At 38.1% G+C, this 65,498-nt stretch overlaps 1 protein-coding gene across 1 annotated transcript; it reads right to left on the minus strand.

The window, feature by feature from the left end:
• Positions 1 to 19,115: 19,115 nt before the first annotated feature.
• SLC17A6 (solute carrier family 17 member 6) lies at positions 19,116 to 60,132 on the minus strand. The gene is made up of 12 exons (XM_060606217.3): positions 59,149 to 60,132; positions 56,126 to 56,378; positions 54,493 to 54,611; positions 37,840 to 37,954; positions 36,805 to 36,892; positions 36,174 to 36,260; positions 33,306 to 33,448; positions 29,517 to 29,666; positions 23,012 to 23,144; positions 22,498 to 22,608; positions 21,837 to 21,964; positions 19,116 to 21,108 (listed from the first exon to the last, which is right to left on the minus strand). The coding sequence occupies exons 1-12, from the start codon at positions 59,232 to 59,234 to the stop codon at positions 20,773 to 20,775; spliced, it is 1,749 nt and encodes a 582-aa protein (XP_060462200.1). The 5' UTR covers positions 59,235 to 60,132; the 3' UTR covers positions 19,116 to 20,772.
• Between the last annotated feature and the right edge of the window lie 5,366 nt (positions 60,133 to 65,498).

A 65,498-nucleotide genomic window follows, 5' to 3' on the forward strand; every position in this document is an offset into this window, starting at 1 on the left:
TTGCTTTTGCAAAAAAAAAAAAAAAAAAAAAAAAAAAAAAAAAAGCCAAAGCATCTTGTAAGCCAAAGGACTAATTGTGAAATTTCTCTTGATAATGATTTTACAGGTGATACCATTCACATCAAGTGGGTTCGAAAAATGGTTAAACTTTGTCTGTCTTAATCAAAACTTTCTTTTAAATATGTGCTCCTCTCTAGCATTTAAAGAGCACATGTTGCTGTGGTTTTTAAGCTTATCAAAAGGTCACACCAAGATAAATTATAAGTGGAAGAGGTGAGAAATGGTAAGGGAGAGGAGTGGAGATTTGTAGCAAAGGGAAAAAGCAGACCCAGCGGGAAGACATTTTCATCAGTGGGGGACAGTCAAGGTTGATGAATGTAAGGTGGAAAGTAATCTAATTCCTATAAATGCCCATGTTTATGAAACGGACAGGTACAAAGCACAGTTTCTCCAAACAAGGTTTTCTTAGAGTCTAGGAAAAGATTCTGCCTGAAAAGTGTCCGATTCCTCCATATTAAGTCCTATCTGCCACTTATCAGACAAGTTCTTGTCTGGGTGAACAGCATCTTAACAGGATGTGAGGCTTTGAATAAGGAGGCTGGCAAGAAGCAGTCTTGGCATAGGTGTCTTCCCCTTGTTTTACTTTTCCTAGTTACTTTTTGTACTACATGTCTCTGAATCTCCTAGCTAAATACTTTTCTCTCAGATACTTTGACCACAGCCAAGTCAGCTCCTGCCTCTACCCAAAGCTCCTTTTGCCTAGTTAGTAACAGGCCTAAAATTCATAACAAGAGTCAATGTGGTCCAACCAGCTCCATTTATCAATGTAGACCACTATTCTGAAGAGTTCCTTTACTCACTCAAGACTTTCAAACTCATCCAATCCACTCATGAGCTTTTTAATCAATAAAGGCAATTTCAACATTGCTATATCTAATAAACTGTAAATACTACACAGTCTGTATTTAATTTAAAATTTTCTTCCTTTCCCACTACTATTAGTTCTGGTTTTATCTGATTCTTTCTCTTCTTTAATTGCTCAGGATCTTTCTATGTGTCGTGTCTAATGTGAGTTAACTGCTAGTACCCATTCTTCCCCCCCTTTTTAAGAGAAATTTTAGCTATATACGTGGTTACCCAGATAAAGACTACATTTTCCAGCCCTCCTTGCAGACATGCATGGCCATGTGATTAGGTTTGGGCCAATGGAATTTGATCAGAGCAATGTGTTTAACGTCTGTATCATGCCTCTTCCTATACACTGGCCTATAAAAGTAGAGGAGGGCCATCCACGAACATGTCGTAAAGGCAGCATTCTCAGATTTAAGAGCAATAAAATGAACAGACCTTGCCCTTCTGTACTGTCAAGTCACCCCACCAGTCTTGGACTCCTTTCTCAGCGATGAGAGAAAAATAACTTTGAACTTGTTTAAACCATTGAAGCCACTATGTTTTAGAGTCTTCTGATTACAGTAAGCAAGCCCACATTCTAACTACTGTACTCTACTCATGTTCCACACCGTTTTTCACTTCTTGGTCGCTCCGTACACCAGGATGTCTACTACTGACTAGAGGTCTTGGTTTGTAATTGTCTGAAGTATGGGTTTTGGAGTTGCCATCAGCCAAATTTAAACAAGATTTTCTTCATTCCAATGCACCCACTGTAATCTGCTACGTACACGGGAAGTCATATTTCTTTGTTTTCATAGCCCTACCGAAGAGCACCTTGTAGGTATCAAAGTTTCCTGAGTGTGCAGATGGAGATTCTCCAGGAAATATTTGTCTGGACCACCCCTGACCTTTAAACTCTATCACCCTGTTCATGCTCCATAACCTGTATAGCACACAAAGTCAAACCAATAAGGAAGAACAAAAAACTTTAACACTTTCCCAACATCCTTCGCATTTAGCTTGTCTTAAAACTTTGTTTACAGTAACAACATTAGTTTGTTTGTATTTTAGAAAATTGTGTTGATGCTTGGAAAAGATAATTTAAAATTGTCAATAAGCCCAGCACCCAGAGTTTACCATTCCACTGACATTTAGTATTTGGTTGATATTGCCCTATTTTATTTGTTATTTTTTAAAATAAATCTCACATTTAAAAACTAACTGAATTTAAATTTCACATTTAAATTTTCACCTTTAGGGGCACCTGAGTGGCTCAGTCGGTTAAGCGTCCAGCTTTGGCTCGGGTCATGATCTTGTGGGTTCGTGAGTTCGAGCCCCGCATCAGGCTCTGTTGACACCTCAGAGCCTGGAGCCTGCTTCAGATTCAGTCTCCCTCTCTCGCTGCCCCTCCTCCACTCATGCTCTGTATGTGTGTGTCTCTCTCTCAAAAATAAATGAACATTAAAAAAAAACTAACTGAACTCTACGTTATATGTATTAGAGTATGCCAATTGCTGTAACAACTCCAGTTGCAATGGTTAACATAACAAAGGTGTGTCTCTCACTTAAATATTAGCTGAATATGGTTCATCTGGAACATTTACTCCATTTAATCATGCAGAGACCCAAGCTTTTCCCTCTAGTGGCTATGCCATCTTTGGGTCTTCAAAGTCCTGTACTGCATTCTCTGGATCTGGCAAAGAGATAAGAGTTAGCATGGAGGCATGGAGGAGCTCATGGAAGATTTCAGGTCTTAGGCTTCTGCTTACATTCTATTGACTGAAAATCAGACATTTAAGAACATTTAAATAAAGAGACTGGGAAGTGCAATTTAGCTGTGAGCTGAGGAAGGAAAGGTCACTCTTGATGAGCATCCACTTTATCTATACAACATAGTATTTTCTCATGTGAATAAATATTCTTGGAAAATTAACTAAATGATTGCATAGATAGCTCCTGCCTACTGTAAATAGTCATATCCCTGGTTCTCAAATTGCTAACTATATACTCCAGTTTTCACTTCTGTTTGTGGAAGTATCTCATTAAAATTCCATTTTCTCTTTCTATCCATTTCTTGGTCCTGTTCTCTCTTCTTTTAACATCTCACAATGATGTTAGTGAGAAATTTTCCACTATAAATCTGAGGTCGCAGGAACTGATTAGCTCCAAAAGCTGATATGCATTTGGAAGAATAGGAAGCAAAAGGGATATTTGGAACCTGTCAACTACTCACTTTTTGGGGGGCTGTTAATAGTTCCCTATTTTCTTCAGGAAATCATCCCCTCTACTGCTCTCAAATCATGTACTTTAAACGAAACTGACTCCAGCCAGGAGTCAGGGATTAAACCTGTGTCTGCTTAATTAAAACATCTTATTTGCCTCTCCAAACAGTTATTTCAAGCAAAGGAAAGTCTGTGTGAGTGTGGCTGAAACTTAGGAGAAAGCAAAGCAGAAGACATCCAAAACAATTTGGATTAGGCTTCTGTCTCTTTTGACAGAGTCCTGGCTACTAATAAATATAGAAACAAGCAGGGAGTAATTCAGTTTCATCAATTCAAGGAGACACTGCTCCAGAAAAAGAAAACAAAGCAGAATCTAGGAAACAGCAGAACATATCAAAAATGAACAAATTTTTTTAAATTTTTTTTAACGTTTATTTATTTTTGAGACAGAGACAGAGAGAGCATGAACAGGGGAGGGGCAGAGAGAGAGAGAGACACAGAATCCAAAGCAGGCTCCAGGCTCCGAGCCATCAGCCCAGAGCCCAATGCGGGGCTCGAACCCACGGACCGCGAGATCGTGACCTGAGCTGAAGTCGGATGCTCAACCGACTGAGCCACCCAGGCGCCCCAAAAATGAACAAATTTTTATAAATAAAAGCATCCTAATTGAGCAACTCAGTAAATCAGTAAACTGAAAGAGTAAATCAAAGAGGAAGAGTACTGGAACAAGTCTGTTGTAGAGAAGATAGTTCCAAACTTGTTCAGTAGTTAATTCCAAGATGATTGAGTATCTGCTATGGTATCCTTGTAAGTACAGCCAGGTAAGCTTCACCAGTTAAAACACAGATATATTCCTAAAGTACCAACATAGCCACTTATATTTTTGTAGACAGATTAGGTTTTCTGTCTCAGGTTACAAAAAAATCTTTAATAGAATGTTCCAGCTCAACCTGAGCAAGGTTTAGTGTGGACTTGGCAAGAAGATCAGTTACCAATTGCCCAGGTGAAAAGCAGTGATTCCCCAGAGAAATATGTGGAAAGGCAAAATGGATTCTCCATTGCATCAACTTACTTCTTAGATACATTCTTGGGTCATGGGCTTAGAAAGGGTTTTCTTCTTACATGGATTACCAGATGAAGGGGAACAGGTGATAGCTTACTTAAAATCTCGCTAATATTACCCCTTAGACTCTTTAAACCTTGATAGAGAAATTGTCATATTACTTTCTGATGACACAAGAAATGGGAATTTATACTTTCGTGGTAGAACATTTCTTGGTTCTTGGAAAAATATACCAATGGGTCATGTACTTATGCAAGTGCTTTGAGGAAATTTTGTTTAATGTTTATTTATTTATTTTGAGAGAGAGAGAAAGTGCACATGAGCAGGGGCGGGGCAGAGAGAGTGGAGAGAGAGAGATCCCAAGTGGGTTCCACACTGTCAGTGCGGGCCTGACACAGGGCTTGATCTCACCAATCATGAGATCATCACCTGAGCCCAAATCAGCTCAACCAACTGAGCCACCCAGGTGCCCTAAGTGGGCTTTATAGAAATTACAATCAGATATAGAGGTGTCTCAGAAGTTGTGGGATTAAGGTGCTAAACTGCCTGATGTGCTAATATGAATGTTTGCTAATGACGGGCATAGTTACATCTCTGAATGTGATATTTCCTTAGAGACGATCTAATTTGCAAGTATGGATTTAGAAGGATGTGTTTTCAAAATATCTCATGGCATCATACGTTCTTCCTTTGGACTATGGTGTCACAAGAGAACAACATTTGTCAACATCACCAACAATTTCCATGTTGTAAAATCTAAGCGTCAATTTCTGTTTTTCTTTAAATAATGCAACAGCATTTAACACAGTGGTCACTCCTTACTTCCTGAAATACTCTTCTCTTCTGAATTCTGCATCAACTAGAAGGCCTTATATTGCATTACTCAACATTACAAAATCTGGCTTAAAAACGAAGAGGGATTGATTGGTTTATACAAATGTGAAAAGTTCAGAGGTAGCACAGGGTGGTTTCAGGTAGAGTTTAGTCCAGGTTCTGGCTCCATTTATATATAGTTCTTTCAGCTCTGCCCTTCTCCAAGAGTCAGCTTCATCCATAGCTGTGCTCTTTATGTTTATATGACAGCTTCTCGCCACATCTAGGGTTAATAGCTTCCCATTTATACCCAGGAAGAATGGATAGCTTTGCTTTAACTATGGAAAAATAAAAACCCATGTTTCTTATTGATTGGAACAGACTAGAATGGAATCTTATAGTCAAAATAATGTCATGCGCTACTTGACTTAAGCCACAGCAACTAACCCAATTACTGAGTCAAGGGGAGTGAGATTATCCTGACAGATCATTACTAACTGGGGCACTTTCTACAGGTGGGGAGACAATTCCACCCAAATTCTACAACTACAGCACCATGAAAAAAGGGAGAAATTGATGATGGCTAATCAGATACAAGGTTACTCAAACACAATTTTGGTGAGATAGCTTCCTGTTGTTTCACACAAATCTATCTTAGTGTTCATTCCTGGCTCCCTTCCCCTATCCAAGCTGTAAATATTGGATGCTCCAGAACTTGACCCTGGACCTTATTCTCTTCTCTATACCCTCTCCCTGGCTGATGTCTCTTTCTCTCATAATTTTAAATATTATCTATTGGTTAAGGACTCTCAAATTTACGTCTTAACCCTGACCGCACCTTAAACTTTAGTTTCATTTTCCCAACTATTTTATACAACACCTGCACTTGAATGTCAAATAAGTATTCATATTTAGCATATCCAAAATAGAATTATTCATTTCTCCACTTTAAACTTTTTCTATCTTCTGCCTATTCTGTTAACTCAAGGTAGTTAATAGCACTATGACCTACCCCAATCCAAAATATCTCATCCCTGATCCCCTAACCTCGTAATCCAATCCATCAGAAAATTTATCAGCTTTGTCTTCAGAATATTTTGCAACTTTGACAGCTTCTCATCATATTCATGGCTACTATCCTAGTCCAAGCCCCACTGTCTATTAACTCGATACTACAGTAACCTAACTGGTCTCTTGCTTCTATTCATGCTTTCCCTATAATTTATCCTCCACAAAGGGACCTCAGACCTTATTCTGAAATTTAAGGCATATCATGTCACTGCTCACTTAAAAACTTATAATGAGTTTACCACAGCACTTATGAAAAATTCATACGGGTTTTGGTTCCCCATCTACTCCTCTAGCTACATATCATCCATGCTCCACATTTCCCATTAAACCCCAGAAACATTGGCCAAGCTTGTTCCCATGAGCTCTTCCTTCAACCTGAAGTACACTTCCTCCAGATATTTGCATAACTTGCTGCTTCTTACTTCCAGAGCCAAACTCAAATATCGCCCCCGATAGTGAATATGGTTAGTGCTTACCCATAGCCCCATTGTTATGCTGCTGCACCCATCCCTAGCTGTTGGGTGCATTGGTTATTAACAGTTCACAGCTGCCACCTTTTCCAAAGAATTACCTTCAGCCCTGTAGCTTAAGAGGTATGCTCCACTCACGAGGGGAGTAATGGAGACAGTGACTGACTGACAGGGGAGATACAAAAGGCCAGCCCTCTTGCTTCAAGGTGGTACCAATTGTGTGGTGTAACTCATGTTCTAAAGTCCTTGGTGGGACTAGGCTTAAGGGCCCTGCATCTGAGACCACATCCCTGATTTGCATTCTTTCTCTGGCCTCTTTTTCCCCTAGTTCCCCTCCTCGTAAGAGTACACATTCAATAAATTACTAACGAATCCTCATCTCAGCTCTGCTTCTAAGAAATTCTATGTAAGGTTCCTCCTCAGAGAGACTTTCTTGACAACCAGCTGTAAGGTAGAACTATACCCTTCCACATTTGCTATCCCATTAGTCTCTTTTATTTTTCCCTAACACATTCCATTCTGAAATTACTTATTTGTTTACTTTTAAAAATCTGTCTTCTAGACATATCATAAACTGCATGACAAACATGCATATGCTTGGAACAGTACCTGCCTGTGCCTGGTCACACAGTCAGTATTGGCGGAATGAATGGAATGCAGGCTTTAATGGTTGAGGAGGAAAATGCTTATTTCTGTCTGCACTTACATTTCTTAAGGCGGGTCTCTGAGGGGGGTAGACGCTTAGGAGCATAACCACAGGTAAAGGGGGAAAGGTGATATATGCGACTAGGACACAGGCTAAGAGCATGTCAGGGAGTTATTCCTAGATCTTGCCAGGAAGTCAGGTCTGTAATGAGTGTGAGGAATCCTGTAAGAGAAGCTTGAGGAATTCCCAAGTCACACAGCCTCTAAAACTGTCAGCCCCGAGGCACCAGGGTGGTTCAGTCATTGAGCAACTGACTTTAGCTCAGGTCATGATCTCACAATTCATGAGTTTGAGCTCTGCACTGAGCTCTATGCTGTCAGCACACAGCCCACTTCAGATCCTCTTTCCCCCCTCTTTGCCCCGCACCCCCCCATGCGTGCTCATGTGCTCTCTCGCTCTCTCTCTCTGTTTCTCTTTCTCTCTCTCTCTCTCTCTCCCTCTCGCTCTGGCTCTCTCTCTCTCTCTCAAAAATAAAAATAAACATTAAAAAAAAGCAAAAACCTGCCAGCCTGGAGACTTCCAAGTGAAGCCTAAGGGCCAAATTGGCCTGGAGACATTCTGTTTAGTTCACATTGTTTGTTAATTTGACATTATATCTGCCAGTATTTAAAAACAAAATTCCAGGGCACCTGGGTGGCTCTCTTGGTTGAATGTCTGACTTCGGCTCAGATCATGTTCTCAGGGTTCGTGAGTTTGAGCCCCATATGGGGCTCATTGCTGTCAGTGTGGAGCCTGCTTTGGATCCACTGTCCCCTTCTCTCTTTGCCCCTTCCTTGCTGCACTCTCTCTCAAAAATAAATAAAACATTTAAAGTAAAAAAAAAAACAAAATTCTGTGATGCCACATAAATATCTCCATTTTCTACCTCTTGGAAAAATTCCACCATTTCCACGTGGCCATAACCAACTGGAACTGAGGGGCTGCTGCCCCTTTCTGCTGGGGTGTGAATTTTCTGTTACCACATCCCCCATCCCCACTAGCCTTCCTTCCTTTGTGTATTATGCTTGAACCCTGTAGGCCTTTGAATTATGATCCTAAATAGTGACCAGTTGAACATCTTCTATTATTCTGGATCTTTTTTTGGACCAAACTTTGTAGAATCTTCAGCTTGTCTTGAGCTGTTGTAACTAAAGGAAAGACTGGAGTGGTAAAGGGGCAACGGGTCTGGGTGGAAGGAACCACTGAGACTGAAATGCAGCTAGAATTCTGTACCAACAACATACCCTGACAACTGAAAGGAAGATGTCCCGTTCAAATCTTCCTCTTTGTAATTCATTGGCAAAGAGCAGGCCACAGGTAGAAGTTATGGCTTGAGAGAGTAATACTCAGGGTAGCATTGTGGTAGCAGGAAGAGCCCCAGGAAACTCCAGGGGTAACATTTCAGCAACTCACGGATGGATCAGTTCTCTGGCACCAAATTCAGCAGAAGTCCAGTAAGTGACTCAGATGAATAAGGGCAGCCCAAGGGACGCTTGCCAAAAAAGGATAGTTCAACATCAAAGCCAGGAGTGACACTTCAGGTTTAACTGCTGTGTGATCTCATTAGAACCCAGAGCAACCTAAAGGGATTCTGGTTTTATTTGATTTTCAGGCAACTTTTCATTTGCACATACTCTGCAGATCTCGCAGTGAGATATATACAGTTGAATCTTGAATATTTACTCCAAATAACAGCTCTACCTTCTGCAGTGACTGACATTGACATTGAATTGGATAGATCCACTGAATTTTCTGAGTAATGTTAAGTATTGCCTGAGATGAACTGCCAAGTGGAAAAAAATCAGACTCACGAATGATTTGGGATACCAGTCACACAGCCAAGTACACTTGTTTTATGCCCTTGTCTCCAGTGCTCATTTTATTTCTTGCCCTTTGATCTAAGACTTCTGCCATCTGATTCTTGAGGGGATCGACAACGTGTCTTATCAGACTGACTCCTTGTCAACAGAATGGCCGTGCACTGTCTCTGTGATGTCTTCCTCATTGTCCAGGATGCATGTTTACTCTCCCACTTCTGGTCATGTTAGAAAATCACATTCTTGTACATCTTGGAGAGAATGAGGGCAACTAATGCCCACAATAAGCTAAGTATTGGAATATTTTGTAAGACTTTTATTATCCATACTAAAGGGAAGAAATGGAGAGATTATTAAGAAGAGCTGCTTTGTGGTCCCTAATTGAACAAGCTCTGATAAACTAAGAGACTTTTAGGTTCTCTTAAGCCCAGAGGGATGTTGTTATAGCTTGAATTATGTTCCCTCCCATAATTATGTCCCCCACAGGTTAATCCTAACTCTGAGGACTTTATTTGAGATCAGGTCTTTATAGGTATATAAATGATGTGACGTTATTTGAGATCAGGTCTTTATAGGTATAACTAGTTGAGTGAAGATAATGTCATACTAAACTAGGAAGAGTCCTTAATCCAGTACAACTGGTAGCTTTATAAAAAGAATGCCATGTGAAGAGACAAACAGACTCACAGGGAGAAGAATGTCATGTGAAGATTAAAGTTATTCTGCCATAAACCAAGAAACTAACCAAAACTAGGAGAGAGGCCTGGAACAGATCATTTCCTAGCAACTTTAGCAAGAGCATGGCCTCACTGACACCTTGATTTCACATTTCTGATCTCTAGAACTGTGATACAATAAATTTTTGTTGTTCTAAGCCATCCACGTTGTGATACTTTATCATGACACCCTAGGAAACCAACACGGAGATGTTTTGAGTTTCTCTCCACTCTATTCTGTATTAGGTGAGAGGCATAGCTTGGGGACTGTGGGAAAACATGAAGAGAATAAAACAGGGCTCCTTCCTTCAGTAAGTTTGCTGGGGAAGCACAAATAATAAAACAATAATAATAAAGGTTACCTGAAAATAAAAGTAACTTGTCAGTGAGCAAAACAAAACATGGCATACCAGCCTTCCGGAGCCATTCCTTTCCTTTTCTATGCCCCTTTCTCCTCATCCCACACAGGATCTTCATGGGGTCACGTGGCTGCTCCTGCCCACCCCCATCCAAGAATGTCCCTATTGAACCTACTCTGCCTAGAGAGCAGCTCTTCCCAGGATTCACTTTACTTGGGCCTATCCCACCCAGAAACGGGTGCCATGATATATCTGACTTAGTACTAGTCCTGGGTTCTAGCCCAACATTCAACAAATCAAAGACTACCTCTGAGTCTTAATTTTTTGTTATTTGAAAAACATGAAAAAAATGACCCTTCTCATAGCACTGGAGTGAGAATCAAATTTAGGGAGAATGACTAAAGGCATTTAAAAAAAATTTTTTTTTAATGTTTATTTATTATTGAGAAACAGAGACAGAGCATGAGTAGGGGAGGGGCAGAGAGAAGGGGAGACACAGAATCTGAAGCAGGCTCCAGGCTCTGAGCTGTCAGCACAAAGCCTGATGCGGGGCTTGAACTCACAAACCACGAGATCATGACCTGAGCTGAAGTCAGATACTTAACCAACTGAGCCACACGGGTGCCCCGACTAAAGGCATTTTGAAAACCTATAATATATCATAAAATATTCAGAGTTGCTAATATGTTTACATGCAGTTAAATACTTCCCTTTTACTGTGAGCCTTTTGCATAGCTGCCACCTTCCCTGAAATGGAGAAACTTGAAATCCTTTCATTTGCTTAGCACTTTATTAAGATTTACAAACTCCACAAATCAAATCATCCAATTAAATTTATGCCACAATTTGGGGTGCCTGATTGGCTCAGTTGGTTGACTGTCAGACCTTTGGTTTCAACTCAGGGCATGATCTCACGGTTCATGGGTTTGAGCCCCACATTGGGCTCTGTGCTGTTAGCACGGAGTCTGCTTGTGATTCTCTGTCTCCCTCTCTCTCTGTCCCTGACATACTTATGCTCTCTCTCTCTCTCTCTCTCTCTGTCTCTCTCAAAAATAAATAAACATTTTAAAAAATTACCACAATTTAGTGAGCTCTGCATTTTTATGCCCATTTTGAAGACAAGGATACTGAGCTCAGAGAAACGAAATGATTTTCTCCTAAGTGGTTGGAGGTATGGTGTGAAGCCAACTCCAGCATTCCTTTTGGCAACTCATAGTAAGGGTGATATTTTGGATCACCCATTCCTTTCTATGTTTTCAAAAATAAATTCTTAAGGCAGGCAACTATAATGTCCACCATTACTGATGAAGAACTAGGATTTTGACCTTAAAAGCCCTCTGGTTACACTTCCAGTTTTTATTTATGTTTCCAGACATATCGTAAAAGAACCATGCTCTATCAAGAAAAAAAATTAAGGAATACAATGATAAAAAAGCACCAAAAATGATGGAGTATGGTCAAAGATTAACTGGAATCTACCATTTGGATGAACCTATTGCTCCTTGAGTTGAGTGCATTCATTTCCTTGAAAAAAGAGACCAACTTGGGGTTACTTCTGAAACAAATATGCTCCTAGATATGAGAGAGAAGACAAAGTAAAATTGGAGACACTTTGTCTTGTCCTTGTGTATAACCTTGAGATCCAGACAGGATTTTTAAAGGGACGAAAGAAAAAGAGAGAAGTATTATTTCATAAATAATGTGCTTGGTTCTTTCTGTCTAGAGTTGTGAAAGCCAGGGACAAGTGGATCACTCTGCCTTGGACTCATTATGCAAGGTGCGGAAAGCATGAATCATGTATTTGTTGATATATTTTGATTATCCACATCCTGTTCTTGGGTTGTGAGTGGGTGTATATGCAATGAAGGAAACAAGCTTTTATCTTAACATCTGGAAAGACACTACGATCCCCAGAGTACATCATCTTCCCCCACACCATGTCTGCCTTGGCACTCTTGTACCAGCCCCTCCCCTCTCCTATGCAACATCCTGTAAGACAGAAATGCTCATCTCAGGCTCCACTAAAAATTCTTTCAAATATAAAATAGCATCTGAACAATATAGTCTAGCACCAAAGACACTGCACAACCAGGCTAATCATCCTATCTAGTCTCATATCTCTTCCTAAGCACACTTGATATTATATTCTCACCACCTTCTGGCTCTTTCAAACACACCACAGTAGTAACACCTCCATGATCTGCCAGCGATGGGTCCTCTGCTGCTGTGCCTTTCCTCCACTTAGAACGTGGGCAAACATCTATTCCGCTTTCAAAGTCTAGTTCAATATCTTCTCTCTGTCTCAGACTTCCCTTCTGAAAAGAAGAATTGATTTAATGAGGAGGATAATATTGTGCTTGCATTTCAACTATGACCATGCATTCTCCCACTGATTATCTGTTGAGTTCCTAATGTGTATGTTAGGCCTTGGATATAGTATGGAGAGCAAAAGATATGCCTCATAGCATTCACAGTTTAGTGGGAAAAATATGTTAATGTTATAGTTATAAACAAACAAATAAATGCCTAATTACAAATTGTGATAAATCATATGTAAAAGTTAAATTATACAGTGGTGTACCTATGTCAGGAATGATCGTGAATATTGACTGATATGCAGAATTTGCTACCCAAATGCGAGAGGTTCTACATACACAAAGTTCTTTCTTTTTTCTTTTTTTCTTTTTTTTTTTGCTCTGATAACATTCTTTCTACAGTTATTTCTATTTCTATTTGTCTTCTCTTCTAAACCATGAGCTTCTCAAGAGCAGACAATATGCCTAATTCATTTTTCTGTCTCCATAGTTTAGTAATAGGTCTGCACATAGCTTAATAGACGTTGAATGAAGTAATGAATGAGCAAATACTGTAACTCTTGAAAAAATGTTTTAGTATGATACATTTAAGCTTAGCTGATTAATATTTCTTCTTTTTAAACGTTTAGTTAATTATTTTGAGAGGGAGAGAGAAAAAGAGAGAGCACACACACAAGCAGGGGAGGGGCAGAGAGATAGGAAAAGAGAGGATCCCAAGCAAATTCCACGCTGCCAGCACAGAGCCCAAATTGGGGCTCAAACCCATGAACCATGAGATCAGGACCTGAGCTGAAGTCAAGAAGAGCTGGACATTTAACTGACTGAGCCATCCAGGTGCCCCACATTTCTATATATTAAATACATCTAACTTGTTCTGTGTGTATACTCACCGACATTTAGGTAGTTTGAGAAAATTTTCTTCCATGCATAGACTAGGTCAAGTCCTCGATTTGAACTTCTCAAAGCACCTATCCATCTCTTTCATAGTATCTATCACAACCATAATTGATTTTTCTGTTCATTTCTTTATTATCTGTCACCTCCATGTATTAAGAGTTCCATGAAGGCAGGATCATTTTAGCTATTTTCCCCACCATACTTCTAGTACCTGCCACATAATACATTCTCAATAAATATTTATTGCTTGACACACTGCCTAACTTCCTGAGTGAAAGAGTGGTTCTTAATTAGCTCAAAAGCTCTGTTGTGAATCCTAAGATGTAGGCTAACATTACCTTCTGTTAATGACTAGCTTAAATTAAATCCTAAGTTTTGTAAGAGTCAGGAAGAGAGTAGCATCACAGAAAGAAGCCCACCAGGATGAAGCGAACCTCCAGTAACCATCAGGATTTTAAAAATGTCAGATAAGAATATAGACAGAAAGAGAAACTTTAGTCTTACATGTAATGGGGTTCTGAGAACAATTACACTTCTTTAAGTTGACTTGAGGAACTCAGCTATATGTCAGTGAGAATAAAGTCAGAAAACTTCAGAGCTTCAGAGCCAGGAGGATCTTTAGAAACCATCAAGGCTAACCAATTCCTTTATTTTGGCAGATTTAGGAGTTCAATCCAGATAATTCTCATTTTTATACTATCCCATTGCAACTGGAATTGAGAATTAATATTCCTTTAGATTAATGGTGATATACTAATTTCTACTTTGCATTCAAGGAGATAGGCACACCCCCCCAAAGCCCTTTTTTAATCTTTGAGAAGCAGTCCAATAGACTCTGAGGAGATCTGTTAGAAAGAAGGCTTTCATCTGTGACATTTATTCTCATGCACACTTTTGTTGGCTTTGTACCCAAGAACTTCATTTGGATTCATAAACCTATTCACAAATGTGTATAATTCTACCTTTATCTTGACTTTATAAAATAAAATCATCCCCCGAAAGCTGTTGCATTAAATGCTATTTTGAAAGCTGTCAAACACTCTGGAATATTATGACAATATCTTCACTGGCAGCCCAGAGATTTAAAAACAAACAAACAAACAAACAAAAACCTGGAGAGAAATAAGACTTGTGTTCTCTCGGGAAAATATCTTTTCTGGTTTGCTTATTTTGTATTTTACAATGCAGAAAATTGTCTGAAAAATATAATAAAAAGTCATATATAAATTCCCAGAGTAAACAAATATTGGAATTTTATTATATTCGCTTCAGATCATCTTTCCAAGTTAAAAAATGACAATTTGAAATTTCTCTTATGTTTTTTCCAAATCTATTCTCCTCCTTCCTTTCCAGGTGTAACCACGATGAATTCTTTTATGTGCTTCCTTCCTGTCCATGTCTTTATCCTCTTACTACACAGTATATCATCTGATAACTGTATATTATAATTTACATAAATAGCATCCTACAGTGCTTATTATCTGCTCTTGTTTTCAGTCACATAAAATCTATAAGCTAGAAATAGAAAAATAATTTAGGTAATCACCCTGAGCCATTTCGTTTTGGTAAAGATAAAAATATCTGAAGATAGTTTCCAAACTGAGGTCATACTTGAAGAATTAACACCTTGCATTTCCTTAGCACAATGGGGAAAGGTGCAAACAAAATGACCCTTGTTAAAAACTAGAGTGCAAGATGCTGTGTTACACGCTTTATATGGTATTTTATGTCATCACAATCCCAGTTACAAGTTAGGGATTAGAGTGTCATATTATTGGTGAAAAAACAACAACTGAGCCTCAGAGAAATTAAGTCACTTCCCCAAATCATACAGCTATTTAGAAGCAATCAACTGTAGCGATCATGAGTACAGGATCTAGAGCCAGATGGCTTGCTCTCATGTTGTTAACTTTACTCCATTAGTTGTATGACCTTGGATAAGTTACTTCACTTCTCTGTGCCTACATCCTCTCATTTACAAAACAGAGTTGACAACAATATCTACCACAAAGTGTTATTTGGAAGATTAAATGAGTTATGTATGCATATATGAAACCCCAAGATAGTGTCTGGAATTTTATATGCCCCATATAAATGATTCCTAGTATTAATACCATCATCATCATCATCAGATCCCTTACTCACATCCTCCTTTAAAATGTAATCAAAGGTAATAACACCTAAACAAACAAACAAAGAAAAACGGAAACTAAATGAAAATGAGGAATGAAGATAAAAACAGCACTGAGTCAAACAGCATGTCTCTAAGCTTCTGGAGAAGGAGACAAAGAAAAGGAGACATGGTGGAGCTCCATGTCTTTTCATTTCTAATTGCCCACAGTGCACTAATGCATAGGGAAAGCATTCCTCAAACTCTTGGAAATGCAAGGACCTTCATCTAATGCATATTGAGCAAAGTAATAAAACGTGTCCTCCGATGTGATTTAACAAAACTGGAGAGGTTTCTTCATTTTGTTTGCTCTTGGTGAAATCTGAGGGTTTCATTCAACAAAAGTGGCTGACTTTGGACAAGGGACAGGGTAATAAGTCCAGATTATGCAGCTTTTAGCTGCCTGGCTATATTCATGGGAGAAGCTTGGAGAAGCTTGAGCATTTTAAGGGACTGTATTGCACAGAGCCACCTTCACAAATAAAGTGTTTCTGACAGCAGCTGAATGAAAATTCAGGTTTGAGGTCTTGCATGAGGATGGAGAGCAAAGGATAAAAAAACAACCCTGCTCATTATATCACCACAGTAAGAATGAAATCTCAATCGTCATTATTTGTCATTAGAACTGACAAGGCAGTATGTGGATGCAGGGGGAACAAATGGAAAGAGAAAATGTACAGGTCATTAGAAACCCAGGGGAGGAAAACAAACAGAAAGAAATGTGAAGGAGAACAGGAAAATGAGCGTAAGAAGTTCAGCCCATCTGTCTCTTCTCCTGCGGAGACTCAGACCCTGGAGATGGTTGATGTGGATCTTCCTGCACAGCCTGGACCCCATGCAGCGTGGAGATCTCTAAGGCTGAGAATAGCTTCCTCACCTGAAACTTAAAAAAAAAAAATTGACATGGTGCCAGGGTTGGTAGCTCAGTTGGTTAAGCGTCCAACTTTGGCTCAGGTCATGATCTCAGGGTTCACGGGTTCGAGCCCCGTGTCAGACTCTGTGCAGACAGTTTAGAGCCTGGAGCCTGCTGCAGATTCTGTGTCTCCCGTTGCGCTGCCCCTCCCCTGCTCTCATTCTCTCTCTCTCTCTCTCTCTCTCTCTCTCTCAAAAATAAATAAACATTTTTTAAAATGTTTAAAAAAATTGTCATGGGGAGCACCTTGAAGGCAGCCCACCTTTGGGAACTTGGGGGATTAAGAAAAATATTTTCTCAGCAAAGTCCTGGTGTGCAAAAGCCTTTCCTCTCACCTCTGTGTGGCCTGTCTGGGTCCGGGCGTGCTGCAGACACTTCAGTGAGGAGATTGGACTTAAGGATCCATGAGAGCAGGGGCTGATTTCTCACCACGCTATGGACAGTGACTTGCACAGTGTAGGTGCTAATAAACCTTTGTTAAATGAATACGTAAATTAGTAAATGAGCCACAGAAAAGCCAATTGTCAGGAGCACCGTCTGTAAACAAACACGGGAATAATAAGCTACAGATAGTAATTTAAATATCCATCACGGTTATAGAGGTTATAAGTGTGTATATGTGACTTTGCATTTCCCCAAATCATCCACACAAGCAGAAAGATAAAGGGAAAAAAAGATGTAAAATTAAAATTTTCATAAGTAAGATACTGGTTACGTAGACTAAATATGGCTCATGTTATGTAACAGAATATTAGACTCTAGAACTCTGTTGTTCAAATGGGAGACTATGCATGCAATATTGTTCAGTGGAAAAATTGGTTTGCAACGATAGATCAAGTATGACTTCAAATTCGAAAATTGCAAAACCTTTTTGTCCATTTTTCTTATAAAGATTCCAGAAATGTTAACAGTGCTTATCTCTGGATAGTGAGATTTTCAGTTGTTTTCACTTTCGTTGTTTTCAATACTGTCCTTTACCTAATGAAGCTCCCCTCCCTTATACTACATTTATAATCAGAAGAGTAATAAAGTGATTTAAAGATAAAAATAAATCACTCTTTTGCTGTGGCCAAATAGTCTGTATCTCGTTCTAGGGAATCTTTAGGAAGTTAATTATGCCATCTTACACCTGGTTCCCCTACTTGGAAAATACAAATACTAACACTGATATGTGGCCTTTCAATTTTACAAGGCAGATAGATGTGTGGATGAAATGGGGTAACACATAAGAAAGCATTTTGCAAATTACAACATACCTGGAACATATAACACTCCACATGGGGATAGCCATTGGGATGAGGAGGAAAAGGGGAGAATGAAGAGAAAGGGAAGATAAGAGGTAAAAGCACATGAGGGTGGCCCATGGTAATATCTGGAGACAATAGAACGCTTCTCTTACAGAACTGTAAACTTTTGTGTTACAGAATTGGGGAAATTATAGAGTGTTAGGGCCAAGACACTTTCATTCCTGCCAAAGATATGCAAAGATGGCATGTCAGCCTCCATAAAAATTAGTCTGGGTGTCTGGGTGTCTGGCTGTTGTTTCTTTGTGCAGAGGATTTCAGGAAGAGACAATACATTCCTTCACTTCCCACACACACACTGAGCTTATGTAAGTCGTGGATACGGGGTAGTGGTTGAACTGATAAATATTCTCCAATTAATTTCTTAAATTAAGTCCTGGCTAAAAAAGAAGATAAAAATAAAAACCAAGCACAGCTTACTGTGCTACTTCTTTCCACATCCACAACATGCTCTGTGTCCCTTGATCCAGTCAGTTTCATGTATTGACCCTCAGTGTCATCATTAGTTAAACAAGGAGTGTTAACTAAATCATCCCAGAAGTCCTGTTGAGTAGTAAAGTTCTATGACTCTAAGATCCCAGTGCTATATAATTATGGTCTTCCCCTTCCACACGTCTGTAACATTGGGAATCAGAGCAAAATGATCACTTTTCCAGTAACACAGACATTCCATTGGCCGCTACCTTGATAAATCTCTCACCGCTTGCTGGTTTGGCTGACACATTATACCCTATGATGCTGTTACTCTGTTTTACCTTGGGAAACTTATTCAACCTTTACAAGCTTCAGTTTCTTCCTTTGTAATCTGGGAATAAAAAGAGTAACTACTGTGGGTCATTGTGGAGTTTTGTGAGATACTTTATGTAGAATGGTTAGGACAGTGTCCAGCACAACCAACAAATGCAATCCAAACTGTATAGCATCCTTGACCTGACAACTTGAATTTTTTCCTAAAAATTTTTAAGCTTAGCACAAATGTTATGAGAAGTCCATCACTGAAAGATAGAGTTTGACTCAGAGACCTATTCCTTGATGTAAAACTCTGTCTAGGGAACCACATCCCATACAATCTAAAGAATGCCATGTTTTTCCATTAAATCTCAAGTAGCTAAAAAGATTATTATTCTTGAGCCTAGATTTGGCTTCATTGGAGCACACAAAAGTTAAATTTGCATTAATGTTACAAACTAAATAAAATAAACCCAAATTAATGTATTGTATTTTTACAAAAGGATAAATAGAGCATTTTATTAACTTTTTTTTTTTTTTGCAGCAACAAAATGATAGTCCACATCTTTTCATTCAACACAACAAAAGCCATGATCACATTACATCACTTTGAGACACAAAGCAAAGGCTGTTTTTATTTTCTCAAGGTTCAGGGATGGTTTGCATCTTTAAAACAAATGTTATGTTTTCTATTTGCAGTAGCGGGATTTCCAGTCACTAGCACAGTACAATGAACCAATGAACAGATCAAATATCCAGAATAGACAATTAAATACACCAATCATATTTTGCATTGAATTGGGAAATGTGTTATTATCATTTAGAACATTATAAAGAGGTCTGATGTCAACTTTTGAAAGAAAAAAAAAATCATTCCAACCACCCAGAGAGCTACCACAAGCAAAATGAAGATAATATACAGACAGGAAATTGTATGCATTGCACTTATTGCTTGGAACACAAATGTTGCAATTCCTGTTGAGTTATATTAAGAAATGACAAGCAAAATGCCTCTGCCCCATCTAAAATTCTATGACTCTATGAAAGTAGAAATTACAGTCCCCTAACCCAACATGAGGTGTATGCTATTTTTGGTTTTTTGTGAAGATTGTTTATTATGTTTTTTGTGTATGGATATGTATAAGATATACAGATATATATAGAGATATAATTTTTAATATAATTTATTGTCCTATATATTTAAGACAAAGATCTTTTAAATGGGACTTTAAATAATAAAATTGTCTACTTACAGTATCTCTATTAAGTTTATCTTTTCATATTATATATAGCTCTGTGGCACAAGGTTAATATAGTATTTCATTATTAAGGAAGAAGAATATCTAAACAATTTTCTATTTCTTTTGTTGTTAATATTGCATTTTAAGGGATATATCTCCGTAGTAAATTTCTTATTAGATTCTTTATGGCATGTGTATCTTTTTTTTTTCTAATGCAAGTTACAACCAGTACAAAGTTGTAATAAAAAATACATTAAAGTCTATTTACTTTTTATATTTTTTTGCAAAAAAGTTATGTGATATGCTACATGAAACGTCAGATTTTGTTGAAGTGTGAAGTGTTTTATACTGTTAGGTAAATGAATGGAAGAACATGAAGCATACCCCCCACTTTACAAGTTCTCTTTCACAGATATAAGTATATGCACACAAGCATTTCATATAAAACACTGCAAGATATTTCTTTTCAGAACCAACAAAATATTCCACATTATGTAATAACAATAATTATTTAGTACACCTTGCTAGTTGCTAGCCCACAATATTCTTCTCTAATTGAGAGATATATCAACTCTATAATTTATATTCAATAAATGTTGCCAACACCTGATGCAGCCAACATGACATCTTTAGTTTTCTTAACAGGACTTCTGCATGATACCTTGCAATACAGTGTAACAAATATATAAGTGCATTTTGCATGATCAAGTAGCTTTGGCTTCCTAACCTGTGTAGGATGGGATGTGCCAACTGTTTTAGTTGTGCTTTATTAAATGGTGATGAGTTTTAGCTCACATGAATCCAAAGAGTAACTACTTGCTTCTACAATTTTGACCAGTCAACCATTAAATCACAAACGCAAAAATGGATGACCTGAATGGAAATGATGGCATTTCACAACTTCTACAGATTGCACTTGATGGAAACTTCATGAGTTTTTTTCTTTGTTTGTTTGTCTTTTTGATTCATTTTTATAGCAAGAGTTGCCTGGTTGATATGTTTATGTGTTTACATCACTTTTTTTTTTTTTTAATTTTTGTGCAATCACAATTAATTTAATCACAAACACTAAAAATAAATCCAGCAATTAGCTTTGTTATGAATAATCATCTCGGTCCTTATAGGTGTATGAGTCTTGTACTTCTTCTTGTACGAATTCCTCTTTCTTTTCCCAGCCATTTGGCCAACCTCCATTGGCCTGTGTTGTGGCACCATAAGACTTGGTGGTACCATAATTTATATAATTTTGAGTAATGTCCCCTGTCTCTTCATCAAGCTCATCTTCATGGATAAATCCACATTTTTCTTCACTTGTTTCTTCAGGATCTGCCCAGGGTTGCTTCTCTCCTGAGGCAAATATTGCGTAAAATATAACTCCGCCATAGTGGACCAGGGCAGCAATCAGGAAAACATACTGCCACTCTTCACGTGACTGTAGTGACAAAAATTGGCATTGTGAGAACAAACTCCCTGTGTTTAAAAAAGCATAACATCTTCTTTGAATGCACCACCATCAAGCTTTTCATACAATGCTATCTTTAGGGGAAACCCCTCTTCTGATTATATAAAGCAAATACTGTGATAGAAATTTTCCATAATCCTATGCCTTTTCATTAACTAACATTTTTTGTAAATCTCAGGATCTGAAATAAAACTCCAAATATATCTGTGGTCTGCTAATTTTTAAAATACCCATAATCTCTCTTTTAATTTCCATTCATGTACTTATATATTTTTTCCTCCTAATTCTTTTGTTTATTTCTTTTTGGTGAACCATAATTTTGAAGCTCTACATATAAGGACAAATACCTGATAATAATATTCTTCCATTGATACCTGTGGATTCTGAATTGACATTTCCAAAGAAAGCTCAGAAGACTTCTATTTTCATGTTCTAATAAGCTAAGAGAAAAAAGTTTTTTCGTTGTTTCGCCAAACCAGAAATATAAGAAATATTAAAAGGTGTTGGAAACCATATTGTTTATTGGTTGGGAAAGAAACCTTCCTCAGAGTTCCTCGAGAGAGATTTTCTTCTGAGCCTCCTTTATCTCCCTTACTCAGAGGTCTGGTGACAGGACCACAAAGAGAATGTCAAACAGAACACAGGAACTTTTTTTTACCATGAGAGAGAATCTTCTAAAACTAACACTTCCATCTTACCTTATTCTTTGTCATTGCACCAACAATGATAGGGCAAACCATTCCTGACAATGTGCCAACACCATTTGAAATGCCCATTAAGATACTTGCATATCTCGGAGCAATATCCAAGTGGTTAACATTGAAACCTGAAACATACACACAAGCTTAAACTCAGAGAATCCTAAACCTCTTAGAAGTGGGTGACTGTAGAATATTCTCTACCACACTCATCGCCCTCTTTAGAAGATACTAGGTATACAGCCTGTGCTCAATAAGTATTTTTTGATAATCTAGCTCAGGGATATAATGGGAGTATGAGGTATTATTTCTTACACAATACTTAAAATGTGATGCTCACACTACAGAGAGATTTTCTCTGAAAGAGAAGGAGAAGAAGAAGAAGGACAAGAAGAAGAAGGAGAGGAAGAAGAAGGAGGAGGAGGAGGGTAAGCAGGAGAGAAATTAGTGGTAACAGATCCAAATAATTATTTCTAAATGTTTATTCTTTTTATTTTCTAGTGAAAATATTATGAGTAACTTTTCAACAGCCAGAATATTAAAGAGGAAAAGAAAGTGTGTGTGTGTGTGTGTGTGTGTGTATTAACAGCAAGTGTGTGTGTGTGTGTATTAACAGCAAAAATCAGGGTGTTACATTTATAAATTTAAAAACATATCTTACCAGAAATAGCAAATCCACTGAATCCCACTGCAAGGACCAAGAATGAGATAGCTACACCTCTAGTATGAGAATAGCCAACAACCAGAAGCAGTGTTGCTTCCATGCCAAAACCTTCAGAAACAAACACATAGAAACACTTCACAAATTTGTGTAAATTTTTCCAATGAGCTAAAACTGCTAAAAACGTTCATGCCTATCTGACATAGCAAACCATTTCAGGAAGTCTATTTTAAAAATAATAAGAACAGTATATGCACAGGGATTACTGAAGCCTTTCATTTTAATAAAAACATTGAAGACAATCTTCAGTTTCAGTGGTGGGCAGGGAAAGTTGGTTATGTGGTTACTTAAAACTAGAAATTATGAAAATTTGAAGATAGAGAAATGATTATAAATGAACAACGAAGACACAAATTGTGCTACATATTTGATACGCACAGAAAAATTTACTCACTCCTGTAGATCAGCAGTTTGTGAGCCAAAATCATGTCCTTAACATCACTTATGTACTTACCACCACAATTCATGATCTTTCTTACTGTAGTTGTTGAAAGAATTTGCTTGCTTCTTAGAAAATCTGCAATCTGCCCTCCAATGGGTACAATAATTGTCATTACCAAGTGTGGCACAGCAGATAGCATGCCAACCTGAAGGGGAAAAAAAAGAAGAGACATATATGTGACCATAAGTAATATGGGCAACTTAATGGTCTTGGTTTTCTGAATCCATCATAAACTCTTTATGGAAAAAGAAAGGAAATAAAATACTGTCTCCAAATGACCACTTAGTCCTAGAATAAGCAATAACTTCCACAGAATAAATGAGAAAAGCTAAGTAAATTTACTTTTTGTCTTTTGGAAGAGAATGCTTTTTTTCTGTGTGATGAATCAGTAAAATTTGAGTTTATGAATAAATTATCTTGAATCTTATCACAGACTGATTCACATTTATGTGCCCATATTATATTCTTTTTTTTTAATTTTTTTTTAACGTTTTATTTATTTTTGAGACAGAGAGAGACAGAGCATGAACGGGGGAGGGGCAGAGAGAGACGGAGACACAGAATCGGAAGCAGGCTCCAGGCTCTGAGCCATCAGCCCAGAGCCCGACCGGGGGCTCGAACTCACGGACTGCGAGATCGTGACCTGAGCTGAAGTCAGACGCTTAACCGACTGAGCCACCCAGGCACCCCATTATATTCTTAAATGTGTTTGGAAAACTTCATCATTAGTGAGTGAGAGAGAGATAGAGACAGAGACAGACTCAGAGGCACAAGAAACATATTGGATAAGGCTGGAAAAGGCTACATTTAAAAAAATTTTTTTAAATTCTTAATAAGGCTAAAAACCTTAAGTGCAATTTAAATGTGTATCTCTTATGAGTTTCATAGTTAGTTTCTAAGCTAAATTTAGCCTGGAAAATGAAAATAAGTTCTTTAATTTTAGGTATTTTCTATGTCAAATGTCAATTTTTGGTCACATTGTCCTGCAGTGGTATATAGTTTCTGTATTAATTTCATACGAAATGGCTCGTATCTAACCTAGAAGCATCAATTCAACACACATTTTTTGGCCAGTAATTATGTGCAAGGTACTCTTCTCTAGGCATCATGAAGGCAGGAAGTATGAAGAAAATGCATTTTAATTGTATACATGGACTTAGTAAATTTTGAATATAAACATATAAGGAAGTGTTTTCCCTAAGTATAATTTGAAGTACAGTTCCTGGCAAATTATAAGTACTGAGAAAAAGCCTGTTATTTGTGTATAAAAATGTCTTCCATGTTAGATCATTGAAAGTTTGAGACAAAGATTGCTGTATTTTACAATGGCATAAGTATTGTACCACAACCACAGAGTCAGGCTGTTACAATAATTAATTGAGATAGTGAATAACTCCTAAATAGCTTAAATATATGAGTTATTTAATTCTATCTCTTTTATCCAGATGAAAGTTTATTATATTCTCTCGTACTGATGAAGAGAGTGTAATTTAAAAGGGCTAAGTGATTTCCAGAACCAAATATTGAGCCATTTTCACCTGAGTCAAAAAATGGGCTTTTAACAATTTATGGTTAGTACTATTAACCATCTGAGAAAGAAAAATCAAATAAAACCAGTTAACATGTGTGAATACTTTTAGTTCAGTTCAAAACCTGGCATTTAGGATGGCCAACAGGCACATGAAAAGATGCTCCACATCACTCCTCATCAGGGAAACACAAATAAAAACCACACTGAGATATCACCTCATGCCAGTCAGAGTGGCTAAAATGAACAAATCAGGAGCCTATAGATGCTGGAGAGGATGTGGAGAAACGGGAACCCTCTTGCACTGTTGGGAATGCAAACTGGTGCAGACACTCTGGAAAACAGTACGGAGGTTCCTCAAAAAATTAAAAATAGATCTACCCTATGACCCAGCAATAGCACTGCTAGGAATTTACCCAAGGGATGCAAGAGCGCTGATGCATACGGGCACTTGGTACCCCAATGTTTATAGCAGCACTTTCAACAATAGCCAAATTATGGAAATAGCCTAAATGTCCATCAACTGATGAATGGATAAAGAAGTTGTGGTTTATATATACAATGGAATACTACTTGGCAATGAGAAAGAATGAAATATGGCCTTTTGTAGCAATGTGGGTGGAACAGGAGAGTGTTATGCTAAGTGAAATAAGTCATACAGAGAAAGACAGGTACCATATGTTTTCACTCTTATGTAGATCCTGAGAAATGTAAGAGAAGACCAGGGGGGAGGGGAAGGGGGAAAAAAAGTTACAGAGAGGGAAGGAGGCAAACCACAAGAGACTCTTAAAAACTGAGAATAAACTGAGGGTTGATGGGGGGTGGGAGGGAGGCAAAAGTGGGTGATGGGCATTGAGGAGGGCACCTGTTGGGATGAGCACTGGGTGTTGTATGGAAACCAGTTTAACAATAAATTTCATATTAAAAAAAAACTGGTATTTAGTAGAGGCTCCACAAATGTGAACGAAGTAAAAGTATAAGCTAAATTGACATTAAAGCAAACATTATTGCTTTTCAGAACAGCACCTTGAAAAAAGCAGAGTGTTCTTTATTCTTAACTACGGTAGATATATTTAAAGCAACCACTGTGTAGAGAGAAACCATCAGACAAGAAAACATTCTGAAATACGCCATGCTGGATTTGTGTAGAATTGTATGTCATGTGTCTGATATTCAGAGGCAGACAAAGCCTAAGAGTGACCTGCATTTCTGAAGTCCACACAACTGGCCTGCATCTTGACCAGTGTTTGAGACATCTGAAAAGTTCTCAAATTGAACACCCTTTGCTATTTACTATCTACTCAATAAACATTTTATTCCTTTGGATAAACAAAGAATAAAGCTATGATTATTACTTATTCTTTCAGGAAAACACTGTGGGAAGTACAAGAAGCTAACAATCTCAAGGTTAATGAGACAGAAGTTGAGACTATTTTAGCACGCTGACTTAATATTTGAAGGTACTGAATCTCCCAGTTCCTTAGACAACGTTTATATATTCTGTATGCGACCTCATCAGGGCCAAGTTGCAGAACTCTGTGTAACTTATTCAACTATCTTCTCAGCTTTTGGTGACTTATCATAATTAATCATTTGCGATCACATGTTATCAGAATGATCAAGACTTTTTGGGAGTATCATTATTTATGATAAACACACAGTACTTTGCTCATTATTTTAAGGCTAAATGTTTTTACATCTAAATATAGTTAGATACATATACTTGATAGATAGATAGATATATAGATAGATAGATAGATAAAGTTTAGATAGCTATATCTATATATAGATATAGTTTTTTATCAGTATATATAGACTATAACTGATTGGTTCTTCATAGAAACTCCAGGTCATTAGACTTTGTGCACCCTCCTCTTTGTGCTTCTCCTCTTTGTGCTTCACAGTCTGGATTTCCTCTCTCCCGACCTGTGTCACAGTCCTTGTAGAAATTGGCAGGTTACCACACAACAAAGAGCAGCCACTCAACACTCCTTCTCTGCCCCTAAATGTGAAACTCAAAAGGAATCAACGTCTCCTGTCACTTGTTATCTCTTTTAACCTGACCTCTCAAAGGACTGGTTAATCCAAGCACTGGCCTTCCCTTGATATACCATTTTCAACATACATATGTGTGTATGTGTATGTGTGTGTGTGTGTATGTTTCTGCTTTACCTGAATCAGTCTACTTGAAGATTAAGCTATTATACTTGTCATTGAGTCTGCAAGATACTCAATTTAACTAAGGTTGGAGAAAATTATCCTCCTTTTAAATATATTTTAATATTTACTTATTTACTTATTTATTTATTTGTTTATTTATTTATTTATTTTAAGAGAGGGAGAGAGAGAGAGAGAGAGAGAGAGAGAAAGAGAGAGAATACCAATCAGGCTCCATGCTGTGAGCAGAGTCTGACACGGAGTTTGATCTCCCCAACCATGGGATTACAACCTGAGCCGAAATCAAAAGCCAGAGCACAACCAACTGAGCCCTCTCCATTTAAATATTTTAGTTTGCTTACATTTTGCTGAGTTCTGAAAGAGGATATTAATGGAATTATTCATACAAGAGAAAATTGGGGCTGGCAAGCATTCAAACATCAGCACTAGGTTATGTACCAATTGTTTATTGTACAGCTTGGATTCAGAGCCATGCCAGCCGGGATCCAAAACCCATGTTCTATTTACTTTACTACCTCCTTTACACATTTTTCAAGGAAGTCTGTGACTTATTTTAGGCCAGTATAATGAAAATTTTCAAGCCAATGTGTGTGTGTAGAATTTACCTACAATTTTAGTTAAAAATATAGTAAGTGAATCAAATCAACTCATCTGGTTATTGTATTTAGGTTTTGCAAAATATCATTGCTTTTACTCAAGCATTTTCAATTAAGTGGAGCTACAGGGCCAGAATGACCACACAGTTTCATTAACATCAGTTGGCTCCTTCAATTTTTCCCCATGAGACCTGACTTTATTAATAGCGTCTCAGTGTCATATTTGTCCTAGATTATGAAAATGGACTCACACCTCCAGCAGCCTTTGTTGAGAAGTATAACACCTCTCAGAGCTTCCAAAGGCTACCCTGCAATGTTTGATCAGCTCTAGAGAGAAGAGGCCTATCTAAAGCAGCCATTCTTCTCAGGAATGGAGGAAACAGTTTCCTTAGAAACAGGGATTACAAAAGAGCTCTTAGAATAGCTTCTCCTAAACTCAGGTTTTCTTCAATTCCAGGCCTCTGATAGTCTTTCAAGTAGAGACATAATATGAATAGCGAGCCCAGCTGGACGTATGTAATGACATGAAGAGAAATGGCAAGTCCATTGCCAGCACAGACAAGTGTATTCAGTACTCGGCAAAGGGCTTGGCAGAGATGGTATTCAACAGATACTGTGCTAAGTGCTTAAATGAACATAGGGTCTACCTGAATTTGAATAGCATAGTAAAGGGAAATGAAACATAAATTAAAGGATCAGGGCTTCAACTCGATCCTGGCATATATTACCAGCTTGGCCGTAGGCAATTTAAATACCTTCCCTAGTTTGTTTCCTCATCAATAGAAATGATGATCGTTATCCAGCTGGTCAACCAAACAAGGTTGTTTATGAATATGAAAGGACCTTGTAAATTTCAAATCCTTTTATAAATATGAAGTTGTATTTTCATTTTCATTTTATCTTTACGGAATGTCTCAAAATGATTACATTTTCACAGCTACGAACGAATGTCTGTAGCATTTAGCATACTGTGCTGTAACTGGTAACTAATTGCTTTCGTCTATACCACCAAGCTGTGAACTCTTGAGGACAGGAACCATGTTTTTATCTCTGAATCCTACACATCTCATGTTCAACAAAAGCTTGTTAAATGAATAAATTGAATAAATGGCACATAAGATTGTTTTCAGCTTTTTTTTTTTTTTTTGCTATCTCAAATCTTTTAGCCAGACAGATTTTTTTAAGTTTATAGGAATTTTTTAAATTTTTTTTCTTTTACTTGAGTGTAGTTAACACACAATGTTACATTAATTTCAGGTGTATGACAAAGTGCTTCCACAAGTCTATATATTTTGCTACACTCACCACAAGTGTGGGTACCATCTGTCACCACACAATGGCATTACAATATCATTGACTGTGTTCCTTACGTTGCGTCATTTAATCCAATGACTTGTTTATTCCATAACTGGAACCCTGTATCTCCTGCTCCCCTTCACTCATTTTGCCCATCCCTTATTCCCCACCCTTCTGGTAACCCCCAACTTGTTCTCTGTATTTACACATCTGATTCTGCTTTTTGTTTGTTTCTTCATTTAGGTTTTTTTTAGATTACACATATGAGTGAAATCATAAGGTATTTGTCTTTCTCAAAGTCTGACTTATTTCATCTCATATAATACCCCCTAGGTCCATCTATGTTGTCACAAATGGCACAATCTCATCCTTTTTGTGGCCGCATAATATTCCACTGTGTGTGCACGTGTGCATGTATGCGTGTGTGTTATGTATGACATCTTCATTATCCATTTGTCTATCAATCAGGACCAAATCAAAATAAACTTTTACATGGAAAAGAGAGCCAGACAGATTTTTGAAAGCATTGAAGAAGAGATTGGTAATTGTATAAATACAATTCCATTTTTTGTTCACTGTAACACTATCTCTGATCTGAGACTTAAAGGAAGTTATGTTTCTTTATAGGGGAAAGGCTCCAGAGCTGCCCACCCCAACTGTGATATAAGCTCCATGAGGGCAGAGACCAGGCTGATTTTGCCTGTATTTCCATCAACAAAGAGCAGTTTCTAGCAGACAGCTGAATGAAGCAGACATTCAAACACCTTACTCAGTCTGTTTCCCAGAAGTTATTTGTTAAATAGATGACACATAAATGAGTAACTTATAAAATTTAGAAGATAGAATGTTGGCAAAGAAACTTAATATTCAGCTGAATACAAAAATAATGCACTAGTTAAACAGGATAATTTTTACATACCTTGCTGATTTCAAATCCAAAGACTTCCTCAAAATATGCCGGCTGACTAATAAGCAATAAGTAAAAAGTCCAGCTTCTGCAGAAGTTTGCAACAATTATTGCATAGACAGGCATAGATGTAAAAAATTTCCTCCATGGAGTCTTGAATTTCTGAAATCCCAAACAGAGAGCCATTCTGACCATTTAAAATATGTTCTAACTTAAATGGGAATAATAAGTGCTTTGCATTTTCAGGATGTATATGTTGGGGCATGAGTAGGAGGTAATGAACAGTTCATTCCAAGTCTAATTAATCTTTGCTGCATGAATAATCATTGGAATAAAAAAAAGATATCAGCCTCTTCTGATTAGATAGTTCACATTTTAGGAATATGTAAGATCCTATGTTTATAGAAAACAATTCCAAAAGCACAGATCCTAGTTGCTAAGATGTTTTTTTGCAATGACAGATCATGACTTAGCTAAAGATCATTGCCATATCAGTGACCTTGTTAGTATCCAAAATATCTTATCTAAAACATTGAAAATCCAATATAGTCAGAAGAAAAATAAGAAAAATTAAGAGTGCAATATTCTAGACCCTGTCTAAAGGCAATAATACGACTACAGATCTAGAAATTCTCTTGAAAGACAATGGATTTCAATATAAATTCTGTGATGCTAAAGTGCAAGGTTCTGTAAAACTCATATGGTATACAGCTGGATTAAAGTGGCCACCCATCACACCATGGGCACATGATAATTAGTTATTTGTGATATTGAAAACATTTCAAAATTAACAACCTAAACATGATTGGTTTTTCTTATGATAACCATTAAAAAATTATACCTAATATTCCTAAAGATCCTCTATATGCCCAAACAAAAAGCAATTATCTTCTCCCCCTCAAGACTAATATTTTCAGACCTGAAAATATCTCTAAATTCTCAAGCACTTTCTCAATGACCTTATTTTGAATGTCAAAATAGAGTTTGGTGAAGAAACAATAGTCTAAAATAACTCTGTTTAACGCAAGGTTGGGATCCTTGAACCGACCAAATTAGTAAAAGAAGAGACAACCATTTTTTGCACAGATTTGGTAATTATTCCTGGATATAGAACCTTAGAATTGCTAGTCTTGATTGTGACTCTAACTAAACCTTTCAAGATCACTTTAAAAGTAATATAGTAAGAAATTATATTTTGTGATCACAAATATATATAAGACAAAAAAGAAAAAGAAACAAAAACAAAAACACAGCCTAATAACATATGAGTTCTGTGGCTTTGAATAAAAATATCCAGTGACAACATCATAGATGAATTTCTTAAAATTGAATATGCTCTGGGAAAACAATGCCAGATAAATATGCTTATTTCACAGGTAATAAAAATTGTCAAATACAGGGATGTCAGCATTGTACTATTATGTTTGTATGAGAAATAACTTCAGAATATTATTAAAAGTAAATAACTTTTTCCTGCTGGGAAAGTGTTTCTATTATTCAGACCTGGAACATCTCTGCTAAGAACTTTTTTCTTCAGGTTGTAAAATATTTCATCAAATGTAAGATATATCTAATTTTATACCTTAAAAATTGTTAGGGGTTGTAGGAGGGCTTATACCATTTTGATAACAGTGTACTTACTGACCTGGCTGTTTGCTTCATAAGTGTGTTTACAAAAATTAAGCAAGTTGTTTGCTTAAGATTTATGCATTTTTCTGTATACATGTTATATTTAATTTTTTAAGGAAAAAAAAGATTTAAAAGACAATACAGTCAGCTGCAATGTGTGATCCTTAATTGGATGCAGATTCCAAAGAAATAGCTGCACAGGGCATATGAATATAGACCAGGTATTCATATTGGGACTGGGTATTAGAAATTTGAATACGATCTAGGTATTAGGCACTATCAGGGAATTATTTTTAATTGTTTTAGGTATAATAATAGCCCTTAAATTGTGAAAGAGGATTTTTATTTTTTTAGAGAGGCATATGAAGTATTTGTGGGTCAAGTGTTTTAATACCTCATTTACTTTGAAATCATTCAGAAATAAGAAAAGTGAAATAGATAAGGCAAGATGTTAACAACTGTTGCATCTATGCCGTGGAGACATGGATGTTTCTGTTACTGTTCTTTCTGCTTTGCTATATATTAAATTTGTTCACAACAAAAAGCTAAAAATAATAAAGTCCAAGTACAATACCTGGAATATAATCTCATTTTTAATTTTCTTTTGGAGCTTCAGGAAAGTATAAAACATCAATAAGAAGTAAATACTATTTTCAGAAAAGCAGTAAGTTAAGGAAATGCGGAGTTTGAGATTATCTATGCTGTTTTATCAAGCTACTAGCTGCCCTTTTTAATGTCATTTCCAGAAATTGGTTTTCACTTAGACTAAATTTTTAACTGTTTAAAAACAAGTCTGATTTAGACACACAATCTCTCAAGAACTGGCAAGTAAAAGAAGTATATTAAACAATGAAAATATAGGCCGATCAGATCATTTTTGGGCTAGAAACTGAGGCTAATTTCTGAACTCACCATGGATCAGCCTATATTTAGCTTCTGTGCACAGCGACCACTGCTGGTGGGCACCAGAGTGCACTGCCAACACCCATGCCATCCCCACATCACCACTTGTTTCCTAAGTAGCCACCATTAGAAACCATCAGGCCATTTACAGAAGGAAACAGGAAGGGGAAAGTTCTAATGCCAGTTTGTCCCATTCATGGGACTACCATAAAAATACTGTTTTTAAGTACTGAAGTTTCACTTCTGTATGATATCCAATATGGGATTTTTCCTATTCATTAAAGGCCTCAACACTAGTGGCTGATAGACCTTTGAACCTAGGATGAGGTGTCAAAGACAGGCCTTCTCTAACAAATGAAGTAGAGAATCTGCTGGAATAAAATACAATTCAAATGAGGAGAGGAGCCTTTAAAAGAAAGAGAAGCATAATGTTAAGAGACCCTGGTTCTTCAGCCATGCATGGTGCCTTCTATCTCTCAGCATAAGGAAATTGAGTTTCTGTTCAGGTGCTGAATTATTGCACCTATCTAAATACGTGAGTTTTGTTCCCCAGTTTTTAATAGTACCAGATGGCTATTTACCAATTAATATTTATGATATATTGATGTCACAGGGACTAAAATATTTGCATTATTGACACAGAATGCATTTCTGTCTCCATAGATTCCATTCAAGAAAGCAAATCAGAATAAGGAAAGGGGTTCATGTTATATGAATACTTTATCTTCATAACAATAATCCTGAAAATTGTAAGATTTTATCAATAACAAGATTGTATTATGCTAAGAATATTTTCATGTCAGCTATTATTGACATTCCAATAATTTAAGATTTCTTAAACCACATGTAGCATAAATAGATATGTGTAAAACCTACATTTAGACAATTCAATACACTAATAATAGTCCTTTTCATGATTGTGTTAGCTGATCTGGCATTTCCTGTGATCTGAAATTAACAAATATTTGTTGAATTTGTTTAAATTATGGATCATATTGAACTGTTTATAAAAGCTTATTTAGGTTTATAGTCCTAGCTACAGCCAAGGGAAAATTTGATGATTGAGAAAAGATAAAGAAAAAAAGAAGTTATAGGTAAAGGAAGTAGTGACCATTCCTAACTCAGAAAATATGGATGGAGGAAAGAAAACAATCATGATTGACACCAAATTGGTTTCGTTGAATTGGGACTCAGAAAGTAGTTTGGTTGGTCAAAGGGAGGTGAGATGAGGAATAAGAACAGGAATATACACCATAATAAAATTCTTACTTCCATTGCACCTAAAAGATTTGCACTCTCTCCAATGCTTTCTTCAATGTACCTACGTTCTTCATCTGTAATGGTAGGATGCTTTGCAGGACTCTCATAAGACACCAAAAGCCAAAACATGTACCAGATCATTCCAAAGCTTCCTGCAAGCAAAAGTTCAAAAGAAAAAAGGCAAAAATCTATCATAAATGTCCTTAGTTAACCATCATTTGCTGGAATAAAATGATAGGAATCTCATGACAGACACATTCTATAGAATGTGATTTGGAGTTTATGCTTCTCCAACTGACTTCAGCCATCTATGCTTGTGTTATGCCACTAGACTTCAACCTTCCTGAAGGCTGGTCCTGTAGTTTTATCTCTTTATTAAATAATGGTGATACACAGGAAACTCACAATGAACAATTATTGAATGGCATGGTTGGAAGATGTTCATACATCCAACAAACATTTACTGAGCACTTACTATTCCAGGCACTCTGCTAAGTGAGAGGTATTTGGTGGACAAGACAAAATTCCTGTCTTCAAAGAGGTTGAGTTCTTTTCTTATTTGCCTTCCATATGAATATGTGAGTGTATTTCCACACACACAAAAATACTCCTTTCACTCTCCTACTAGCACCTCCAGGTCTAGTAAACAGACTATTAAATAAAATCTAGATTATTTTAGCCTAAGTGGCTATCGTTCATTTAAAAAAATTCTCTAATTAATGTAGTAACATTTAACACTTTATATGACTCTATACCATGTCATTTTCAGTACCACACTGCTGCCTATGGATCACTCTTTGGGCAGATGAAAGTTAAATACAATAAACTGTTTGCAAGTTCTTCTCCATCCCTTTCTTTAGCACTTTCACTATTAAATCATGCCCTTATTGTGCAATGTAAACCTAAGGAATTAATAAAAGAAAAAATTTCAAGTGGTTTATTCTGGTTTCCCAGAGGATGGTCATTTATTTTTGCCTCTTACCGTTCTTTATCCCTTGGGTAACAGTCTAAATACTCCTGATCTCTCTAATACTTTTTTCCTGCTTGTTCAATCTCTAAGAATTGTTTCTTAATACCACAGATTTTGATATGCCGTGCTTTTTTTTTTCATTACCAAACATGACAGTGAACACAACTGGGGGTTAGATAGTATGTGAACATTTGGTAGAGTGTAGTCGTTGTGGCATATGGGTCTCCCAGATTCAAATCCTGGCTGTGTCACTCATTAGATATATGTTCTAATCAATGATGAAATCTCCGTAAACCTCCACTATAAAATGAGATGACTCTTTTTTTTTTTTTATAAGACTGTGGCAAAGAAGGGTTAAAGGAGATAATGCAACTAGTAACTAGCACAGTGGATGGCACAAAAAAAGCACTCAATAAATGAAAGCTCGTGTAATTCAGTAGTAATTATCATTACCACTAACTGAATGCATCTGCAGTGCCAGACATTTAGCTAATTGCTATATATGCATCATCTGTTTTAATGTAAGCCACTATTCAGTTCATATCTTATTAATTTTTAAATTATTAATAGTGAATGTGTGGCTGGCTCGAAGACCTAATTTTTGTTACACACAGTAGGCAAGTGCTATAATGTGATATTTTCAGTGTATCTAATATCTAAATTTTGTACCATTCAATGATAAATATTAAATGAGATACAACTTACATAAGGGGATTGATTTTCATGAGTGCTTTGTGGAAATTAATATTCTTCCTTTACCGTCACCTCATATTTTCAATTAAGTAATGGGTTAAATGAAGGCACAAATCAGAGGATTTAATGGCTGGCCATCCTAACTTGTACTACATTTGCTTTAAACTATACACATGTGCTTTAAATTTCTTAGAATTATGGACTCTTGAAAATCTAATGAAAGATATGGATTAAAATCTGATAAAAATATCTCCCCAGGAAAAAATATACAAATGCATGTATGGCTTTTAATTTTGGGCATTCATGAATCTAAAACACATCCATGGCTTTTGAACCAGAATAAGAGCTCCTGCTATAAAGCGTATTTAATAATATTCTGCAAATATAAGAATTTGCTCTGATGAGAACATTCTGAAATGGAAATGGATCATGCCAAATTTGGAAGCAGCCAGATACTGTCCGGTTCTACCTCATGACTTCATTAATATTTCACATTCTCGGCCCACATCCAAAGATGGTATTAATCAGTGACATCAGTTGGAATCCAGCTCTCTTATATTTCTCTTTTTCTGATTGTTACAAAAAAAAAAAAAGAATCTAGAGAGAGACATTAGGGGTACTTTGAAGGGGTAAGCTTTCTGGTTCTGGTTAGAAAGTGAACAGAAAGGGACTTCAGACTTAGAGTTTCGGGTCCTTTTTTATTTCCATTTGAAGGTTTCATCGCATTTAATTCTGGAATAATGAAGACGAAAATGTCTGTTGCTGCAGCTGACAGTTAATATTTCATCACAAAACTGCACTGCTGCATTAACCCCACTATTGTTTTCCAGCTTTCTACCCCTATTCAGCCTTGAAAAAGCAGGGTCAGGAGAATAACTAAGAAAGCAGTAGCAAAGAAAGAAAAGTGGGTGCTGCCTAGCTCTTTCCTCTTAATTGGCTATGAATCAAGAGCTAACTTTTTTTCATATTCAAGGACAATATATGTCATACATCACAACGTTGCCACCAGCAATGTAATTGTTTTTAAAAACAATAAATACCAAGGTAGGGAGAATCATAAAGATAAGACATTTTCCTTGATCTTCCCAAAATATGAACAAAGGATTATTAATGGGGGAAACGTGAGTAAATGCAGGAGTCTATTCAGTGATCTATCACTTTGTTTTAGTTTACATACATTTCTTATAACTTTATTGTAGAGAAATGCAACATACCATAGACATAGAATACTGAGGACCAACCAGTATACTGTACAAGAATGCCAGCTAAAGGCATTGCAATCACAGCTCCAGCATATGAACCTAAAGTAGAAGGGAGAATGGGAGGAAGGTAAGTGAAATAAATACAAATTCTGACTTCATCTCACGTTTATTGGTTGGCTCCCACTAACACATACTTGCACACTTAGGTACATGCACACTTGTACCCCTGTACCTACAAATACATATATATGTCTACATACACAGCCAGTGATACAGGACTACACAAGTGTATCTGACCTACTTCCCTAAGACACAAAAAAGGTATAAAAATAATAAGACTATAATAAAAAAATAAAGTAAAAAGACTATGATAAAATTATTTATGAATATATTTGAAAACTTAGATGAAATGGATCATCAACTCCTAGAAAAATACAAAATGCAGAAGAGATAGAGGATTTAAGGAAACCGATAAGAATTAAAGAAATTGAACTGGTGGTCAAAAACCTTTCCTCATGCACACACACACACACACACACACACCCCAAATGGTTTTAGAGATGTGCTTTATTGACTTTCGGTTCTTATCCAAGTTGTTCCTAAACTTTTACCTACCATAATTCCATCTGCATGTGGTACTCACCACAAAAGGAGGTGGTTGCCAATCTACTCCTCTCTAGAGGAGGAGCCCATTTGCTCCATATCCCATGACATGCTGGGTAGGTGACGCCCTGTGATGGGGGAAGATATATATATCACCATTTAGGATGCAGGGTAACTGAAAAATAAGCTCATTCCCTTCTCTGAGGCTATCTCCTTCAAATGGGCCCAAGGTATTAGAGAAAGCTGCTACTCACAGCTCTTTGCTAATTCCCTGAAATTTCACCTTAAAAACTTTCAGCCCAGATCAAGTAAGACATGGCTTTTTAGTGACCTGTCCAAATTCTCCCCAACCCTCAGGTATTACTCCATTCATCTGCAACTCTGAACAGCTCGAGGAATGTGGGAGGCCTTTTCTTGAGGCATTAAATACAGTGATTCCCAAATATAAGGAATCCATACAGAAGAAGGTAAAGCTTAGATCCTTGAAGCTCACACTTCCTAAAAGTAGTATCTAGAACTTAAGATCTTTAAAATAATTATCCATTTTGTGTTATTTTGATCCTATCAAGTTTATCTTTCTTTTTTGGAGAGAAGGGCCTTAATACTTATCTGATTTACCTAATCTCACTATACGTCAGGAGAATTCTGAATTCCCAAAGAATATAGTCAATGAAACGTTTTAGTGAAAACTCAAATCATGATTCGAGTCCAACGGGAACTTGGTATAAAACTCCCAAAAGGTATTAATTCAGGTTATCACCAGGAAAGGATGGACTCAAAAATTCTTATCATAGCACATTAACAAAAGTGTTTGTCCTTTTTATTTTTTTAAGTTAAATAGTCATTAAACATTTCTTTAATACCACTCAATTCTCAAGAAGAGGAGACGAGCAGTCACAGTTGTACTTTAGCATTATTTAAACACAAAATATCTGATTGCCCAATTTTCCAATTTTTAAGCATACTGTGTAGACACAACCTTATAAAATGTTTATTTGTAGATCAAGACAAAGATAGCCTGCTGGTTCTGATTAACATGCCAACCTTAAGATGATGTCATCCTGCGGTTCCATACCTCAACAAGTCCCTGCAATATCCTAACAAAGATGACACACCCATAATGCACTCTGGCTGCCGATGGGATTAGCATATTCAGAGTAGAGGTAAGAAGTATGGCAGCTCCAAAAACCCTGAAAAAGAAAAGGAGTTAGCAGATCTAAATATCTCAGGTCAAGTTAATTAAAAGCAATTTTAAGGTAATAAGAATAAAATGTGTTCTGGACTTGATTGACTAGCCACTACAAATAAAGACCTTGACCATCTTGAAATGTTATATTATTAAAGCACAAGAAATAAAAGAAAGACTCAAGAAATCCAGTTATATTTACTTGTATTTATTTTCTTCATAGATCTAAGCACAAATTGCAAATATTTGACAAATCATTGTACATGTTTTTGGTTTATATCTCAGTCTACGATGTCAGCTGCTTACGGGCAAGAGGATTTTTTTTTCAGGTATACTGTTATATCCCCAATACAGCACAGTGCCTGACACATAGTAGATATTCACTGAAAAGTTGTCAAAAAAATCATAAATGCCTAAATGGGCTTATGTCTCACATTATACAACTATTTTCAACTTTCTTAAAAGCTGCATATACATAAAAATGTTATGAACAGAATTATATTTTAAATACCCCAAGAAATCTCATGATCGGATCCAGCAGCACATGTATTTATAGTGAAAGTAACTATTACTTAATACATATTTTTTTCTTTCTTTTTTGTGTGAGTGGGGATAGTGTCTGAGGCACACCTCTAGCTGTGTGCATACACACAATACGTCAGAAAAGAATTGCTTTAGCTATGGTACTCACACCTTCATCTATCTATAAGGAAAAATTCCACTTTGTTTTCAAAATATCTTCCACAATGTTCATACTAAGTAAGAAAGATATTCCCTTAACTGGGTAGCTTTAGAAATATTCTCTTGCAGAGAAGTATGGGAACACACTATCTCTAATGAGCTAATTTGTGCATCCTGTGCAAGTTTTCTCAAGTCGACCACTGAGCCTTGAATTCATTGAAGATTGTTGCCTCATAGAAGCTCCGATTCTTCCATGGGGCACATTTAAGTGTAAGAGTTAAAGCCTGGAGTTTCTGAAAGGGATCTTGGTCATTATTAATCAGCTACTGAAATTTGAGAAATGACTTTATGAAAGGCTAAAGTGGATCAGCTGTTTTTCTATGAATCATAGATCAGGTCAAATACTTTTGTTTACTTCATGTAACCTAATATCTGCCTGTCCTCAGTGGCTTCTCAGGAGGTAAATATCCTGTTCCATTCTTCCTCTTTGCTGTTTGCTGAATAGGTATCTTTAGGTTTGAGTCAAAGAATGACTTATTTCCTAAATGTCTGTCACAAAAGAGGAACTTTCTATTTCTAAAAATGATTACTCTCATTAAAATGCCACCCATCCAGTGACATTAAACTTCTGCCAAACATGGATTTATTTTTTCAGAAAAGAAATGCAAAATTCCAATGACCTGCCTTTATAAAATAAGAGTCCAAAATTGGTACAAAAATTGATTTAAAATGTATTGTCATTGATTATTACCTTCCAGCTGAAAGAATTTCAACCTCTCTTAAAAATGCAATCCAAACGTGGCTGTGTGCAAACCCCAGGACATTTTGGAGGCTTCCTTTAAGACTGATAGGAAGCAAGAGAAAAGGTATAGGGCATGTTTCCTGGACCTAGTGGTAAATGGTGTCTGTTTCCAAAGGCCAGTGTGATGCACATGTTTCTACTGTTCTGGAAGTATTAATGTTTTACCTGTGTAACAGGATGAAGGCAGGAAGGGCAAAAGACACTGAAGTTTTGGTCATGTGGGTAGGCTGTCTAGGTCCTGCCAAACTCACTCTGCTGTATCCTGTAGCTGTATCTCACTTTGCTTATTATCCTCCACACTAAAGAGACTGACCCTGCTGCAGGCTTTAAGGATAATGAGAACCAGAGCTACATAATGCGACGGCACTTTTGAAGGTGTTTGTATGAGTTATGCATCTACCCCATTCAGCCCTTCAAAAGAATCCTTTCAAACTGTTGTCCATGAACCAGCTGCAGATTTAAAAATGCATATTATTAAAATGCTTATTAAAAATGCAGATTTTTCACACCAGAGTTGCCAAATCAGACTATGCTGGGAGTGAAGCCTGAAAATCTGTGTTTTAATAAGAAATCCAGGTGATAATTTTGCATGCTAAGGTTTGCCAAAAAACAAACAAACAAACAAACAAAAACCACCATAAGGTATATATCCAGGCTTATCTAATATGTGTGTCTTCTTTTCCAATAATTTTTTGAAAGTATGATGCATGAAGTTTACTTTTTATGAATATAACTTTCAACCATCACTTTCTCCCCATTTGAAGTGTTTTTTTTCACATTTATTTATTTTTGAAAGACAGAGTGAGACAGAAACGCAAGCTGGGGAGGGACAGAGAGAGAAGGAGACACGGAATCTGAAGCAGCCTCCAGGCTCTGAGCAAGCAGTCAGCACAGAGCCTGACACAGGGCTCGAGCCCACAAACCATGGGATCATGACCTGAGCTGAAGTTGGACGCTCAACCAACCAAGCCACTCAGGAGCCCCATGAAGTGTTTTAAAATATGGCTGTCTCTAGAAATGTCAGGAGAGATGACTTTTACCCATTCTATAGCTCAGGATTTCTCAACCTCCACACTATTGATATTTCAGGACGGATGCTTCTTTGTTGTGGGACACTGTCTGTGCATTGTGTCATGTTTAGCAGCACCCATGGCCTTTATGCACTAGGTGCAGTAGCATTTGTCCTCAAGTTGTAGCAACCAAAAATGTCTACAAAAATTGCAAAATGTCCCTTGGGGGACAAAATCACCCACTAGTAGAAATGAATCAATTATGAACTGTTCATTAAGCATCCATTATAGTTAGACCTAAATCTAATAAATGCTTCTTCACCTTGCTAAACCCCAGGCTAACACTTCACATGCCATAAAATCCATAGCCACTTAACAACCCAATGACATGGATATTATTAATATACCCATTTTAGAGATGATGAAACTAAGCCTCAGATAAGTGAGATCATTGGCACAAGTCACTAATCAGTTCCAAGTAGAAGAACCCTGGTTCAAATCTAGTCTGTCTGATTCCAAAGCCAGTAGGTTTTACCACTAGGGTTTTCATCTGATTATGCATACATGTAGTCAGTAATGTGTTTCAGGATTCTAACTGTAAATTTAAGTAGTAATCTTCACAAACCTACTTGAACTCACTCTACTATTCCTGAAATAAAACACCAATAGATCATTTTCAAAGTTTACTTCTCACTCTCACCCTGAAGAGTGTTTGTAATAATATAATCATGTGGCATGTTTAAATGCTTCCCACTTGCAAGTTCCCAGATTCTTTTAACTATCCCTTTTTCATTATAGTTGCTATTGGATCATGAAAACACATTGACTTTTTTTCTATTTAAAAATGAAATCCATCAGACTTTTCAGAACCTCATCTTCTTTTTAAAATTTTATATAGTTGTTATCCAAATCAATATCCAAGTACTTACAAATCTATCAAAATTCTTGCCCAGTATGAGAAGCTTTCACACCGTCTCTTCCTGTGCTACACACAGCCAAAATTAAAGCAGCCACTTCACTCAACATTCATTTATGCATTCACACTCCAATTCTTTGTGAGACTGTATTTAGAGTAGGGTACTGTGCTGAGGAGGAAAAGGAAGCTAAACCTTACAGAACAATTACTATACTCTCCACCTACATTAATTCATGTAATCCTTACCTCTCTGAGTCACACTTTCTTCTCATTTTACAAATAGGAAAATGGAGACAAGAATTGTGTAAGATAAAAGCAAGCAGTAGAGTGGAGATTGGAATCTAGGGCTCTCTGACATGAAAAGCAATGCTCTTTCACCAATATGGTGCTACTACGCACTCAGGAGAAAATATAAGAATGGCCCTTGGTGTAGTAAGAGAAAGAACGAGACAAGTAGCAAGAGACAGCTTAAGCCAAAGTTCATAACAGGTGTACAAATGAAAAGCAAAAGAGGGAAAATACCATGCCAGCTGGGGTGACCAAGAAGCAAGCCCTTTGTAGGGATACTCTCAGGTTGGGCCTTGGAAGATGAATTGTTGAAGGAAGAAGGAAGAAGGAAAAAGGAAGAAGGGAGAAAGGACAAGGAAAAGGAGAAGGAGAGGAAGAAGAAGAGGAAGAAGGTGGAGGAGGAGGGAGAAATTCCAAAAAGAGGAAATGGATCAGCAAAGGTTCAAAAACATGGAAGAGATTTCATTATATATCAGAAACTAGAAACTATTTAAAATGGCTGGACATGGTGGTACCCTATAGGCTGAGTAAGAGAAGTAAGAACATCAAGGGTGAGATTATGAGCAAGGAATTAGTACAGAGGGTGTGAGGAAATGCAGATTGAACAAGGAGGGGAAGAGCAGAGTCTGTAAGTCCATGACATCTTGGACATAATGTAGCTTAGAGTGATTAGAGAAGATAATTGATGATCAAGCCCTTAAAGTGCAGTAAACACAAAAGCTGATCAGAATTAAGGGGCAAGGGATTGTTAAGGCCAGGGAGACATAACGTGATCAGGATCCATGTAAATTTAGGCAAGATGATGGATTGCAGAGGAGCAAGGTGCCAAAGTCACTAATGGTGATAGGAGAAATAGTGACATAAACATGGTACAGGAATTTTTATGACTCCAGCTTTGTCATTTAATAACTATGTAACTGGAAAGTTATGTAACTTCTCTGGGTGTCTGATTCCTTGTCTATAAAAAAGGGCAGAGCTGTGTAATGGTCAAGAGCACAGATTCTAAGGCTGGGTTTGAAGTTTATTTCTGTCATTTATTACTTAGTGATCTTGAGCTGTTTACTTAACTAACTATGCTTCATACCTGGTCTACAAAATGGGGACATTAACAGAACCTATGTATTATTACAACTAAAGCACCCAGAAGAATGTCTGGCATATCATAAGCATTTAAGGGGTGTTAAGAAATGTACAAAGAACTATTAATAAATTACATGTCATAGGACTGCTGTCAGACTAAAAATAATGCACTTAAAAGGCTTAGGCTGGTGCCTGGCACATAATAATAAATCCATAAATGTGAGTCAGTCAAGTAGAAATAATAATAAATAGCCAATGGTTATTGAATTGTTAGTGTATGTCAGTCAGTGTTCCAGATTCTCATTTTAAGCTAACAATAATATCAGAAAGCTGCCACCGTTATCCTTATTTCACAATAGAATAACTACGTGCAAGTGAGTTTAAATAACTTGCTACAGTCACATAGATATAAGCGGAGAATTATGGTTTATATTTACTCAGTCTGGTTGTAGATCCTAGATACTTAACTGCTAAGTTCTACGTACTCTAACAGCAGCATAACTAATACTTACACTGTTCTGGCAGCACCAGATAAAATAACAACAACTTTGAAGGACAAAAACTTGCTGAATAACGGATGATAGCAGCAGTGAGGAGGAAAAAAGGATTCTACTCCTGTCCTATTTTCCAAAGTCATTAAATTGAGAAGCTTATTTAGAGAGGGTTTTGTCTTCCTATGAGCAAAGTCTAGGTTTTAACAGAGAAATGGAAGAAATAGACGTAAGTATGGAATACAAGTTCCAGAGTATAAAATAGTGATTTTCAGATTTCATCATTCATGATCATCACCTTAGATGGCTTGTTAAAACACAGATTGCTGGGTGCCACAGCTTCTGGTTCAGTAGGTATATGCGGGTCCTGAGAATTTGCATTTCTAACTAGTTCCCAGGTGATGCTGATGTTACTTTTCCTGTCTTGAGAATCTTTGGTTTAGCAGGACTATGCTAGCTATTCCCCGAAGACATCACAAAAAGGACACATCTGGGGCAGAGGTGGGGGGACAGGCCTAAAATGGACAGAGGTAGACATAAGTAGAAAAGGGGGGGTTGCCGTTGACGATAGAAGGGAGTGGCAAGAATGGAATGGAAACACCTGCTGATAGAAATGGTATCACTTACAAAATATAAATTGTAATTTGATGGTGGGATCAAGACCAAAAGTGAGGTTCTCTGGCCTAATTTTGACTGCCCTCACTGACCAAATTGACTGAGCAGCTGCCATATTTTTCTTGGGGACATAAAAACAGCACAACATAATACTGAGAATAAAAGCTGCAGTTACGGTGTGTGATTTCAAATTCCAACTCTAATTTCTTTCTAGTTATAACTTTGGACAAGTTATTACTTAAATTCTCTAAGCCTTACTTTTTCCATTTGTAAAATGGAAATAATAAGTTTTCACACTTCAAAGGACTATCACGGAGATTAGATAAGTCAATTATGAAAGAGGACAGTGCCTGGTTCATAGCGTGTGTATGGTTTATAAATATCATCTATCATTACACAGGAATTTCCCAACATTCAATAGAGTTTCCAGAGAATTGTTATTCTTTGCCTTTTTTTTCCAGAATGTTTTTGCCCTAGTTAAATAGTATTATTTCTATAACAACGGACCCAGAGTTGTTCCGTGTCATCTTGAAATTCTAGCAGCTTAAAGTGTATGAAGACATATACTGAAAATTCCCTCTCCCCTTCTGAAGACATACAGAATTGATTGAACTGCATCAGCTGCTCAGTCTGTGCCTCAGTAGAGCATCTAAAATATCTGTCAGGAAACAAAACATTTTTTTAATGTACAGCATTGTCTAAATGAATTATACCTGTCTTAGTATCCCTCCACCCTATCCCTAGTAACCACCCAACACACACACACACACACACACACACACACACACACACACACACACACCTTTTTTCAGCTAATCGCCTCTCAGATATTTCTCAAGCACTGTAGATTGCTTTTATAAGACTTAACTCAAGAGATCACATGTTCCCTTACCCCCTGCATTATTTGTGTCTCTTGGAGAACACAGTCAGGGTCCTTATCTCACTTCTTCAACCCCTATGATGCTAGCAGAATGCTTTGTAGATGACATGCTCTTAAGAAATAACCATTCAGTTACTTTTGTAGAAAGACTGTAAAGAGAAGGCAATGATAACTTCCCTTCCTGAGATGTGTGTGATAACAGATTCTTCTTTGAACCTTTGTTATCCCAATATCCTTTTGAATCAATTGACCATTTGTATGTTCTTGAGCTTTTAGTAGGAATGAACTGCTGTTCTTGGTATCTTAATAATCCTAGGAAGCTGAGTTACTCTCACAGAATAACTGTAGGATGGCAGCTATGGACTAGAATTTAGAGTATTCCTGTGGATAAATCCTCACTTGAGATAGTTGCTGAGTTCAAGTATGTGGCCCAGCCTGGCCTCATCCTTAAGTCTTCTAAACGACACTGTAGAATCTCCTGAAACCAACTGCCATTATACTTTGTTTATTACAGCATCCTCATCAGCCTTTCAAACCACTCTTTCTAAAGCTCTGCTTTCATAACTAAATTAGATGGTGATGTTTCAGAGATGACATATTGTCCTCTTGAAGAATCCTACCATTTTTCAATATTTAATATAGTTGTGTATATTGTATGGTGCTTGATAATCATTGGTTTGTTTGGCTTGATGTTCCAAGAACAAACATAAGCATTGAATATATTTTTGGTATCTCAACAGAAGGAAATCTGTACACGTAATACTCATGTGAGTTTCATGATCTCTAGCACTGGTTTCAACTTTGACACATAATTGCATCTCATAGTACTGCTGCCCTGAAAGCAGTTTCCACCATAATAGGCTTTCCAGATTTACCCTCTGATTAGAAGACTTGTGTAAAAACCAAACTCATGCAAAAAAAAAAAAAAAAAAAAAAAGCTGTAAATTATTCCACAGCCATGTTCTTTCCTATGGACCTAGCCCAGCACTAAGTAATACAGTGAAATTTTTTAAGACACTGTTAAAAAAATGTTTTAAGGAACACAAGGCAAAGGTATTTAACAGGAGAAATGTGTTTAGAAAAGAAGCACATCCTTTGAAATTAGACATACTGGGGTTGATACCCCAGCTCTTCCTCTTACCAGCTAGTAATATTTGAGGAAATAATAGCTATACTGTGTTCAGTTCTCTCACCAGTAAAACAAGTGTTAAGAATGTCTGCCTTCCAGAGTCTCTATGAGGAAGAAAGATCATGTATATAAAAAGTTTAGTGACACATGTATTTAGTATTCTATTCAATTTCAATTTCATCTGCCTCCTGAAATGGGGAACTAAGGCAATTACAAAAACAATTAATAACTCATATCCTCTCTCTTCCTACCCCAATACAAATGTACTATTTAGGGAGAGGTTGAAACTTTATCCCTGAATGATCTACTTCACATTGATGGAAAAGCTTTTCTGATATTCACTCAGGCCTGTCCATTGTACATGGTTAGAGTGTCTCTTCCATATTTCCTTTCAGTTGGGCTGGTTTTATTTTTCCCCACATTATTCTAAAAGCTAGATTTCTAGACTCTCTTTACAGGGAAGGAGAAGGCTGTCCTCTACTCCATCATATAAATTAAGCAATCGTGTTACTGCTTGACCTCAGTAGGCCTATGCTGCTTTCCAGTAGGCCTATTTTTTTTTGTCTTTTGAAATTTCATTGTGGGTTTTTTCAGGGACATTTTCAATGTTTCTCAATAGGTTAAGTGCTAAATTTAATGACATCAAATAGTAACGTAGTTTATTTGAGAATGTTTTAACGAATGGCGATTATAGAATAGAAATGTAAGACTCTATTCAATATAGGTAACCAATTACACATTTGTAAAAGTAAGCTGACTTCTGATTTATATTGTCAGGTTTGTTTTGTTTTGTTGTTTGCTTTATAATCCATGTCAGTCAAGAAATTCACTTAAGGTCTGATGCACCACTTATTCCAAGTAAAGGTGAATAATGTATAGGCAAATAAATATTATACTTCACATCAAAAAAACAATTTATAGAAATAAATTTCCCCAAATAAACATTTTCCATGTTTAATATATTATTTTACTTTCTGAATTATAAATCTAGGTTCTATAGAATATCACGTAGTATCTATATCAATATATGTAATCTCAGGCAATATATTCATGTCAGTACTACACCTAAAAACTAAATCATCATTGAAAATTCTGGCAAATTACAAAAAAATTTTCTGCAACAAACTAAACCATTTATTTCACTTAACCAATAATCAAGCCATAGAGTTATTAAGTAGATAAGTATTGCTGAACTTTCAATTCCAAACAGTAGGCTGAATCTCAACTAGCATATTTCATTTTGCCTAAAGTCCTTCTCCTTATAATGGACAGTTAAAGTCCTACCTGAAAAACCCACTCAAGTGTGAATATAAGTCAGAGATGGGTGTCAGTAACTGGGCCAAGAAAAAAAAGGCAAAGAAATGAAAAATCTGAACATTTCAATGCCTTAAGAACAGGATTAGAAACTGATGGGTGCTCTCCATTTCTCACAGAACATCTTTATAACCTCTGTGAAATAAAATAAGGGCCATTTGCTTATTAAGATTGTTTTTAGGGGCGTCTGGGTAGCTCAGTCGGTTGAGCGTCCAGCTTCGGCTCAGGTCATAATCTCATGGTTTGTGAGTTGGAGCCCCGCATTGGGCTCTGTGCTGACAGCTCAGAGCCTGGAGCCTGTTTGGCATTCTGCGTCTCCCTCTCTCTCTGCTCCTCCCCCACTCGTGCTCTGCCTCTCTCTCTGTCTCTCTCTTTCAAAAATAAATAAACATTAAAAAAAAGATTGCTTTTAAAAATGATAAACTACTTGAAAGCTACTTAAAATTGTTGTTTTCCTCACGATTTCTCCTGCAGCAAATGACACACTAAAATGAATTTAATTTGCCTATTTTCAAGTTAAAACCTAATTTCTACTTGTTTTTCCTCTACTTGTTACAACACACACGCACACACACACACACACACACACACACATTTCTTTGTCTTCCAGTGTGAAATGATCATATTCTCTTACACAGAATAATTTTAAGAACACTGGTGTGTGTGCATACATGTGTGTGTACCTGTGAGCACATACATGTGTGTATGTATGTGTGGTAGGAGGCTCTGCATTACTAAACAGATTCCCCAAATTGAAAAGCATATAGTACCCCAATACAGAAATGTTTGGAAAAGCAAATGCATTTGCTGAAAACGTGCATCACCCACTGTCTGATGATTAACATTCAGTGTGGTCCAGAGTGAGTTAGCTGTGAAATCCTCAGTCATATTATTCTCTCTGCCCCCCAGCCACAAACACCCTCACCTACCAAGCCCACCCCACAAGGATTTTCCTGGAAGAGATGACAGGAACACTGGTGACCTGTCGCTCCTACAGATGCTATCCATTTTCCCGGAATCAATCAATCCATTTCCATTTGGGCAGTGGCTTGTCCCTTAACAGGGAACCAGTGTTCCTCACCCCAGGTGTGGCACTAATCCTTTCCTAGAGGGTCTGTAAGAATAGACTGATTCAGGCTGTTTAATCTATTTAATATAATCAAATCAGGGCTCAGGCGCCTCCCTTTGTCACATCTGATGCCCCGGTCCCATATTTAAAAAGGAATACACAAGCACAAGCCAGCCCTCTGGGTCCCTTGGTACATCATTAAGTTGTAAAAATGACTTCATCACTCATGACAGAGAAATGAGACAGCCCCAACAGTGGCATATGGCAGCGGGAGAATCATTCTACCAGCTGCCCACCTGACTCTCTCCTCCCTCAAAATCACGTCCCTCCCCTCTAGAGGCTGCCTCTGCACTGCAGTAGGTTGCATGTGGCAGCCGCAGGGGAAGCCAGAGCTAGAAAGGGTGAGAGGAGAGAATAGAAGGAAAGAGAAGCTCAAGCCAGCAAACCACGTGCAAGCCCTTAGGGACCCCTCCCCCTCTCAATCCATCTATTTGTCTTGTGCAAAGGGTATTTTCTTTTGTCAGAAAAAGGAAGGTCTCTTCCGTGTTGTCCCAGACACATAACCTAGAGAACCCACAATAAGAAGGTGGTGAGATGCTTGATAGGCTGCTAAATGAGTGAAATAGAGTCACCTCTGGCCCTAAAGGACTGGATGATGATAAACCATTTCCACCGCAGTAGGATGGTGGTTTCTTGCAGCAGCTTTATGTTCACAGTCTGAATTATTTTCTTACACAAAAGGAATTTGCAAATGTTTCTCACTGGAAGGGTTCATGAACCCCTGCTTGCAATAGAGGTAGCAATGGACAGGTAAGTAGAGAAGAAAAAATGGTGATGGATGATAGGTAGACAGATAACGTTTGTATTTGTGCTTGGTAATGATGCTTAAGAATTCATTTCCAATGCTTATTCCAGTAAATAAAGTACATGTTCAGTGTTTTATTTCTGTGAAAGAAAAAGAATAACACCTGTAAATTGTTCCTTTCTGGGCTTAAAACATGAAGATGTTGAGTTTAAAATATCTTCACTCCCCTTTTTCTGAAAATCCCTCACACATGAGAATTTTTCAGAATCAGGCCAGTCAGAATATTTACCTAAAGTATACCAGATTTCATTTTTATAATTGCAAATTCAACATTAGGTAACAGTTTTAAAATCCATGCATTTGAATTTGTAGATTTTTTCAGTATAAACCAGTCTCTCTTTTGGTATGAATTAAGTTGTATCAGTCAAAATCCCAAGGAAAAATCCCTTCTTTTTTGCAGACAAAAGGTCTAAAGTACCCCACCTCTCCCCCCACCCCCAGTCATGCTCAAACCTCTATAATCTTGCAGGAGCCCACACTGCCAAAGGGCTAGGTAGGGAGAAAAAGTTCTAAATACTGCTTTTTCCTATAGACAATCACAAGTCATTTGTTTAAGTCGTTACCAAGTTTGGGTTTTGTCTTTGGCAAAGAAAAGAACAGAATCATTCATATGGATTCGGGAGTCTGTACACACACACACACACACACACACACACACACACACACACACACAAATACAGTATGTTTTTCCTACCACCAAAATCTAAGGATCCCTTGGGCTTGCTAAAGACTTCTCCTTCTAATTCTTGGATTTCTGTCCTGGATTTGGGGCATGATAGATTGTAGGCACTCACTGAGAGAGCAGATGGCTCAGCTTGCTGCTGAAAGTGAACTTTGTGGTGAAGCACAAGGTATCAGGCAGAGATGTTAAATTTCAGTGTAAAGATAGACTGAGGTCATGCATTCCTGGACACCTGAGTTTTAGTCCCAAACTCTTGGTGATCTTGTGATCCCTGATTCTCTGTTTCCTTTCCTGGTCTCTAAATGAGAAGATTGGATTAGATGACCCTTATTCTGCTTTACTATGGGCTCTTTCTGTTAGCCAAAGTCCACTGTTCAATCTCTTAATTCAAATAAAGAGCTTTTTTTTTTTTTCCTTAGCAAAAGTCAGGCTAGAAACTCAGGAAATACCTGAAAAGACAGTGTTGCACCAGAATCAGACACTATTTAAATAAAGGATAGGCGTAGGGGGAAATAAATTGTAACTATCAACAGAGAAGTCTACCCTCAAACTTAAATGGATTTCTCTAAGTGTATTTATAATGCCTGACTAGAATTCAAAGACTGAATGCGCTGAATTACTAGCACTGTCTATACCATTGGCCGAAAAGCTCTTTTAAGAGAGTCCTTCAAATGAGATGTAAGGCATTTTCAGTGAACAATAACTTTAGCTGTAAATAATGTGTATGGAAAAATAATTTTAAAGGTGCTTAAGACAGATTTAAACACGAATAATACTGAATGGCCATAAGACATTATTTATTCTTTCATTTTCTTCTGAAGTCAGGACGTTATTAATAATAAATGGTAACAGCCAACAATTACCGCGGGCCAGGCACTTCTAAGAACATTACACGGATTCTCTTACTTAGCGGTCATGATACTCATATCAGGTAAGTAGTTTGATTAATCCCCTTTTACAGAAATATAAGCTGAAGCTCAGAGTTGTTGAATAATGTTTTATGTCATTCAGTTATTAAATAGTACATTCAGGAGTCTAAACCCACATGGTTTGTGCTTAGAACCTGTATCTTAACCACTATACCATACTGCCTTTAAAAAATTTTTTAACCCCAAACACTTTTATTCAACAAGTGTCTGTCATGGGCCAGGCACTCTTGAAATGCTAGGGATATAGCAGGAAGAACTACATGGATACAACAGCCTGCTGTCATGGAGCTTACATTTTAATGGAGAAAACAGATAAGTAAAATACCTGTATGACCGCTGGCAATAAGTGCTCTGTAAAGAACCAAATCAGCATTGGAAGATCAAGAGGACAGGAGCAGGAGAGGGAAAATTTTTAAATAGGTTTAAATAATATTGCCCCTAGACAGAAAGGATAGCCTTTGTGAAGACAATATCGGCCATGAAAAACATAACGTTGACCAAATATTCTTTGGTAAATCTGGCCATCTTTGGTTATGTCTTTGGTCAAAATTCTGTTGTTTCTCCTGTTAAGTACTTGACTAGGTTCCTCACCAGTCCATATATGCAAGATAAAAAATAACCCTTAGCAATTCCACATTTGTAATTATCCGGATTACTGCAAGACCATGTCTTGGACTGTTTAAAGGTAAAATGAATTTGTCCCCGATGCATTTTTATCCGTGTAGTAAGTATGTTCTCATGTAAAAACACCACAGATTTTGTAAGGATTCCTCCTTGGCTTCCTCGCCCCAAAGCCCTCCATGGAGGTGACCAAATTTTCCTGCCCACAATGTGCAATAGCCCTTTAAGACAAAGACAAAGGAAAAAATGATGCAAGAGTCCTTTCTCTCCCCTTGACTCCCCTGGCTTTGTCTCTCAATGAGGAGGAAAACAGGAATACTTGAAATTTGACCAGAAAGGGACCAAGTATCTGTATTCTGACCAAGGGTGTTGCTGCTTTTGTTTAAAGCACAAAATGGAGAGGCAAAATCACTGCTGTGGGTTTTTCATTGAGAAATTTGCCAGGGGGCGTAGCCAGGAGCTCTTCTCTCTAGAGGAGCAGTCTCCACATACCTCAGTTCCTCTACTCTAGTCCTGCCCATGACTGTGATGACAAACAGACAGACAGGACTCTATCCCCGTACCCACCCCCCCAAGGGAAATCTTGTTCTACTATTAGATGATCTATAGGGAGAGGCTTATTTGAATGGGCACATGATATCTGTAGGTGGAAAACTGGTCTTGCTGGGTTGTTTTTACTGTTTTTGAAAAGGTAACATCATAGGAAATGTACATCTTTCAAAACAATTATAAAAGTCTTTCAGATTTTATGTTTAAAAAAAATTTTTCCAAAATAAAATTCCATGTAGCATATATAGGACTACGTGGACATTTACCACCATATTAACAATAGGGTCTCGGTGTGATTAAATTATTTATGATTTTTATTACATTTTATTTTTTATATATTTTCATTACCTATTATACAGTAGTTTTCTCATCAGAAAAGAAAATGTTATATATCTTTTAGACCTGTTTTCACAGAAAATTTCCACTGTATTTGTAATGTTTTGTTATATTTTTTAAATGAAGCAAATATGTCAAAATCCTAAGATCTGATAAGGAAGTTACTCTATATTTTCCATATGTTTGTAGTACTTTACAATAAATTTTAACTTCATTTTCTCAGTCTTGGAGGACATAAGACATTGAAAATATTAAGTTTCTCTTCCTTGAATATCCATTTCAGATCCAAATAGGACTTCTAAAGTTCACTATTGTTTCCTTTAAGGAAAATCTACCAAGTCAGTTAGAACCTGCGTTAGCATTAGTCTTTAATACACATAACACAAATGATAGCAATGAGCTTGTTTTTTTGTTTTTTTGTTTTTTGTTTTGTTTTGTTTTGTTTTGTTTTTGTTAACCAGAAAAACCTGTTTACTGACCTCCCAGTGTTAACAAAGAGGGAAAGCTGGGGCATCCCTGGTGTTTTTTCCTGGCAGGAAAATGTTAGCATTTTAACAATTGGCAAGCTGAAGGTTTTGACTCTAAAAAAAACTTAAAGGCACAGTCGTAATATAGTTTCACTTCACATTACATTGAGTTTGCTGTATCATTTGTGTGTGTGTGTGTGTGTGTGTGTGTGTGTGTGTGTGAATTTTCGGTTGTTTTTCCCCTCAAGTGAAAATACTTATATATGTATGTTTGGATTATCTTTCTGGGAAGTTTATATTGTTTTAAAAAAAATTTTAGGGGAAAAAAGATTCAAGACATTATACATTAGGGATACGAAAGCCAAAAATGTAACATGCTCATTACTACATTACCAGTACTATTTAATGACATATTTTCTTCAATTCGATTTATCTCATCTATAGAATTGGGTTTTGTAAATAGTTAATGATTTTAATTTTACACTGATCCCTTTTTTAAAAGACTGGTTTGTCTCCTGTTGGGTCTGAGTACTAACCATCGTGGTGTCAAGGTAAAGATGATATTCAAAAGGTACTATTCCTAATCTTTTGCCCTCTTCTTTTGACAGTTTGAAAAAATGTTCAAAAATTCTGGTCCAAGGATTGTTAAACCTAAAATAAATTTCCAAGAATTCTTCCCTAGGCTCTGGAGCAGACTGAAAAGTCTTGGGCAGGAAGTCACAGCTGGTGAATGGAATTGGAGGTGACAAAAGCCACTAGAAGAGGCGTGGGAGGTTTTACTGAGAAATGAGGAGGGACCAGTTTACAAAAGCAAAGAAGAGATCAAGACTGGAGAGGTGCCCCGTTCAAGATTTCTTCCTCAGAAAATCTGAGTTTGGAGGGGAGGGAGAAAGGTGAAGTCATAGATACAAGGTCTGAAGAAAGACCGGAAGTCTTTACTTGGAGTCTCGACGAAGCAATACCTGAAAACGTGAGTGCTTGCGTTGTCAGTTTTCTAATTCAGACTTAGGGAGCACTTGGTTTTATTCATCTTAATATACACAAGGAAACAAATAAACCTGCCTTTCACCCTCCAGTGGCCTGGCTGTGCTCCTTGGTATCCCAAACCTTATCAGTCCTTATGCCCCATATTTTGGGGTGTCTCTGCAGCTGACCCCGACGGCATTCCCAGAGCTGGTGCTAGGAGCTCGACTGCAGCCACCGCTGCATTGCTGGAGGCCGCGGGACTCAGCTGAGCGCCCTCCCCACCCCCGCCCCTGTTCGCTGGAGCTCATTAACAGGTGGAATCGCACCCCCGGCGCCTGAAATCCCGCCTGCCTCCATAGAAACAAATCCTTCAGACCCAGAGCACCATCTGGGCGGGCTCGGTGGCCCGGCGTTCGATTCGCCCTGCCGGGAGGTCAGCACCACAGGGAGCCGGGGCACCCGAGGGACGCCCTGACGAGAGCGCAGCACGTGACGCCCCCCAACACACTCGCCTTTGTGCACCCAGCCGCTCAGTCCCGGCCCGGCCACACCCCGCCTGGCCTCAGCTCTTACTGGCCTTAAGGCACGTAGACCATTTGGCGAAAAGCTGGCTCAGCCAAGGCAGAGAGAAAGCGGCAACTAGGGCCCTGCCTGGCGATCCCAAATCCTCTTGGGTGCCTAATTCTGGAACGAGGCACGAACAGTTCCAGCCCGGAGAGATGGGGTGCCGGCGGACCAGAAGACCTCGCCCAAGAGTTCCAGTCCCCGCGGGGCTGTGGTCCCTGCCCCCAGCCTCTGATGCCCCTTGTGAGGGTACAAGCCCCATTACCCCCCGCCCTGGGGACGCGTTACCTGTTGGCTGCCAGCCGAGACGCGATGTAGCCGCCCGGAATCTGGGTGATGATGTAGCCCCAAAAGAAGGAACCGTGGATCATCCCCACGGTTTCTGGGTCCCAGTTGAATTTGGCCTTCTATGGGGGGTACAGGGGAAACGGGGTGGAGGGAAAGAGGAGAGTCAGTGTTTGGGCTGCAGACTCACGCTCAGGAGCCCTCAATCCCCCGGGTGCTCCCTGCATTCTGGGGTTGGAGATGGCTGAATTTTCGTTTTCTAACAAAATTGAATCTATACCTTCTTATGGAGAAGAAATGCTTCTTTTAACTGAAAAACTGTTCGCTTGAAATGTATTGCAGTTAATGGGGAAGCTGGACGCCCTGGCTTTGCTCCCCAACTACTGTCAGCCAGATCTGATCACCTCGATGAATGAGGAGTCCTCCGGGCTCCAGTTTTGAAAATTAGAACTCCTCAGGAAGAGATTCCATTTGCTGGCTGGGGACAGAGACCCCTGACCGGGGTCCGTTTAACCGATGCCAGCCAGTACTAAAGCAGTAGTGGGGTCTCTTCCAGAATGAAATCCAACCAGGGAAATTCTGAGGAAGGAAGGTGGGGAATTTGGGATGGAAGGTGAGGAGGTCGGAGGAGCTAGAGGAAAGGATCCTCCAGGCAAAATGGGGATGGGCGTAGGCGGGCAAGATTTGGAGTAGCCTGGGGAATGGGTGGGGGCGGTCAGTGGAGAGGAGGATTTCCTCAGGGGTGGTCAGAAAAGCTGGAGAGGGGTGTGTGTGAAGGTCAAGGCCTAACTCCGCCCTCGCCAGCCTGGGTGAACCTTTAAGTATCTGCATCGGAAAGGCGGAGGAGGGCTTATACCTCCTGAGGAATAGAGGCTCCTTTTCGTCTCTTTGAGTAGTATTTTGAAACTAAATCTGCTTTGCGGGGTCTCTGGGAATACCCGGGGACCAGCGGCACTCACAGCTTCGCATCCACAGTGAGTTCCCGAATTTCTCTCCCCACTACCCCGGCTCTGCCTTGTTAATTGTCGCTCAGATCCCTGAACTGGACGTCTAGACCCACAGGTTTCAGTGACTTTGACATTGACCTTCCTCTCCCTACCCATCACCCCAACACACCCTTCAGGAGATTACCGGACTGGATGACCGGTGACTTCAAGGCACTGCTGAGCTTGGCTTTTCTCTCCACCAGTTAAGTGGACAACTCCTAAAGGCCCTTGGGTGGAAACTGCCCATATGCTCACAGTTGATCTGATTTCGGTTTTGTTTCATTTTTATTATTAAGACTGTTTGGCAGGAATTGGAGGAAATCAGGGAGACATTATCACTGATATGCTGCCTTACTCCTTCCTCCGAGTGAAAGAAAAATATTTCGATTTAAATTTAGCGTACATTAGTAAGCACCAACTTCTGGTATGGAGTCACTCTTGACAAGAAGCTAGTGCAGGTGAGAAAAGGAAGGCCCAGAGAGCGGAAGCGAAAAGGGAGGCCTTAAGGGCTATCGCGGTCTATTCCTATTCTAGAAGCGCACCGCTAGCAGGGGGCTGGCGAGCATTCAGGCCTTCCTCTTTCATGGGGGGGAATGGAGCTCAAATAGGTGAGGCGGCTTTGCGAACCCACACGGCCAGCGGCTGCCCACCTCCTTGATGACCTTGCCCCCTCGGTGGATGGTGCTGTTGTTGACCATGTCCACGATGGCCACGCCCAGGTTGCAGCGGATGCCGAAGGAGATGCAGAAGCCCAGGCCGCTCATGATGGCGATGATGTAGCGGCGCGGCAGGCCGAAGCAGGTGCAATCGCACAGTGGAGCCTTTTTCTCGGGCACCTCCAGGGGCTTCCCATCCTCCGTCAGCTCGATGGTCTCCCCAGTGTCTTGCTTCTTCTCCAGCACCCTGCGTGGCAGAGCGGGGGAAAGGCAAGGACGCGGCGGGTTAGGCACCCCCGACGCCGACCCATCCCAGTTCCCAGGACCCGTCAGGGCTGGGGGCGGGGAGGGGCGCTGCCTCGCTCGACTCCTTCAGGAGTTAGGGTGCTAGGGCGCCACCAGGCTTCGGGACCTCCCCGGCTCTCCAGCCTCCTGCTAGCCCCCCTCCCTGCCGCAGCATCTCTTCAACTTTAATGCCGTCTGGCCCGTGGCACCCAGCCCGCATTCCGTCGGGATCCACCCCGCAGCGGGTTGGATTAACAGACACAGGCAATTGGGGCCTAACTTTCTCCGAGGGTCTGTGGTTTGGGAGGGAGTGGGTTACTGGAGCGGCGCCTCGTCAGCAACCGTGTAGACTTCTCCCACCTGCAGTGCTTTACCCCCGGCGATGGTCGGTTTTATCCAGCCACTAGCTTCTTGAGGGCCGGTGCTCTGCAGGCCAGCCCAGCTCAGACCTGCACCCGCGCTACCCCTTCCTTCACAGCTAAGTTGAACCTTCTGGGTTAAAGACACGCGATCCTGCCTCCTAGCTGAGCGCGGGGACCCCCAGGGACTAAGGCCGCTCCTGACCGGCGCCCACGCTGAGAAGGTCTTGTGAGCGCTCTCTGAGAGTGTCACGCACGCATTCTATTGCCCATTCCTCCAGTCCCAGGGTGCCTGTTCACCGTTTACTCTCCCGTTACACATCTTACTTTCTTCTCCTTGTTACTCGAGTTTGAAACAAAGGCCTCCGCAGCATATGGCCGACACCTAAGCTTCCTACTGCCAGAACATGAATAATTAATTATTCACAATCTTGCGTCATTACTATCTCGGTTACAAACACCGAAAAATGGCTTGGGCACATTTCCAAAGACGTAAAATGCGACTTCCAGATACACGGACGTGCCCCAAATCAACTCTGGTAAGATGTCCCACACCACAGTAGATCTCAAATTTTTGCTTTGTTTTGTGTTTTTTAATCTGCACAGTATTTCACAAGATTTCACCCTTAAAATTCAGTTCCTTTAAGGTTTTCGTCCTTGAGGGGAGGAGGAAGGGAGAAGGGGAATGGGGAGTGATGGAATGGTTTTGCTAAAAGCTGAGGCTGTTATGCTAGTCCACGATATATCTGTGAAATGTCTATTAAAAAGAGAGAGAGAGAATGAATGTGAACAGTACAATTACTGTGGACTCTTGGGATGGATACTTCGATATTTAAACAAAGAACCTCTCCGTTTACAGTTTGCAGATGTTTTTCAATCCACTGTATAGTTCATTTTTCTGTGTGCCCTTTTAAGTGATATATTCACGCACAATTATTTTCATACATGGGAGTAAAGCAAATGAAATTTTAAGATCAATTCCAAGAATGCACAGGTTAGGAGCTGACTGCCAAACAATTTGAGGCTACCAGAAAAAAAAAAAATGTCAGACTTCCAAATTTTACAAAATACCACCTGGGGAATAAGTCATAAAGGTTTTTGCAGCTATGTTAATTCGTATTTTTAAAGTTCAATCCCAAAGTCAGAACACATGGCAATTTATTCTGGGAGAAAAAATTCAACTAATGTGATTTCTTTCTTTCTTTCTTTCTTTCTTTTCTTTTCAATTTTTTTTTTTTTTACATTGGCTTCCTAGGCTGTTATATGCAAAGTTGGACTATGCACCTGAACTCCCCACCTGATGGCAATTGAGCTGGGAAAGAAGAGCTTTTTTCCAGGGCAGCTGCAGGACTGCAGGGCCCTTGCGGAATCTATTGCCGCATAGGTGCATGATGGGGTGCCTACATGAAGCCCACCAGATCCAAAGAGATTTGGAAAATCAGGAAGTGCATTGGTCATTTTGTGTACATTTTCTCTACACTTCTAAGGGCTTCATTTTCCCAAATGTGAAAATTAGCGCTCTCTTGGAATCGTTTATCCTGCTGTTTCTGCCCTCTCTTATTGATTTTGCTCATATTATTAAGGAAAGTGTACTCATATAATATTCTTAAAATAATTTAAAGTTGTAAAATTTTCAGCATAATTAGTACATTGACTACAGGGACGATAAAAAATTAAATTATTGCCAGTACTTTCAAAGTCATTATGCTTTTTCTTATAAACACTGACATTTGCCATGCAAGACATAGACTTCTCAGAAAAGTCAAATAATTAAAGCACATATATATTGTTTTGGATTTGGATAGAGGAAATGCTTCAGCTATTAATTATTGATATATTTTGATTCTTCCTCCTTCAGCACAGAAGGAAGATTCCACTGGGAGATTATCTACTTGAGTTGTTTTAAAGCTGAGGTCTAAATTTCTTTCTGCCATTACTCTTTGGAATTTCTTGGTTGATTTCTTTGAGGGTTGTATTTTCTAAATTCATGTGTCTGCATTAAAGGAATTTGTTGTCACTATGAGCACCGAAAGAAAGATTCTTTGAACAGGTGCTGGTCATTTCTCAATTGTAAAGAGGGTAAATCCCAGGTAGGAAAGGATGAGAATCTGCAGGTACCAAAACAAAAACCACACACACACACACACACACACACAGCACACAGGTTCATTTAGTGCAACATTCCTGAATTAATAAGCAGGTTTCCAGAGCAGCCCTGCTTGAGCAATAGCAGCAACCAACAAAAAAAAGACTTTCCGATCATATTACAACCTCTCAAAGCAAGCAGGGTTTACGGAAATAGCCCTGCAGATTTTTTCATGCTGAGCCCCAGGCAAATATGGTTTTGCCCAGGCAAATATGGGTTTCTCTTACCTGTAGATCTGGCCAAGGGATTTTCCAGCAAAATTCTTTAGCCCCTCTTTTCCTGGGGTCAAAATCCTTTGTTTTACCGACTCCATTCTTGCAAAGACTGGTGTTGGCTCTTGCCAGATTTGTATAGTGATCGCTATGAAAGGCGAGAGTTGCGCATATTGTCTTAATCGCTTAAGGTAGTTGTGGGCTTTTTCTTCTCAGCAGAACGGTATTGGTGTGCCTCCAGCAAGAGTGTGAGTGAGAGAGGGGAGGGAGTGAGAAAGAGAATACAACAGAATAGCTGCATGCAACCCACGGGTTTCCTAATAGGAGAGTTGGTAGACACAATCAGAAAGTCTCATTGGAAGGGGAGGATCCGGTGGCAAAGGGCGCACGCAGTGCCATGGTATTTGGGCGGGTGCAGATGAGTCCTTGTCCTGGAAGTCAGTCCACTGAAAAACAATGCAAATTTCCGATTTTGAAAACCTTATTGCTGCCAAATCTTCTGGCTTTTAAACGAAAGGCGGAAATACCACAGAACCTTTGTGTAAAAGCAAAGTCAGAAGAATAGTATTTTTTTTAATGGTGTCTTTGCTGTAGGGAGCAGAGCACTTCCAAACTCATGGGAGCATCTGAGGTCTCAGGTGAGCAATGCTGATGTTAGTTTTTCCTCCTTGCCTATGATCTCCTCCTATCACGCCGGCGCAACTCTGCTCTGCGGTAGTGTCGAATTAAGATGGAGAAAGCTTGCTGCTCTTTGAGGACGTGAGTAAATAACAGATACACAGTTCTGATTTGGGCAGCGTCAGGGAAGATTTTTTCAGCGCGGCTGACAGCGCTCCTCAGGGCGCGTCTCGGCAGAATTGTTCAGCACCACGGACAGAGTAAGTTTCCGGAAAAGGGAAAGCTGCTTTTGGCTGGCCAGGTTGCCAACTTTTTGGGAAGCTGGGTGGTCGCCCTGACCAAAGACCATTCTGGGGATCTTCAGGAATGGATGCTATGGGAACCAAGTGGAAATATGTCATCATCTCCAGAGTTTGCAGGGAGAATGGTGCATTTGACTCTTCAAGGGAGGAAGACTTAATTAAAAATTGACAAGTTACTTCTAGTTTCCTACGTTTTGCCCAGCACACTACCGCCAGCTCTGACAATGTTGCAGGGAAGGAAGAGTACATGTTTCATTTATGTTTGTGGAATTCTGGGGCATTTGGGCTCTCTTGGATATAAAACATATGCACACAGAATGCATAATTACATTGTTCATGTGTTGTGTTTTGTTTTAATTCCTGATAAGAAGGGAAGAAGGAAGGAAAGAAGGAAGGAAGGAAGGAAGGAAGGAAGGAAAAGAGAAAGAAAAACAGAAAGAAAAGAAAGGAAAGAAAAAGAGAGGAGGAAAGCAGAAAGGGAAGGAGGAGGGGAGAGAAAGAAAGAAAAGACAAGCTGCAACCTCATTGCCCTTGGTTAAATAAAATATAGGCAGTTTAATATAAATTCCTTGGAATTTTTTTGATTCTTTGCTTAACTAGTTTGCAGCACACGATGGAAATATCAATATACTGACAAAATTTGTGGCTGTATCTTGTGCTTGTCAACAAATTATCATTAATATTTTCATGATTTATTTGAAATTGCTTACATTTCTTTAAAATGTGATTTTTTCCTTGTACCATCTTCCCCTAAAACAGAATTATAGAGAGACATTCATGTAAGACATTTGTTTTCACATACATAGGTACAGCATCAATGAATCTATTTCATTAAGCAAAGCCAAAAAGCTATGCTAGCTTAATGTTAATTATTAATGCATTTAACATGAATCACAAACCTCTTAGATGCAATTCAGCCAAGTGATTACAAAACTGATTGCCCTTGAGTCACATTGCCAAGGTCAAAATCCTTGGATTTTATTTAGGCCAACAGGGGGAGTAGATTTTTCTTAGGGATTTTGGGACCAAATCTCAAAAGTATGGATCTAAATAGAGAATCATGTAAGAATGTTCCCTGAATAGGACAAATTATACTATGGATGTGTATACACTGAATGGATAGCCAAAAAAAAAAAAAAAGATTATCAAAAGTAGCTAAAACCATCTGTCATTATTAAATTTGATAGTTGTCATATTATATTTCATTATGAATTATAATGATGAAAAGAATATTAGAGGCATCTTTCTCTCATTTTTATAAACATGTATTAAAATATATATCCCTATAAAACAGTGGACCAGATTTTTCTTAAACTCCAGAATGCCTCAAGATAGTATCTATCCCCAAAGATGATCAAGTATAAGAAGGGGAAAAAAACCCACTAATCTACCTCCTTCCAAATAAAAGATTCAAGTTAATTAGGACCTTACTCATCTAGGGTGCTTTTCAAAATATGTATGTTTTTCAAATCTTTAGTGAACAAGTTCAATAGACCAAATTCATTTAGGGATATCCATGATTTTGAAATTCTGAGAAGTGATGCAAAAAATAGAAGTTAAATAAATATCTGTGAAGCTAGGAAGGTGATATAAAACTGATTCTCCTCAGCACTCCTGCTTACATTTCACCTCAAATAACTAGAGATCTAAACCACCAATAAACTTAATTGCTAACTCTGCACTATAGATTATCTGTGGGGCACCAAGCAATATAAATCCAACATGAAAACATTGTTTCTAGAGTAAAGTAATTACATTCACCTTATTGAAATTAATGTCATCTGGTTCCTCCATTCTCTTGATAACAGGGCAAGTACTTGAATCAGAATTATTGCTAATATTGATTTATTCATTCTAAAAATACTCATTTAGTGCCAAGAATTGTACTAGATTCTGAGAATATTCCCAGAAAGTTCTCACAAGCTATGGGAAATAGACACATAAATACAATTACAAATAATTATGGATGAAATTGGACAAGAAGATGACCCAGCCTGGGAGTGAAAGTATATGGAAGAGAAACTAGGAAATGATGTTTCCTTTTCTGTCTTAATACTTTAAGAGAAACTTAGCTCCAAGAAGGTGATGGTAGCCTAGTGGAATTGGGTGAGGAGGGGTGGTGATACTTGGAGAGCATCCCAGCCAGAGGGGACATCTTGAGCAAAGTCATAAACAAGGGAAAAATATTGTATGTGGAAAATTACAAGAATTGTTACTAGGCCACCTGAGACCAAAGAATGCCATGTAGGCTTTTCTTGAATTAATAGCTCCCAATATAAGAGACAAATATTCAGGCACTATTTACATATCTAATAGATTCTCTTCATGTGTGATCCCCAAATTCAAACACTGAACATGTACTTTTGTGACCTTAATATCACCAGATTTCTCTTTATGCAAAAATAGTAGTAGTTACACATATGGTATTAATTTAGTCATATGGAAAAGACTTCCTTTTTGTGGACACCTCCCTTACCTCCTTACTCCCTTACCTCCCTTACCTCTTCCATCTTCTTCCAGCCAATTTTAACAGTGTTTTAAATGGAATTATTAGACAAGTCTTCTTATAGAGGAATTGTCCCCTCTACCCAAGCACTCTTAAAAATAAAAGCTTTCGGGGTGCCTGGGTGGCTCAGTCGGTTAAGCATCCAACTCTTGGTTTTTGGCTCAGGTCATGATCTCACGGTTCCTGAGTTTGAGCCCCACATTGTGTTCTGTGCTGACAGTGCACAGCTTGCTTGGGATTCTCTCTCTCTCTCCTTCTTTCTGATCCTACCTCCCCCTCAAAATATATAAGCTATGAAAAATTATTAAAAATAAAAGATTTCTTTGAATTTATTTAATGTGTGTAGCATATTACAAATTATGAATGACTTTGATTTACATGATCTCATTTATTCCTTGTATTCTTCAGACTAATTTTATTCCCATTTATTGAGAAGAAAAATTAGATTTAATGAATTGCCTGAAGACATGCAAACAGTGATGAAGAAGGAGCATGAGTTAGTGTAGTTTCTCGCAATTTAAGAAAACACAGATTCTGATTCAATAGGTCTAAAGTGGAGCCCAAGATTCAGCAGTTTTAACAAGTTTTCAAGACTACTTGCTCATAAATCACACTTTGACTATTGACAGTGTAGAGTATGAAAGGTGAAATGTGCTGACCTGGGTTTGGGTCTTGATTCTGTGGATTATCATCCTTATAACTTTTTTTTTAATGTTTATTTTTGAGAGAGAGAAAGAGAGAGAGAGAGAGAGAGAGAGAGAAAGCGAATGCACAAACAGGGGAGGGGCAGACACACACACACACACGCACACACACACACAATCTAAAGCAGGCTCCAGGCTCTGAGCACAGAGCTCGACGTGGGGCTCCAACTCACAAACCACGAGATCATGACCTGAGCTGAAGTCAAACACTTAACCGACTGAGCCAGCCAGGTGCCCCTCATCCTTATAATTTTTAATCAATCATTTAATTCAATAAATTTCGGTTCCTTAATTGTGTAAATGAAGGTTTACAGTAAGTGGTTTCTATTATACCTTCTACTTGTAAAATTTTATGACTTTTTTTGTTAATTTATTCATTGATGTAAAGCCACAATTCCCTTGTTTATTCCACCATAAGATTGTTCTATTGTATTTGAGCTAAATGGTTAATAATGAAAAGAGAAAAATGCCAATACTATAGAAAACCCTACTTCTTTCTGAAAGTTGTATCTTCTTACATATTGAAAGAAGAATAAATTTATTGCTTATTTTACTATGACTGGTTATTGAGTTTTATATGCAATTGTTTAAATAATTGTCTTTGTAGTATTCTTTAAAATTTATAGAAGATATTACCCAATAACAATGTGATAGGTTTGCATTTGTTTATATCCTTGTGAGGAAATACATTTGAGAGATCCTTTAAATGACTTGCAAATGTTGCCCTCTGGTGGAAGGATATACAATTATTTTAGAAGCAATTGTCCTTAATTATGTCATTAAAACTACTATTTCCTTTCTTTCTCTCAATCTCTCTTTCTCTCAATTCTCTCTCTCTCCCTCTCTTTTCAGTACTTGTTAAATTAATATCTACAACTAAAAATATGAAGTCACGTTTGTGCCCAATATACTTACAATTGCCTGAGCAAGTATACATGTCTTTAGAAATAAGTTGATTATGGGGGCGCCTGGGTGGCTCAGTCGGTTAAGTGTCCGACTTCAGCTCAGGTCACGATCTTGCGGTCTGCGAGTTCGAGCCCCGCGTCGGGCTCTGGGCTGATGGCTCAGAGCCTGGAGCCTGCTTCCGATTCTGTGCCTCCCTCTTTCTCTGCCCCTCCCCCGTTCATGCTCTGTCTCTCTCTGTCTCAAAAATAAATAAACGTTAAAAAAAAAATTAAAAAAAAAAAAAGAAATAAGTTGATTATGTAAGAATCAGTTAACCAAAGAGTTATTATCAGGAAATTTAACTCTATTAAGATTTATATATGGTATGGTAATCACACAGGGGGTAAATGAGTTAAAATTCTAATCCCTAGAATTAATTGTGATAATCTTATAAATATTTTGGAATAGTAATATAAGTTTGATAAGTTTCCTTCTCCATTACCAAAAAAATATATTTTAGAGGCATCATATTTAATGCTATTCATAAATTTTGCTAGAGCACTTTCAAGACAATTTTATTTCAAAAAATTCTTCAAGGTGTCTAATTCTGAGGCTATTTTAAATACAACATTTTCTATTTATTTTTTTACAAATACTCATTTAACAGATAATTTGCATGTCTGGTGGGCTAGGCCCTTTTCTGCAATATGTAACCCAATGAAGTATTATGGTTTTTATAATAGACATAGGGAGTATATATGAAGAAAAAAGGTGCTTTGAAAAGGTTTTTTCTTTTTTTTTTTTACAGTATCACTTATTATTTGACTTTAATTCCTAAATCAACATTCATTCTAATAATTACACACATCTTTCAGGTTGAGGCTATACAAATAAGCTCTAGGATTCATCTGTGACTTGTTTCTTATCAAGGCTTCTTAAGTGGACAGTGTTTTGTTCAGCTTTATTTGACTTTACTTTGCAGTGTTAGCCTCAAAGATATTTCCAAGAAATTATGATTATACAATTTCTTGAGTGCCAGAGATAGAAGATATAATTTAGTTTGTCTTATCCACATCTGTGTGCATAACCCAATATGTTGCACTGCTATATTTAGTGGCCTAGTATAAAACATCTTTTGATTTCCCTATGATCTGTTTGATTAAAAAACTAGAAGCTGTAAGTTTTAAATAAAACAACTTGTAATCTTAAATATAGATTTTAACTACCAAAAATGTATGTGTATAATCATTGATGCAATGTGTTCTTCTTTTTGTGTGCATTTTACCCTGTATAATCTACCATTAGAAAGATTTATACATCTTTTCCAGTCCTTTCTTTCTGTACTCAGAG

The sequence above is a fragment of the Panthera onca genome, chromosome D1 (genome assembly GCF_046562875.1).
Source record: "Panthera onca isolate mPanOnc1 chromosome D1, mPanOnc1 haplotype 2, whole genome shotgun sequence".
Taxonomy (NCBI): domain Eukaryota; kingdom Metazoa; phylum Chordata; class Mammalia; order Carnivora; family Felidae; genus Panthera; species Panthera onca.

Coding starts and splice junctions, on each gene's coding strand:
- SLC17A6 (XM_060606217.3), bottom strand. CDS start 59,234: ATGGAGTCGGTAAAACAAAGGATTTTGACCCCAGGAAAAGAGGGGCTA. Junction 54,612..56,125: donor GGGGCAAGGTCATCAAGGAG/GTGGGCAGCCGC, acceptor TACCCCCCATAG/AAGGCCAAATTCAACTGGGA. Junction 22,609..23,011: donor AAAGATCATGAATTGTGGTG/GTAAGTACATAA, acceptor TTGTTTCTGAAG/GTTTTGGCATGGAAGCAACA.